The 72089-nt window shown below is 36.2% G+C and overlaps 2 protein-coding genes across 2 annotated transcripts; one reads left to right on the forward strand and one right to left on the reverse strand.

Annotated features, from left to right (window-relative positions):
• The first annotated feature begins 6077 nt into the window (after positions 1 to 6077).
• LOC110735406 lies at positions 6078 to 9520 on the forward strand. The gene is made up of 3 exons (XM_021915598.1): positions 6078 to 6279; positions 6366 to 6439; positions 8572 to 9520. Exons 1-3 carry the CDS (start codon positions 6260 to 6262, stop codon positions 9246 to 9248), a joined length of 771 nt encoding a protein of 256 aa, XP_021771290.1. The 5' UTR covers positions 6078 to 6259; the 3' UTR covers positions 9249 to 9520.
• Positions 9521 to 16200: 6680 nt separating this feature from the next.
• On the reverse strand, positions 16201 to 33609 carry LOC110735407 (exocyst complex component SEC10b-like). The gene is made up of 25 exons (XM_021915600.1): positions 33338 to 33609; positions 33090 to 33152; positions 32676 to 32927; positions 32497 to 32571; positions 32020 to 32121; positions 31753 to 31803; positions 31570 to 31675; positions 31286 to 31405; positions 30810 to 30901; positions 25333 to 25501; positions 25061 to 25137; positions 24732 to 24830; positions 24555 to 24645; positions 23908 to 23993; positions 23620 to 23796; positions 22659 to 22712; positions 22443 to 22571; positions 22166 to 22258; positions 21946 to 22092; positions 21641 to 21738; positions 21257 to 21341; positions 19725 to 19783; positions 17378 to 17476; positions 17200 to 17283; positions 16201 to 16818 (listed from the first exon to the last, which is right to left on the reverse strand). The coding sequence occupies exons 2-25, from the start codon at positions 33141 to 33143 to the stop codon at positions 16740 to 16742; spliced, it is 2478 nt and encodes an 825-aa protein (XP_021771292.1). The 5' UTR covers positions 33144 to 33152; positions 33338 to 33609; the 3' UTR covers positions 16201 to 16739.
• Between the last annotated feature and the right edge of the window lie 38480 nt (positions 33610 to 72089).

The raw sequence follows: 72089 nt of genomic DNA on the forward strand, positions 1-72089 counted from the left end.
ATTTATCTATTAATATATAACGATCACCGTGCATGGCACGGGATCTAACCTAGTATTATTAATATTCCATATTGTCTAATGATTTCTCGTTATATAAAATAATAGTTTGCGCATTATAAGTTCTAAATGTAGTATATTCATCAATATATATATTTTCCTTTGAATATATCAATTATTTTAAATATTATCTTACTATCATCAAATATATTATTAATATTCTATAATTGTCTAATGATTTCACATTATATAAAATAAGAGTTTGTGCATTATAAGTTCTAAATGTAGTATGTTCATCAATATACTTTTTTTTCCTTGGATTAAAACTTTGATTAACAATTAATATGCCTGAATTCGAGTACTCGTATATTAGACTTGATAAGGAATTACAGAAAGTATAATTAGTTATTATTTAAGTTATTACAAGTATTTTTTTAGTTTATTTATACGATTGTTGACTTAATAAAATTAAAATTTGTGCAAGAGTTTTATAAAATTGTAATTGTATGACCTTTAATTATATTATTTGTATTAGTTTTAATTGTTTTGTTCAATTATGGACAACATTTAAGGAGTAAAGGATACATTTGATGACTAATAAGATGATGAAAACCATAAATATTTGAAACTTTAGTTTATTAAGTTTCATATATTTTACGAATCGGATTTCGTACCCCATTACCACATTCCTGGATCCGCCACTGGTTGACTCACATACAAATATAATGCTTTAAAAATCTGAATTAAAAAATGGTAATTACTTATAGTACAATACCCTCTAATATAAGTTAGCTTTTTTGAGATATATTCAAGATATGATTTACTCAATATCATCTTGATTGTATCAATCGATATCTTTTATTTAAATATCATACTTAATTAACTTTATATTTTACTTACTTTTGGTAACAAGCTAAGCAATTAGGTGTTTTATTCTATATGATTATGTATTACTACTATATTTTAATAGAGATGAGTATATAATTAGCTTAGAGAAAGTGAAATATTATTATATCCAAATATTTGTGTTAAATATATGTCAAATCTTTATAATGTAGCTTAGAATGAAAAAGATTTGACATTCTTTTAATATAAATATTTATAAAGCTATGAAAAAAATTTCTTAACATAACTTTGATGAGTTTCTACGTCATTTTATATTTAACATATCTTTCATAATCATTTATTTTGATCTAAATTTGTCAGCTATGATTTTAATATTTTTTTTATAAAAAATAATTAAAAGATAGTTTAATAATATTATCGAATATTATCGTGCATGGCACGGGAACTAACCTAGCAATTATTAAAATACGGAAGGAGTATCATGATTTTGTGTTTTTTGAAATAAAACTGATTCATAAATAAGTCATACAACATGTACAAAGAGATTTAGATTTAACAAATACATAATAATTGAATCAAATAAAAACATTCCATAAGCAAAGCTACGATCGTTGTTACAAATCGTACATTTTTTATTCCCTCTTTCATATCGCTGTGAATTACAGCCTTCTTCGGCAAAGGGATCTATCGATTTGTTGTAGCCGTCTAGAAAATTTCCGTCTGATTCGTTAGATTGTTGTTGAAATATTAACCTCCTTTTCAATCTCCCACAAAACTTTACCCATGAAACAACTTTATAGCAATCCATGAAATAAAAAAGCAAATCCTCCCTCAAAAGAGAGAAGAAAAACCCGATTGTAGACACCCATTTGTGTCTCCCCAAAAACAAACCCAGTGATGAGTACCTTTCACTTCGAATCATAATCGAATGAAGTGAAAGTGTGGAAGGTCTAGTGTTGCGAATAGTTTTTATTTCTTTTCTTTCTTTCTGTTTTTGAAAGCCTATTTTTAGAAAAAAGCCAATCTAGTTTGGTTTGGTCCATGGCAAGGGTCCAATAATAGTGTAGTTGGGTCGGGTTCGAAAAGAGCTTTCAACGATATATTATAAGTCCAATTCCGATGAAAAATGAGGAAGTTATGGCCAAATTACTAAACTGGCCCGGTTTGATCTTTATATGCGACCCAATTATCTAGAGGAGGGCCTAATATTGATTTATCATTCCTAATGCAATTAGAATTGATTATAGTCTTCTAGATTCTTCTAGAAGGTTCTTTTCATTCATAATTTAATTAGCATTGATAAATTGACTTTAGTTGACTTTGTTAGAGTTTTAATCAGAATAAAAGAAGTGTTTTAAAGGAAAATACGATTTTTCCCTTCTGTACAGCTAAATTTTATCAAAATTAAGAAAATGCATGGAAATTGTTTCTAACGCCTGGCGCTAATGTCTGGCGTCTGGCGCTAAGTCGTTTTATTCTCGTCGAAACTCTAATTCGTTTTTTATCATATCCGGCTGATTTTCTCTATAAATAGCCTCATAAAATCTCCGTTTTCAATCATCAACAACTATTAAGTTTCTTATTCTCTCTAGTCTTCAAGATTCTCTTGATTTCTCTCTCTCTCTCTCTCTCTCTCTCTCTCTCTCTCTCTCTCTCTCTCTCTCTCTCTCTCTCTCTCTCTAGCCTTTTGCATATAAAATTCCGTATTCACAAGATCTAGACACACCTAGCCAAGTTCGAAGTTGTCTTTGCCCTAGACGTGAAATGCTTTAATTTCTGAGGGTTTGGTCCCAAATCTCTCTTTCTATTATTTGTTTTATTATTTTCCTTGAAGTTACTAACGTGTGTATTTTGTTATTAGAAAGAGGTACGAGGCATCCAAGTAAGTACTTTGATTGATTTATTAATATTATGATATAGAAATCATGTCTAGGTTGTTATTATATATGATTCCTAGTATCATGTTAGGATGCTTGATGTTTTGAATGACAACAATGATTCCTAGTATCATGTTTAGGGTAACAACTATAATTTCTATTATCAAATATGCTTATTGTGATTTCTATGATGCCTTCTATTCTCTTCCTAATATTCATGTTAGTATCATGTTATGGCTATATATTTAATCTTTATGGTTTAGTGACATGCTAGGGTTTGTTATTAATCTTATTAGTATCATGCCTAGGATCTTGCTATTATTATGCTTTAACATGATTATTTTATGATTATGATTATGATTATTGTCATGATTATTATTATGTTGCTTTATATTTATTGTTATTGCTTAATCACACCTTTTATGTATGTTTAAAGGGAATTGGTACTTGTAATCACGCTTAATAAGATAATTAATAATCTTGTTTAGGGTTAATATGATTATAATTCAAGTGATCGCCAATAATAGTTTTTTTTGTACATTAATGTTCAACCAACATAGATAAACAGGTTTAGGGTTAAACCTATTGATTGCATGTTAGTCAGAAAGCGCACATGAATACGATCAGAATAAAGTACAGGCCTATTATTAGGGCAGGTTCAATCTCTTTTAAGTTGGATTTTTACCTTCATCCCCGAACTACTAGTCATGGTTCCAGACCTATTGGAGTTGACGATCTCCTGGGTCGTTAAGGGGTGTAACCTTCACCTCGTGAACGGTTTACAAGTTCCTAAAATTTGTTGGCGACTCTTTTGCTCTAGCTTCCTTCCCTTTGGACGCCACCATGCTTAAGTGTATGATCACAGTGGGGTTCAAGTTTGGGGTAATGCTTGAAATATTCCCTACACTGGTCTTTCAAAGGAGTCAAATCCTCCTAAAGAAGAAGAATAATCCTATCTTTCGAGGGAGAAATATTCCTCCTAGAAGAGGAAGAGTTATTATAAACCTAAAACAAGAGAAAAAACACACAAAAACAACGATCAGGGCTTTCCATCGATAAAGACCCTTCAAAATTCAATAATGGGGGTTAGGGTTTTAGAGAGAGAAGAGAGGAGAGAGAGGCTAGGGTTTTTTTTTTTATGTCAGGGAGTATAATAAGAATCCATAGTAATGATATATTAAAATATTTTCCTCCAAAAAAAATTAAAATCTTGCTAAAAAAATGAAGTAAATAATACTCTCTCCGTCCCTAAAATTTCATGGGCAACTTTTACGGGTATTAAGAAAGCTAATAAGAAGCAGTAAAAGTACATTGCAAAGGTAATTTATATGGGGTTTGCATAAAAGTAGATGGTGAAAGTAATTAAAAATACGTGGAAAAGCAAAATTAACCTAGAAAATTTTTTTCCCGAGTTTTTAGAGAGCCACGTAAGATTTAATTTTTTTCAGCGCGCCATGTAGGATAATAAATTTTAGTGGTAGCCAATTAAATACGAGATTATTAATTTCTTTTATAATTAAATAATTTAAATGAAACGCAAGCAAAATTGGCGAATGAGATTTCCCAATTTAAATTAATTAAATTTAAAAATATTATCTTTTGGTATCAGGAATTTTATCTAAATATATAACAAATTTTAGCACATATATATATATATATATATTTAAAAAAAAATTATGTAAAATATTCAAACAAACCGTGCATCGCACGGGCTTTTCCCGAGTTCTTAGAGAGCCACGTAGGATAGTAAATTTTTTTCAGCGCCTCATGTAGGATAGTAAATTATAGTGGTATCCAATTAAATGCGAGATTATTAATTTCTTTTAGAATTAATTAATTTTTTTGACAAATAAGCAAAATTGGCGAATGAAATTTCCCAGTTTAAATTAATTAAATATAAAATATTATCTTTGATATCAAGAATTATATCTAAATATATAACAAATTATAGCACATAAATATATATATATATAAATATTTTTAAAAATTCAAACAAATCGTGCATCGCACGGGATTTATCTAGTATTATTACATATTGGAGGTATTTTGATGCAATTAGGATGACCATTTAGGACTAAATTTTTTTTCGAAATTTTAGCCTTTTGGGGACGGGGTAGTAAGATAAGATATACTATTGTCTTAAAAAAAAAAAAAAAAAAAAAAAAAAAGAATTTACCATTACTCCCTCCGCCCACAGTTATCTGCACCAAAGACAATTTTTACGGACTCCTAGGCAAAACTTTTAGTGTAGTTTAATTAAATTTGGATGGGTTTAATTAAGGAAATTTTGACAATTACCACCTTCTGTTATGTCCATTTTAGCAATTACCACCTTTTATTTTTTATTTTGAAAATTACCACCTTCTATTTTCAAAAACATCAAAAGTTACCACCTTCTTACCTCCCAACTATCACATGACATCATTTTAGGATCATTCTTTCTCTTTCCTCCCTATTTCTCTCACATTTCTCATTCCTAACTCGATTCTCATCCCCCCTTTCACTTTTTTTCCCCCAAACAATCAAAAACACTTCAATTCACTCCTCCAAATCAAAATTGATGAACAATTATTGGTGGTTTGGGGGAAAAAAAGTAAAAAATAGAAGGTGGTAATTGCTAAAATGGACATAACAGAAGGCGGTAATTGTCAAAAATTCCTTTAATTAAATAGTAAAAAGGAGGGAAATAGGAGAGAGAAAGTTGTCCCGTATGTTTAAGTGTGATAGTGGGTTAAAGTGAGTAGGAAAGAGAAGAGAGAAAGTGGTCCATATGTTTAATTAAAAAAAGTTAAACAAATTTAAAACAAAAAAGTAAGGGTAAGATGATCTTTTTACACTTTAAATTTTACTAAAAGAGAAAAGAAAAAAAAATTATTACACATAATATAACACTTATTTGTGACAAATGTTGCAGATAATGGGCGTGTTCGCCGCTAGCTTTTGAGTAGCTTTTAGGTAGCTTTTAGTGGTTTGACCAAGTCAAATCACTACTTGAAAAAAAATGTGAGTGTTTGACAAAGTAGTGGTTAGAGTAGCTTTTAGTGGTGGAGGTAGCTTTTATGAAAAGTCAGAAAGATCAGCTTTTGAAATTAGAGGTAGCTTTTGAGGTAGCTGTTGAAAATTTAATCTATAGTTTTAAAAATAAAATGTTGATTTTTATATATAATAGCTAGTTAACCGCTACTTTACCGAACCCTCATATCTAAATTATTTAGGTTCACAGCTAACAGCTTGTTGACAGCTAACAGCTACATACACAACTCACAACTATCTCCACATCTACAGCTACCTTCACAGCTATATTTTGCCGAACATACCCAATTGCGGGCGGAAGGAGTTATAAAATAATGAGTTCCAAACGACATGAATATGAACACAAAAGAGATAATGGTAATTTAATGAACATTAAACACCTTGCTTAGCGTTGCTTAACCTCCACCGTCACCGTCATTGGCGTCATAGTCAAATTTCTATATACCCTCCTAACCGTCTTTCCTTACTAAGGAACTTTCCCAGAGAACCAACAAACAGATTTGAACATGGGTCTGCTTTCTAACAGGTTTGATCAATCAATTTTTTACCCAACTTCTAATTTTGTCTGAAGTTCCAATTTTTATTTGTCTGATTATGAATTATCCATTTCAGGGTTGATCGAAACAGTCTTAAACCTGGGGATCACATCTATTCTTGGAGGACTGCTTATATTTATGCCCATCATGGTAATTTTTTTGTTTTGTATTTAATTTGATAGTTTAATTTTAGAATTATGATGGTTTTTTTTTTGTATTTTGGGTGTTTGTTTATTTTCATGTTGATTTGATGTTTGGTATTTTATGAAATTAGATAAGGTTTGTGGGTTTTTGAGTTGAAGGGTTAATTTTTGGATTTGATAGTTGGTCTAATTATGTGAGATTTTCATGAAATATGAATTAATTGCTTAAAGGTATATTGGATGAAAGAGGAAAACAAATTAAAGTATTGTTGGGAACTAATTAATGACTATTAAATGAGGTTATGGAAGGGTGGTTTTCTGAAGATGCTGTTAGGGTCTAGCCCCTTGTTTAACATGCTCGTCGATCAAGATGAAGTAGATCATGCAATTGAAGGTCAATGTTAAAGTGATTGAAGAAATTACACCTGCTTGAATCATTATAAGAAATGAAAGTGCTTTTTGGTGTATAGATATCGAGATTTTTTATTTAATTGTCATGTTTGCAAATGGTAGACATTGTGACTGAATTTGAGTTGGGGTTGGTAATGATGCCAACTATTTGATTGTGGTATCCTTATTATGGTGTTAAAATGTGGACATTTCACCTTTGGTCTAATATCTAGAATGGAAGGTTGATCTTTATCCCATCCTAGAGTCATTTTCTATTCTAGTATCTGTTTTCCTTGGCTCTTTCAATGCTGCCACTTCTGAACATTTTTGTCTTTTACAGTTCACTATTAAATGGATTGTATTTTAGGTTATATTGGTGAGACATGTTAGTGGATTCTAGTTAGTTGGAACATGGGAGTGATCGTGGTAACTTAGTTGCCTCTAATTTAACAAACTATATTTATGATGCCTATCAATGCCCCTTCTCTATCGTTGTTCTTCTATATTGATGTAGATATGAAACCTGATGTAATGGTCTGTCAAAACATTAGGACACTAAAAATGCATATCCACCAATCTTCTTAATATGTTGTTACATAAGGAAGTTATATCTCATTTTCTTAATGTGTTGTTACAAAATTGTTTTGTTAGTAGTGGCTAGGAATGAATAAGTTTTCCATGTGTGCGAATGTGATGGCTCCACGCCGTCGTTATTGTCATCAAATTTGCACATGTTCATGTGACATGTGCTGGTTGTCCATGTGCATTTGAGAGTAAGTGAAAATTGGCTCATGTATTAGACAAGTGACACGCTTAGTAATAACGGAATGGATGTAGTCATTTAAGTGTTAGTCATGTGGGCAGTATGCTCCCAGTTCCATGTTTTGTCGAGCTAGTATACACGTGTTATCTCTTTGTTATAGACTTGATGAAGACGATTGAGTTGCCTTTCTTTTGAGGTCGTCTCAAAAGTTCCTTTTCAGTATGCCCTGGCTTTCAGAGTTTATGGTGATCAGGTTTGTGCAATAATTTACAAGTTTGTGTGACTAGTTTATGTTGTTTGTAATACTTACTTAGTGAGAGCATAGTATGTGAATTCAGTTTGTAATAATTGTAGTTATTGCTGGGATTAAGGTTTCAGGCTCTCGCAGAATTGCAGATTTGAGTGGCTGTGGCCCTGTTTCATGTTAACTATGAAGTATTTTTCATTGTTTATTTGTTATGGAATTGTTATTTGGCATTTCTGGCAGACCAATCAAGCATCTGAAAGTTTTTGTTTGAGCCTTGAATGAAGTAGTGCCACCATGGGCTTTATAATTTAATTTGAAATTTATGAGTTGATGTCTAGAAGCCTGAGAGGGGTATTATATTAGGGTTAAACTTATGCGCATTGTATAAGGAGTTGAGTGTATCTATTAACTTGCCAATCAATTGATTAACTGACTGATAAGATCATGTCTATTTGATTCGATATTCTTCAGGGAGGAAAAAACAAATTGATTTAGCAGGCATGACAGCACTTTTGATCAACTTAATTTGGGGCCTAGTGTAATAATTTTTTTTATTTATTTGTTTTTTAATTGGCTTGCGTGCGTCATGAAGTGGTCCTTAATTATGTGCTTTGAATTTTTAAGATGCCATAACTTCAAGGTCATGCCATCTTGTAACGGTCTTTGAAATCTATTTACTTCACTCTTATTCGTAGAGAATTTGACTTCTAATACTTATTCCTCTTACTAATCAATGTAGGTATTTTTGTTGGGGATAATAAAGTGATCCACTTCACTCGGCGTGGTCAAGAAGTAGGAACAGGGACTGTTTTGGATGTTCTGTTAGTAAGCTCGGGACCTACTCGATCCCATGTACCATGCCCTACTTGTATTCCTCCCGAAGAAGGCCATGGGGTTGTCTCATCTTGTTTAGATTGTTTCCTTGCGGGTGGCATCTTGTATCGTTTTGAATACGATGTCAAAGCCCCCCTTTTTGTTGCTAAAATGCGTGGCGGGACATGCACTCTCGCGGCATCAGATCCCAATGAAACTGTGGTGCATCGAGCAAAATACCTACTTGACAACGGCTTTGGCTTTTACAATGTCTTCAAGAATAACTGTGAGGATTTTGCTATATATTGCAAAACAGGGCTTGTAGTCATTGACCAAGTGACGATGAGCCAAAGCGGGCAAGCAGTGTCACTTATTGGGGGCCCACTCGCAGCTGTTCTTTTAACACCATTACGTTTTTTAACTGCCAGCCCCTATGGAATGGCTGCAATGGCCGTGGGTGTATACTGCACAAGCAGAGTTGCAGCTGATATTGGCATGAGGAAGGATGTCATGAAGTTGGAGGTTGAGGACCTAACGAGGTGGCTAGCAATCGGTGCTCTTCAGGTACTAAACCCACAACTTCCAGCTCCACTTGTCAGCTAGTGCACTGCTGCTTATCGTGGTTGTCTTTTTAACATGGGATTTGTTTATTTAGTTTAATAACGCTGTTTAAACTCTTAAATTAAACCTGATACGGTGCTAATAGTGTTTCGTAGTGCAAAATCTTGATCGCTAATGATTATGTTATATTCAGTTGGCATCATTCATAACTGTTGTAAGTGATGACATTTTGTTTTATTTGTGATCTGTCTAGTTTGTTTAATGAAAACAGATATGCTACACTTTTACCTGATATGGACGATTCATTTGGTTTTCCTGTGATTTTTGTTGAACTAAGTCACAGTTCATGAATGTTGTATCGCCTTCAATATTAATACAATGTACAAAAGACTACAAAGAATGTTAACAAATTCAAATCTACAATTATTACATAATCACACCCTCGCTGTGGAAATGGGAGAAAGTATAATAAATTCAAATAAATAACTCGAAGTTGTTTATAGTATAGAGATTCAGCTAAAAGTGCACGTGTTTCATTATTCTGCCATAATCATTTCATGATAAGGACTTTCAAAAGAGCTAAAATTAGTGGGCAACATAGGCTTTAATAAAGCCAATGTTCTCTAAGTATTTCTGCCTTAGAAAGTGTTGACAATTCACAATTTATAAGTAACATCTTTAGATTACATTTCATTTTATTTTTAGCTATTACTCCCTCCATTTATATTTTTTGCACTATTCATTTGCCTTATTTTAACTAATGTTTGTGATTTATACATAAGAAAAAATATAGTCTTGTGAGTACTTGTTGGAATCATATCAATGAATAGAATATTAATTTTCAATTGTTAGAATTTATACTTATTGATAATTAAATATATTAGTGATCAAAGATTAGCATCGGCATGCGTGTCCAAGAGAAATAGAGCAAGTAGGGAGTAGCATTTTAGCATATATTACTACTTCCTGACTAGGTGTCTATCTTTCAAAGTTAAATTCATCCAACGTTGTTTGCTTGTTTTCTTTGTTATAAGGAGAATGTTATACATAGCACTTAGAGAAAATTGTGTAAAGTTAGGAAATCATGAAAATATAAACACTAGTTACTCTGATTTACGTGGTTTTTGTCATGAACTCCTAAGTTTATTACAAATTCTTACATGTACCTGGTTTACACTAATTTATTGTAAACCACTAACATTAGAGACAATGGTTTTATTAAAACAAAAATAAATAAATAAATAAATAAAAAATAAAGGTCATTATAATTATTTTTATTTAAAAAAAAGGGTCACTATGTTGAAATAAAAGTCATTTTGGTAATATATAGGCTTTAGTGGTTAGTTTTTTTAATGAAATATTTTATATACGGATCAATATGAATAATAAAGGCCATTATGTTAAAATTAGGGTAATAACGTCGTATTTCAAGTTCACACTATTATTAAACGCTGTAGTAGTTCTAATAAAGGTTTTCATGTTAAAAATAAGATTACTATGTTAAAAATAAGGGTCATTAGTTCAATATTATATCAGTTGTGTGTGTATAGACCTCGGATCTACAATAATATTATTGTGGACCATGTTCACACAAGTATTTCTGGAAATTTATACCATTTTTGAAAGTGTATTAAATGCTTATATATAACTCTAAGGGTTATATATTACATTAGCCATAAAGAATGGACGTTCCATTACAATAAAAAACCACACAATGGCCGTTAAGAGCACGTACAGCAGTATAGAAAGCATTAACTTCCGGAAAGAAACACGATGTGGACGTCAAATGATAGAACAAGTGGCAATATTAATACATAAATGATCCTTAACGCCACTTATTGCTCGAGTTATCCAAAGTGATCCGTCAAAATTAATTTGTAGGGTACTTGGGAGTTGGTAGTTGGGGAGGAAGTGAAAAGGGAGGAATATTATGCATTTTTATAAATACATAACATTAATTAAAATATTTTTAAAATATGAGATAGAGAGAGAAAAGCGGAGAGAAATAGGAAGCAAGAGGTATGTAGGTAGATCATACCTATTTTTTGGTCGGATTGTATCACGTGATAGAGGATCACAAGCTAATTGTTCCACTAAAAGTTTATATAGTACCATTGAATTCTCAGTTGTACTATTTATGCATAAATTTAGTACAACTCAATGCATAAATAATACCATTGTGCGCATATATAATATCACTGTATATTTAGTGGTACCATTTGATCATTTAATGATACCAAAATATGCATTTGTTTATACATATGTATAATTGCATGAATATCTCTTGTTATGCATTTCTACATGCCTAACATTCCTCCCTTTAAAATCCCTCAGAGTTGAGAGCATACATCACTCCCTAATAAATTAATACGGAGTAATATCTTTTACTTCACCTGCTTTCAAAACAAAAGCTCTAATTAAATTTTCGGTAATTTTGTCTTTTTTTTTTTTAATTTTTTTTGGACAAGGACTTCCTTTTTTATGCTTTATTCTTTTATAGCTAATAATATTAAGGGTCTGTTCTGATTGAGTGAAGTAAGTTGAACTGAAAATTTTATGACAGATTGAAATTAACAACTAAACTGAACTGAAAATAATATAAAGAGAACAGGCCATAAATTTAGTTTTATAAATGTTTTTAATCTTTTTTTTTATTAATATTAATAGTTATTGATAATTAAAGATATTATTAATTAAAATTTTGTGTTAATGAGTATACAATATTAATTAAGTGCAAAAAGTTTACTGTTCTTTTTTACTTGACCTGTTCTTTTATCCCGCTTGTCAATGCATAAGTTTAACCATCAATAATTTAATACTCTATAAGTAAAAATTATAAATGTTATATATTGTGATAGTACTTATTTAGACGATTCTAACAAGATCCAACATGAATATGTTTTTCTTTACTTGTAATTCACTAAAGACGGTCAAAGGTGATTTAGTGAATAGTGTAAAAGTCAAAGCGGGTCAAGTAAAAAAGAACGGAGGAAGTACTGTAATTTGTATGATTCCAATCAATAAGGCAGAGTTTGCAAGTGTAGTCTTCATCCTAATTTGAATCAAAACCTTATTATGAAAAATTTGAAACCTCACCATACGTCATGCATGAGTCATTTATTACAAATTTAATTTTTATTTTATAAAAAAAAAAAAAAAAAAAAAAAAAAAAAAAAAAAGGACAGATGAATAAAATGGTCAAACATAAGCAGGAAAGTCACAATCACATTCACATGAAAATATGAAATGTGTCAAAATTTTCTTTACAAAGGGCCACGCATGATCGCCTGCCAACACCCGAAACGTGTAAATTAGGGTAAGATTATTTCCAAAACACTTGCCCAAACTAACTGATCACCTCCTATTGGCTTACCATTGTCCCACATGTCGCCCCTTAACTTTTTCTACCATTACTCCATTCCTGTTCAATAATTAATACAGTTAAACTTAGGAAATATTTTTAGTGAGGATTATTATAGAAAGAGGGAAATAATAAAATAATGTAAGTGATTTTAAATTAAAGTCTCGTTTACTTCACCTTATTTTTAATGAACTGAAATTATTTTTACTGAAACAAAATTATATTTGCTGAATTTAAATTATTTTTATTGAAATATAAATTAATTTTATTGAACTGAATTGCTGAACTTAAATTATTTTTGCTGATTTTCTATTATGATTCTTCTTTAAGAAAACTGAATTTTATTGAACTGAACTTATTTTTACTGAACTGAAATTAATTCAAAATACAGAGAAAACCTCTCAAATACTCTAAAACCTCTCTAGAGAAAACTTCTCATCAAATACTCTAAACTTCTCCAAAGAAATTATTTTTTTTTCTTTTGACTTTTTTCCTTTCATCATTTTTTAGCGATATACTTGAAATATATCATCTGATACCCATTCTGCATCAAATCTTCGATCGAAATCAAGCTTCGATGCCATCGACGGCCTTCGTTCGAGAATCAAGTCAATCCGTGAATTACGCCAAAGTCAAAGTGGAGATCGAATCAGATTCTCGAATGAGGGCCGTCGATGGAGTCGAAGCTTGATCTCGATCGAAGATTTGATGCAGAACTTTGACTTATGTTGATGTAGACCTTTGACTTGAATTCTTGATTGAGGGTCGACGAGGCTTGATCTCGATCAATGACTATTTGACGCAGAGGTTGAACTGACTTGCTGTTGATGTAGACCTTTGACTTGAATTCTTGATTGAGGGCCGACGAGGCTTGATCTCGATCAATGACTATTTGACGCAGAGGTTGAACCGATGATCTTGATGATTTGAGGTTCTTCTTTGAACTTATTTTTACTAAAGTGAAATTATTTTTAATTAATATTATTTTTTTTAAGGTGAAGTTAATAGGGCCTAAGAGGGAAATGATAAACTATAATATGAAGTTACCAAATATAAAAGTGATGCACTTATAAGAACACCTACAAAAGGAAAGTAATGCATTTAAAAAAATGGAGAAAGTAATACATTAGTTTAACATTATTCTTATTAAATACGCAGTATAAAATATTACTCCGTACTAAAAAGTATAGTATGGAGTACAAAATTAAGTTATATTTGAAATTTTTATATTAATATCTATCTAATAATGTATCTCATGATAACTAGTAGTATGTTTTTATTACGTTTATAAAATATTACAAGAATAATCAAAGTTAATACTCCCCCTTAGTCTTTTTTGTGTTAAGTGTTATATTTATCAAATGTGACCGTGTCTTAAATAGTGTTACACTTTTATTGTTGATAAAAAGGTACTTTTTTCCGTTAAAAAAAAGGTACTTTTAATATTTTATCTTTCTCCTTTCATAGCCTCCACCCAAACTCATTACTGTTTTTTACTATTATTTTTTTTTTCTCTCACATTTATTACTTTTCAATAAACTATTAACTTCACCATCTTTCTTTAACAATTTGATAATACTCTAACTACCCTACTTATCTCTTATTTAAGTCATTTAAATTGCCTAAAAATATTGTCAAAGTGTAACACTTATTAAAACACATGGATAGTATATAAATATTGACAAAAGTCCAGCGTATTCATTTATTGTGGGATGAATAGAGTAACTTTATCTCTTGGGAAAAAAAATTGATCAAACATCTATTTGGAGTATCAAAAACTTATATGTTCACTCAGTTTACAATAATATTAGTATATATCGAACAATACTAATCAATTTAGGTTTTTTTTTTCTTTTAGGTTAACTTTAAAAGTTTGTTCGCTTCATCTTAATTTCAGTTCAGTTCAGTGTAGTCCCTAATTTCCTTCTCTCATGAACAATTCAGTTCAGTTCAGTTCAAATCAGTTCAATAAATCAAAACAAGCCTGATATGATTTGAGGAAATTTAATTTTAATCAAATTGGTGAAAATTTGCATTAGATGCAAAACGAAGGTCTATTTTATTCATCTTATTTACACATATTTTATATCTAATAAATTCTAAAAAGTTCAGTTTAGAAAAAATAAGCTAAGGATGGTCCAAATTCAAATTACAACTAAAAATTATCCTGAATTGAAATTATCTGAACTTTTTTTATTGAAAAAAAACAAATGTAACAAAAAAGTTAGATGACTAAATTTTAGCTTTAATGCATAGGACAAGATTAAGGCCATTTTTTTTTTCTGAGGGCCCTCTAATCAATCAATTAATTAATTATTTACTTATTTATTTTCTAAATTCAAAATTGGTTGGACAATTGGACCCACCACAAGGTCCACAAGACCACAACTATTTCAACCGCAAAGTGAAATTTCCACTCTTTCTATTCTAAAATTCAATGTCCCAAGCACGCAAATTTTTAGCTAGACTCATGACTAGCCATAACTGGATGTTCCCTGCGCAGCAAAAATGAATACTTATTAGAAAAAAGTAATATGTATTAAAAAAATAAACATTTAGTAATTGAACATTGTAATATAAAAAATGAACATTTATAATATAAAAGTAAAATAAAGAGACTATAAATCTTAAAAATAAATAAATAAATAAAAGGAAAGAAAGAAAGTACATCTAATACTCTCTCCGTCCCTAAATTACATTCCTACTTCTCTCTATTATGTGAGGAATAAATGCAAGAAATAGGAATGTAATTTAGAGACAGAAGGAGTATCATATAACTGAAAATTTCAGTTGTAAATTAAAATAAACATATAATAATGTTGCTTATTCAACAACATTTTTTTTAAGCTTCAAATGAAATGCCTTGAGTTGTTCAATGCTCTTGAATGAATATCTTTCAATTTTTGTTGAATTATACGAAGTACTACGTATGATTTAATACCAAATAAATAAATCAACAATATGTTTTTTTTAATAATGAACAAAATGCTAATGTCTTACATTATTAATGTTAATGTTAATTAAACATCCTTTACTATAAACGAACATCGAATATAACTAAACAAATACAAAAATTTGTATTAATTAAAAAAAATGATTATTTATTTTATAAGAGTAAACATCACATGAAAGTAAACATTTTGTTTTATAAGAATGAGTATCTTACTGAATGAAAATGAAGATACGATTATTAAGAAATACAATATTAATGTAAAATATGATTTAATTAGAAAATGTTTATTTTTGTTATAGTAAATGTTCATTTCTCAATGAAGGACTAGTTAAAGTTGGCTGGTCTCAAGTCCCAGCTATTATCTGCTGGTCCCAACCATGGCTTGTATCAAAGTCGGGTCAATTTTGTGTCAGTTTAGTTCATGCTCAACTTCACGTAGTTATTTTCGTTTTGCAGGAAATATTTCGATGCACAACTTGATGCATACGAGCCTGATGAACCTCTAAAAACTTCGGTTAACTGGGAATAGCCAAAATAGGACACTTTGACTGCCCAGGCGCCACAGGCAACCATGACCACAACTCTTAGAAGTAGGGGAGAGCTAAAAAGATTCCCACCTCTGGTCACCTTCACTTGTTAAGGTTCAAATTCAAAACCTTGCGCGATTTGGTACAAGCAGCTTCGCTCTACAAAAACTGAATACACATAGAAGGCATGCAAAATATTTCTGATGCACAGTATTAACACTAGTCAGACCAAGGTTACAATTTTTTATGCTGGACAATTGACCATATTCAACTTACATCGATAGACTATCTACAAGATTTCTCTTCATAAGTGCGACCATCTTCTACTTCGAAAAAAATTCTATAAAATAAAATAAGAAAACCCAACTTTTGTAACGCGAGCTGAAGAGTAATGTCTAGTGCTAGAAGACCAAGACACGAAACAAAAAAAATCACTAAACGACACAACCAGTTCTACTGAAATATACATATGTAACAACCAAAAAATTAGAATTGAAACTGCAGATAGACTGGATTAAGAACTGCCAACTTTTATACAACTCCATGATGCTATCAGATCGAAGAAGTGGTTATGCTGGGTACCAGATGGGCATTGAATTCCAGATTAAAGCAACGTGGCTCAAGAATCTGGCAAAAGTTATCACCACAGCTTCTTCATGGACATTCTTGGGAAGTGATTTGAACTAGCAACCTCAACCAAGACTTGGCCACAATGAGCTGAGTTTTGCCGCAAGTTTTGCAGACTTGTAGTCATCCCGAAGCTGGATAAATCTGAATCGGAAATAAATGTGCACAATTAGGAGATAGCTGACAAACAGCTTCAGGTAAGAGATACATAGACAAAATATCACTGTGAGCTTCTCTTTTTCATTGTAAAGGGGCATTCTAGGCTTAAATTTGCAGATTGTGTTACGTCTGTAATGGGCATATAAGAAATAATATCATGCTGCCTGGAGCAGTTTGATATCTAGGATTCAGAAACTAAAGCAACAAATGCAAGTGCAACTAGGTAAGATATATATATAAATATATATATAAACAACTCTTTCGTTATTTAAAGAGCCATTGGTAAGGAATGAAACACAGAAGGTCAAAATTCTAGCGTAATCCCAACCATGGACATCATGACACAAAATATAGAAATTCTAGTACCTTTGTGCATCTTTGCGGATACTTGGGGTCCCCTCAAACAGAGTAGAGAGACTTTCAGGGGCAACAATGAAGACATTAGCCAAACTGGAGACAAAAAAATAAAATAAAAAAAAGTTAGCTGTGATTTGTGAACAATGTCAGATGGTATACTAAATGGTTTCAGTCTCATGCATCTTACATTCCTAATACTTCAAAATGCTCATCGACAGAAGGAGCATTGAAGCTGCGCACAAATTCTCCATACTCTGTTATGTCACGCTTCAGCCGTAACCCCCCACTGGAAAGTAGAAACAAATAAAGGGAGATATAAACATACGTTAATGAAAATTACAAATAAAACAGAAATAGAATAAAAATTAACCTAAAAAGGCACTAGAAAACTACTGAATTGCATGTTAATGTACTATCATAATTTCTCTAATAGCGATGAGATTGATTACAAGACAAGGCGAACATTCTGAGCTAAAACAAGAAAAATAACAATTACGCTTCTTATTTTAAGACGCATACAAGTATACAACAAGGCATAAAAAGAAGAAAACAGTTAATTCTTTCTTCTGTACAGAAGCAGAAATGATTCACAAGTCAACACAAGAGAAGTATTGTGGATTCTTAAAATGTATAAACAATATTACCTCCTTACTAACAAACACCCCCCCCCCCCAAAAAAAAAAAAAAAAAAAAAAAAAAAAACCAAAAAACACATATTAACAAAATTATTCCATAAAAAAAGAACTTTCTAAATAGTGTCCACGCCTACTCCACATTTCCTTTTTTTTTTTTTTAATGTCTCATCCTGTTTATAGATACTGCACAGTAGAGAGTACACCTTGGCCTTAGTAATTCATAAGAAACATAACTGATGCCTAGCCCCTTGCCATCAACTAGATGATAACTTTTGTTATAGATTACTAATATGTTGGACTTCCTGTGATTCTTCCTAAAGCTAATGTTGCAGAAAGATGGGGTTTTTTCAAGAAAATTAGTTTAAATAGGAGGTTTTCACGAGTTAATGATTCAGCTGGTTTATGTAAGAAGCTCACTTTGTTGTCGGCACAGAGGATGCATGTTTATGGTTCAGCTATTAAGTGAGGTTCCCTTTTAAAATTGTTGCCAATTAAGATACATGTTTGGTTCAGCTTCTGACTATTGTACAGTTTTGTGATAGAAGGAGCCAAGGAGGCAATGTAATGTATTGCCTGTCATTAAACGCATCTGAAGTCTAGTTTATAGAAATTGTTACTGTTCAGTTAACAGCAAAGACATCCTTTTCCACTTAAGGAGTACACGACAGAGTAGTATAAAAGCGAGGAGACAACGTATAAAAAATAAAGGAAAAAAAAGAAGAAACGAAGACGATACATAAAATATAAATAAACATCTGATTGTCTTAGTTGAGACTTATAACACCCCCCCCCCCCAACTCTTCTTTTTTTTTTTTTTTTTTTTTTTTTTTTTTTGTGCCATTAAATACAAAATATATGTATGGATTATGTATATAAAATGTGGTGGCATAATGGCTAAGTATTTATGTTCTATATTATTCCAAGGAGGCAATGTAATGTATTGCCTGTCCTTAAACGCATCTGAAGTCTAGTTTATAGAAATTGTTGCTGTTCAGTTAACAGCAAAGACATCCTTTTCCACTTAAGGAGTACACGACAGAGTAGTATAAAAGCGAGGAGACAACGTATAAAAAATAAAGGAAAAAAAAGAAGAAGAAACAAAGACAATACATAAAATATAAACAAACATCTGATTATCTTAGTTGAAACTTATAAACCCCACCCCCCCCCCCCCCACCCTCTTTTTTTTTTTTTATAGAAAATTGTGAAAAAGGACCTTTTAAGTGGTAGACTTTTTGAGAAAGGACCTTTTAAGTGAAAACTTGTGAAAAAGGACCTTTTAGCTTGCATTTTGTTTGTATGGGGTACTCAGGTGACCTTCCGTGGTGGTCAATGCTGGAGCTCCGACATCGACTATCACGTGACTTTTTTTTTTTCAAACAAAAAAATCCCCAAATTTCCCTCCTAAGAGTTAGGTCGGGAAATGAGGGAAATTTGGGGGTTTTTTTAAAATAAAATAAGTCACGTGATAGTCAACGTCGGAGCTCCGGCATTGACCACCATGTAAGGTCGCAAGCTCACACAAGTACCCCATATAAACAAAATGCAACTTAAAAGGTCTTTTTTCACAAGTTTTCACATAAAAGGTCCTTTTTCAAAAAGTTGACCACTTAAAAGGTCTTTTTTCACAATTTTCTCTTTTTTTTTTTGTGCTATTAAATACAAAATATATGCATGGATTATGTATATAAAATGTGGTGGCATAATGGCTAAGTATTTATGTTCTATATTATTCCTCCCCCCCCCCCCCCCAACAACAACAAAAAAATTATGTCAGGGCCCAGTCAAAGCTTACTGGCAATCCTGGCATTATGTTAAGCAAAAATCAGTTACTGAAGGAAAAATGCTTTCAATCAGAAGAAAATACAAGGGGCTATAAGATGCCATACAAAAAATTACCTGGGATTAAAAGTGAACTTTTGCCAGTGACTGAGAAGCAACTTATGCAAGCGGTTTCCCTAAAAAAAAAGCAACCATCAAATTTAACGAACAGGTCATACTGAAAATTCTGTGAGCAATTTAGTCACTATAGTAATTTCACCAAATGATCCCTCTTTATGATGTGAAGTTCTTGCATATATCATTAACAGGTCTTACTGTCAGCTTATGAAAACATATTCTAGGAACTGCATTATATGGATAATGCCTGCCTAACATAACACACCACAACTATAAGATGTTAAACACAGATTAAAATGGTACAAGGTTTTGCAACAGATGCAAAGCAGAATTTATTGTTCCTCTGGTACACTGTGAAGGATACACATTTTATGCAAAAAGAACAAACCCTCCACAGGGTTATAGGGAAGAGAGCAAGCAAAAAGAAGATCCTGAGAGTCCACTGGTCGTACCATTCATTACAGTGGTTTAACTTATCAGGTTTTCATGATTAAAGATCTATTGAATTATCTATCATAAGATTCACAACATGTGATATGAAACACGGAAAAGAGACAAATGAAATGAAATGATGCACTACGCGCACTTGAGCACAAAAGACCAATAGGAAAATCTGCAAACCACATGCCAAAAATGGAATATGGTGTAATAGACTAACCTAAAGGGTGGTAGTATGGGAATTTTAGTAATATTAGTTTGCTAGGTTAATAGTCCCTTAATACAAATAGAAAGAGAAGGGAAAGAATAGGCAGGCAGAAATTTGGAGTGATTTCTTAGGAGAGTTGTGACCTAAAGTCACTTTTTGGAGCTTTGTAGGCTAAACCTACTACTATCCTTTGTAAGAAACCGTTAATATGTTTAGGAAAATCTGCAAATTGCAGCCATTTAAAGTTTGTATTTTGCAAATTGCAGCCATTTAAAGTTTGTATTTTGCAAATTGCAGCCATTTAATTTTATTTTTTTTTGCAAATTGCGGCCCAAAAGTTCGTATAAATTGTAAATTGCAGCCCGATTCAATTTTATCATCGGTTTACATGTTGAAAAATCTTCGGTTAAGGTTTTAGGGGTCATTTTAGCCCTTAGGAGCCCGAATTGAGCTCGGAATTCCCAAAAAAATAACGTAAGTGTCTCATATTTACAGTTTCCCACAAATCGATACATTTTTGTTACGCAAAACGAGATACTTGCATTATTTTTTTGCTAATTCTTAGCTCAATTCGGACCACTAAGGGCTAAAATGACCCCTAAAACCTTAACCGAAGATTTTTCAACTTGTAAACCAATGAAAAAAGTTGAATCGGGCTGCAATTTACAATTTATATGAGCTTTTGGGCTGCAATTTGCAAATTTTCCATATGTTTAATCAAATTTCTGAGCTTTCTCCATTATTTTACTGTTATTAGCGTGAGTTATTTCAGTTCATTACACATGGTGGAGAAGAATCAGAAATGATAAAAACCAGTTCTTTCCAGGATTCTTATGAAACACACAATAGTACATCAACATAAAAAGATAGTTACAAGTTATTGTACCAATTCCGTAAGAAACGCCTGCTTGTTGAGACCCTCTAAAGCGGTGAAAGCAGACTCCAGGACACGTGAAAGATATGTAACAACTCTGCAGGAGTGAAATAATGACATAAAGAACATCACTAATGCATTAGCTTCAATTTCCAACTTAGCATATAAGATTCTCTTTAAAAAAAAAAAAAAAAAAAAAGTTTAGTCATTAAATTTAAACAGCACAAGTCCTTCTTCAAGACCTAAAAGAAATCGCACCACTCTATCCAGAGCTAGAAAAAAGAGACAATCAACAGTTGGAAAACTTGAAATGCAGTTGTAGGTTTGTAATTGATATGCTATAGCTTGGTTCTGGTCAAAAACAACAGAAACAACCAAAAATAAGGAAAGAAGTACCTAGTACATGCACTAGTAGGCCTATGATCAGGAACGATCCCATCTTCAGGAGAACGGTAATCAGTTACTTTTTGCTCAGCTGACAACAATCTTTCCACCTGCACATGGGAAAGATATGAATTAATAATCATACCAGATAAAGAAACATGAAATACAGATATTAGTCACGGTAAAATCAAAGTCTAGTTGAAATTTGGCACACCAGAAAACTAAGCCATATTGACCTACAAAACAAGTATACAGCTGAATCTAACAAGGTGCTTTAAGTTGAAAGTAGGAATTTAATCAAGAATCAGATTCCAGACCTCAGCCATCACAGTGTCAATGCATTGTTGTAGGCCTTTATGAGCTGCAGATTCTGCCTTAGACATTGCTGTGGCCATCTCTTCACATGATGCAGCATGTGCTCCATCAACAGGAAGTAAAAGCCGAGATATCGAATTGGCAAAATACTGGAGAGAAAAATGGTGCTTGAGTTACGTTTCATAAGGAAATAAGGCAACAGTATAACCTAAATTGACATACTTGCTGGACTAAAGCCACACTACTGGCACAACGTTGTACAGCAACCATGAAAGATCTGAAACTGCTTTCACCAGCAGCAGCAGCTGCCTCTGCCTATACAAAAACAATCGAAGTCAATTAAGTCAAGAATGGGGATACCTAAAACAAAACAGGTTATTTCCAGTGTTGACGTCATGATCTACCAGTTGCAGATAAAAAGTACAATGTTTTCCTTATTGTCATTAGATTGTTATTATATTATTAAGGCTGTTCAGTGGGCAAGGAATGAAATAATTACAGCGGAAGCAGCGGCAGCGGCAACTCTTCGACTGATATTTGTTCCCAGAACAAATCTTTCCCGCAAAGCTGCAGCCTCTGTCAGGCCTTCCCTAGCCCGTTCAAGGCCTTCAGTTAAGTATTGACTGACCTGAGCATCACAAGTAGCCATGAAAAATGAGTAATCATATTTTAGTAACCAAAGAAAATGCCACATAGCAAACAACAACCCACTTACTTGGTCCAAAAGACAGGTGAACACGGCTCTTACATTTGCTGCGAGGACAGAAGGCTGTATAAAGATAATTAAAAGTAACAATCATTTAAAAACCATCAACAATGATCCGCATAATTCAACTACTTTTTTTCTAGGACTAATTAATTAATCATAATTCAAATACCAAACGCAGATAGCAGCAGTTTCAACTATAATCTGAATCCCTTCCTAGAATGTAGCATGTTCTGCTACATGGAATGGGTACAGGAACGTAAATTAACACCAAACTTTGTTAAAATAGGTACTGAATCAGTGTACCATACCACAAACCAATACAAACTAGTTCATGGTTCCGTGGGTGATGAGTGAATTAGTGTAACAGCGTCTCCAACTATGCAGGCTTTGATCACAAGTTCTTGAATTAATTAAAAAAACTAGCAGGAAACGCATTCTCTAAGTCTTGAATAACTTTGAAAGTCACGATACACATATACGCCATATTGATTTCTCAGCTTTCAAAGGCACTCTGGAAAGGCAGATATAGTGATTCATGAACCTTAGACTCTTAGAGGATACTTGCTTTTGGGGGTTGTCCAGAGTGGAATGTACCCGGTGCTCTAGTCAAGTAACCACCTTAAGTCAACATAATTGTATGGCATCCTCTCTTCTACATTAATAATGACACTAAATATGATACACAAATATATTAGACCAGTGAGGAAACTCTGTTGCACTTGAAGGAAAAATATTGTCAAAACTTGGTAAAGCATAACCAGAATATATTACCACTCCAAGATCAGATAGCCCATAATACATCAATTCATGAAAGTTTAAGATTTCAACTAGAAAATGGATGCAGAGGATACTGGCATACCATAAAGTAACAAAGTCTGCACTTATATGCCTTCAAGAATACACAGATAATTACATCGATTTGTGGTAAGAAACAGAGAAATCATCAACGCTTAAAAATAAGGATTACCTGCGAAGAAAACAAATTACACCTGGATACAGCTTCTTCATTCCAGCGTACAAATTCTGTGACCACAGCAACAGATATTTGTTGGTGATTAGATGCTATAGAGGCTCCTTTAGATCGTCCAATACTTCCAGTTCCACCACCTAATTCAGCAAGACTTTCAGCACGCAATTCTTCCATCTATACGGTACAATAAACATTACGCAAAACCAATTATTACAGCATAACAAAAGATTATAGTCTAATATTATTCTCGATACAAAGAAAAAAAAAGGTTGCACAGGATCCAACCTTTGCTTGGTATAATTGTTTAAGAGAGGCCCGTTCATGTTCTGGGTATTCATCTTTATGTGCAGAAAATAGAGATTCCGTCAGACCTGAATACAGACAAAGATCAATCAGCTGTCACCTACAGACTACAGAATGTTTAGAAGGTTTCAAGGCCTCTGTGAAAGCTTTGGTTTGATTCAACAACTAAGCCCTTTAGTGGGTCATAGAAAAATGACAAAATTTGCTAGCGCCTTAACCTATAACAAAATTACAAAGCCCAAGCACTTTAATGTGTGACACAAGAACATTACAAGGAGTATTGTAATCTAAGAAACTTGTTGATTAGCAACCATTACTTATATATGGTGTCTTATCAGATGATACCATGTAATAGATATGGTGGACATACATGACCACATACAAATCCCTTGCACAATAAAAAAAATTTATGGCAAAGAGCTTAGCGAGATAGAAGAATTCTAGACAGAGAGTAGTAAGGAACTAGAAAAGACTGGTAATAGAAAACAGGAAAGTATGTCATCCATGAGGATCCTCAGCTAGCCACTATCCATGACAACAAAAACTCAAGAAAACGTGCAAAAAAATACAAACACAAAAACAAAACTAAACAAAGAATAATAGAAAAAACAAAGATCAAAGAGCATTACCCTCGACATCCAAGTCTCCACAGCCTACTGCACGAAGGTCCCTAGCAAGTTCTTGTGTTTTCTCATATGCCACAGCTAACATTCTGAGGTACTGCACCAAACGTGGAAAAAGACTGCTGAGTACCCCCTTTACAAAACAGCAATAAAAAGAGTCTAGGATTTGGAATCACAAGTTACCACTAAGAGTCCACCCTCCTCCATCGGAGGTGGATGGTTAAGAGACGGCTTCCGCAACAGCTTGTCTAAAAGGGATGTGACTCTTTGCTCCAAAACTCTCTGCAACAAGTTACAGGAACAATCAACAAAAGGGCTTAAGGGGCTTAACAACACATGTGGCTCTCATGTACATATCTGACTGTTAAACAATACTAATAAGTTTCAGAATTTCTGAAATAATGACAGTAGGAGAATCAGAGAACAGAAAAGGAGAATTTGAGGACCCAACTCCTACACAATTACCTACATAAAAAAAATATAAAAAAAAATAAAAAAGAAAGCATAGATACCTGAACAAGGATCGCCATAACTTCATTTGGTGAAGGAAAAACAGCCATTATTGTGGCAGACTCTTTTCTCACAGTATCTGTCACAGATTTTTCAATTAGAAGAAATTGGCGGCACAAAAACTTTCCTATATCTTGGATAAAAATCAGGCTTCCAAAAATTTTCTTGGAACATCAGAAAAAGCTTCCTGTTACTTTTTCCCAATCCTCTTTATTTTCTCCTCATGTTATACATATGATATTTACATTAAAGTGCATCAGGATTGAAACCAAACCTGCAATTTCCTTGTATAGTGAAGAAAGTCCTCGAGCAACATTACTAGGATTGGCTTGTGATCCTTGATCACCCAGAACCAATCTGCTGTCTGCACTCATGATCTCCACATCAATAAACATTGGGCGTGTAGCCACATAGTGTTGCATGGCACTGCTACCCCGGTTAAACTGCTCAAAAAACGATAAAGTCAATGACATGGAAAATGACAAATCATCTGCAATCAATTGCAAACCAAACTGAATATCAAAATCAATTGCAAATCAAACTGAACATCAAATGAGCTACAACAAGACAGAATTAATGCAACCTCTCTATAACAACAATAAAAAGTTTAGAACATAAAGCATAGGTCACAAATGCAGTCTATCACCACTAAGATTTGTCCTCTTCACCTTATTCTTATTAATCATTTCTTATTCTTGTTAAAATCAGAACAGGTCAGATTTTCTTAATTCCGGTTGCTTATTGCCATAGACCTTTAATTTTGTATTTATAAAAATTAGATATTTGAAAACTACAAATCAACACAAATCTTACAAGACCCAGCTTAATAATGTCTTTTTTATACATTAACGTACTACCAAGCCACCAAGATTAAAGTTTAGTCAAATTAGACAATCAAATCAAACTAGAAAAACTCATATCACATCAGACCAGACTTTAAAAAATTCAGACGACAACACCTTATCTCAGGTGAAGAGAACAAAGCCTAAGTTGTGATAGTGTAACATATGAGATAGTGACCAATGATAGTAATGAAAGAGCTTAGCTAAACGGCCAAATGGCAGCACAGTTGCAGAAGAGGTGAGAGATTATAGAAACATGGAGGGTCATAGAAACACATAGACTAAGACTAATAGCCAAACAATGGCAAATGATTCAAGACTTGTCCTATATAAAGGAAGGAACAAATGTCATGAAGTAAACTGTTTAAGAAATAGTACGTGTGGAGAAGATTTAGGGTATGTTCACATTTACTGAAGTGAACTGAACTAAACTAAATTGATTAGAGCTGAATTGAACTAAACTGAACTGTAATGAATATTTTATGAGAGAAGGAAATTAGGAGCTGAATTGAACTGATTGGAGCTGAACTGAAGTGAATTGAACTGAAATTTAGCTACAACAGGCGCTTAAAGGAAATCGAAATATATTTTGATTCATAAAGTTGAAATAACAATATATTGAAGATAAATATCAAGTATTCCAGAAACTTGACGCTCTCGCAAAGCTAATTATCTTCTTACCCTCCTCTTTTTATAGACTTCCTGATTCCTCTTTCCCTCCAAAGTTTATTTTCCATCTTTTCCTCAAGCTTTCCAACTGATTTTATGTGCAATTACAATCATACCCCTCCCTATTGTTGGCTACTTGGCTGATTATATTAAACTCTATGACCCCTGCTCAAGGTTTGAAGAAAACAGCTTCAGGGAAAACCAGAGTCCCAGATATTAAAAAAGGCTAAGGTAAAAAGAAACCAAAACAGGGCTTGCATGCGTTGGATAAGAATAATCACCGGCCAAGAATACATACTAAGTGATGCAAAAAGAGTTCTTGAAGGATACTTATTCTCATAAATACCTGACACTTGTTCCCTATATTAACTAGTATAATTGAACCTTGTCAATATGCCACAAATTAAAGAAAGCTTTTACAGCCTAGCGACACTAGGGCTGCTTACATCCCATCCTCCCTGGAACAGTAAGAGTGAATTGCAGTTCATTGCTGCTGTCAACCATCACGAAATACCATCAGATGCAGAAAAGACCACTGATGCTCTTCATGGTAAAACAAATTTTCAGGAAACAATAGAACTCAAATTTGAAAAGCTGTCTAATATGTTGTTACATGCTGAGATAATGGGAAATCCAAAAGCCCAAATATGTATAAAACAGAAAAATGCATTAAACATTAGCGATTATAAAATAAGTCCACCTTATTGTATAACACACAAAATCCACACTGCAAAAATTGATACAAAGCAAAGAAATCAATCAGAAATAGGAAAAATTGATTTCAATAATCCAGCCTTAAAGTGACTTACTAATTATAATCTAATCTTTTGATTATTTTTTTTAAGAATCCAACCTTTTACCCCTATTGACTTCTAGTAATCCCAATAGGCCATAACCTTGCCATGAGAGGTTAATTGTCCTCGTGTCGCTTTCTAATTTGTCGAAGTATATATTTTATTTTATACTTATTATTAGAAATTTAATACTCCTTCAACAATTACCCACCACCTCCCGGCCTCCATTGCCGAACAGACAACCTACCTTCCACTTGCTGGCAAGCGCTGACTACCTCTCTCCCCAATGCCGGCAAGCTCTTTTACACCCCCTTCCACCACTTGCAAGTTCTCTCTCTCCTCCCCATCCTCCAACACCTTCCTCTCTCCTCATCCTCTACCGAGAAACCACCATGATCAAACCCACCAAACCCTACCCACCCACTAGAAAGCCTACCCACTACCTTTAAAAACCTAACCTCACACCGGAAAACCAGCCCCACCAGCAATTAACCCTCACCGGCAGCTTCAAAACCCTTCATTTTAATTTCCCTATAGCTCCCGTTTGCTCATTTGCACTAGAGTTTTCGAGGAGTGAGGATGGAGCCTAACCACACCCTCAAAAACCCAGCTCCACCAACGCTACCCCTCCACATCCTTAATCTAGTTCTCCCTTGCCGGGAAAATTGACAGTGAAGGTCGAATCATGCGTGGGTCATTTTATTCCGCGGTGTGGTTAGGTGGTCGTTTCACATCACAAAGACTTGAAACGGTGGTGTTGAAGTTGGTTTAGGCATTGGTTGTGGACTGTGAAAGGGAGGAAGAGGAGAGTGAATATAGGTGGTCAAAAGGTGATGGCGGTCAAACAGTGTTAGTGGTGGCTGTAAGGTGTTGACAATGGTCAAAAACAAAAATATGAAAAAAAAAAAATATGACCTATTCTTCTGGTTAACAGTAAGTTGGGATCAATGAGAGCAGATATGTGCAAAAAGTTGGATTATTAAAAAGATAATCAAAAAAGTCGGATTATTATTTGCAAGCCAATTAAATGTTGAATTATTAGAATTAATTTTTCTTCAGAAATTAAAGAAGCAAATTTTTTTTGTTAATAAAAAACAGATTGATAGCAAAAGAAAAGATACAAAGTAAAGAGACCAATCACATAGAGCAAGAGAGAGAGAGAGAACAACAGCGGTAAATCCATAGTCCCAAAATGATTCGGGGTTGGCTAACACGAATTGTCATAAGGAGTCGTCCAAGAAAAATGGAACAAGAAAAGTGAAAACTAAGTTTACGGAAGCTAAAGTAAAAATCAAAAACAAAAACTAAAAAGGAAAATGAAAGGAGGTGAGAAAGTGAAAGTAGAATTGGAAGAGAATGAAGGAAAGCATAGGGGAGCAAGATCATGAAAATGGAGTAAAGCAAAAACCCCCAAACACGAGGGTATATAGAGACAAGATTCAAAGGATAATGCCTCATGAGCATTTGTGATGAATTGTTTGAAATTTGGATTCTGGAATTCTTTAGTCAGGCGATACCCCAGATTTCAAAATTCAAACCGCTTGCTCCCATAAAGTAACCAAGAAAGACAAGTGAATCGTCACCACAAATCCTATCAATCTTATCCCACATTATAGGGAGGGGGAGGAGGCATATTGCCACAACTGAATGCCCCTTATGCCTTCAAAATTTCATACATGGTGTCAATGACCTCCATGAGTATACATCCAATGGATTCCAATGAAACTAATAAAGTATTCGTAGATGACAACCCAAAAAACAATGCTCCCTTGTCTCATCATTAAAAAGACGAAATGTACACGTGAGGAGAAGTATTGTGTGGTCTTTGAGCCCCCAAATTATCACCAGTATTGAGGTTTGAGGATCCCCAAACTACTAACCTAGGCAAAAGCTTTCACACGCTTTGGAATTTAAGCCTGGATAAAAGTCAGAAGAGGGAAAAATTACAAATTGGCAATACTTGAAGGTGGTTGTAAATGGAACCCTGAGTAAAGAATTCCCCCAACACTCCTAAGGGTCCATTCTAAAATGGAAATCCAAGGAAGATTATCACCACTCATAGATAGTCATTTTCCAGAGAATCACCTTTTGCAAAATTAAATTATGAAACTCACTGAAATTTCCTATTTGTACATACTTTTTTTACGGGAGACTTAATAAGACCTTAGCTAGAATAGCAAGAAGCATGAACTGTGAATTTCCTCAAGACACCTTAGAAACGATTTCCCTCCAGTTTCTATAAAGCATTTTGCAGTATGCTGCTTTCAGCTGAAAAAGATTGCAGCATACTGCTCCCCATTCAGGTCAGATATATGTTTCTGCTCCTTGCAGCTCAAAATCCAAAAGCATTTCTACTTTTTAGTAATCAGGTCTCAGTATCAGCAGTAAGGGACATATTAGTAATGAGAGGCACTGCCCCAGAGTTTTTAAGCAATCTCAGAGAGCTTGAAGAGAAATTCATCAAGAAAAGTGGCCAGGAGAGGTGCCTGAGCATAGTCCATTAGGTGCACAAGGACGGGTGGTCTGGTGGAGCATGGAACAGGAAAAATTGTGTGTTCCTAAACAAGCTAAATTAATCTTAGCAGAAACAACTATCCTAGTAAATATTATGGCGCGTCAACTAGCTCTCTAGAGAATTTTACACTAACAATTAAAACCATCATTATCTATAGTAGTTGGCTTCTTCTGCTGGGCTAAAGCCAGAAATGAAATGAAACAAGTATTAAAAAAGAGATCTGTTTGATCAACAAATTTTACAGACTAATGTGCACCAGCTTGCAACCCAGGAAAGAAAAGGTAAGATCAGGATTAATTTGTAATTAATAGCATTTTTATCTAGGGAAAATCTACCATTACTATTTCCCTTGGTTTTATAATAAAATGTAGGGAATAAACTACACCTAGAACAAGAAGGCTTTTCTGCTACATCCATCCCATGAAGCTGATAGAAGCTCCTGAATCAAAGACCAAAATTGGACGAATAGAGCCTCTACGAGATGTACTAATCAGATCATCATATCTACATAAGTTCAAATCTCGGTCCCAGCTGGCATAAGGCCAATGAAGAAGGCAGTTGTTTGTTGACTATACTATCATGAATCATGAGTCCAAGCCATGCAACTATGCAAGTAATTACAATCTTTAGATACCCATCAAGCGCGAAGATTAATTGACAGATTATGGCAAAAGGAAAATGTTGTAACAATGTGGAGACACCAAAAAAAATATAAACACAAGAACCGGCCCATCTAATGTCCTAGGAGCAAGGTACTAAATTATCTTATAAGAAATAAAAATGACTTTATGTCAAAAATAATCAACTTACTACAGGAATCTCTCATCTAGATGATATACTTGCATTTATGTGATGATAGATGACATACTATTTCATGTAAACAAGGTAAACCACATGAAACTTTTTGGAAAGGCAATCAAGCAGATGTTACCTGGGACAATATTTTAGCACATTCTGCCATGGTTGATAGTTCCCTTCTCTGTGATGCAGCATCAAATCTTTGTAATAATCTATTCTCCAATTCTTAAGAAAAAGACAAACAATTAAAAAGTTTATAAGAAGAAACCAAGACCCAAACAAGGTCCAGAAAATCCGGAGGCAGTTAAATTTAGAAACCATACAACAAAGGTTTGCAATGCTAAATATATTTCAAAGTTATAAAACAATATCAAATGATTCCCTGGTCTTAAAATAGCTCCACACCTCTTCTTGGTTCATAAGCAAGAAAGATATGAAAGTTATTACTTAAAATTGCTGCTGTCAAGTTCTCAGAAAAGACTAGGTGGTGTTTTATATGATTAATCAATGACATGTATTTAATAAAACCTGATTTCTTCAATCTTTTGTGAATATCATTAGTGACTAAACTACTAAAGCAGAATGCCTAAAGCAGAATAACAAACTAACCATTGCAGTACTCCTGGAGATTAGCAACAGCGACTTCTAATCCTCTACTGGCAGTGGCATTTCCTGTGGCCGTCTGTACTCCTATCCCCTGTCTTCCTATATCTTCTTCAGCAAATTGCCCTGTAAATACGAATGGGTGTTTAAACATTCAACATGAATAGAGAATAGAATGCACAGATGTGACAATCCTCTGTTTTATTACTAAACAACACATGAATAGAGAATATAAATTATAAGAAAATAAATTTATAAGCTCAACTTTATGGGTTAATGTGACATCTTACGTAGCTTCTGTGCAATTGAAGCTGCCTCAGCAACACGACTGTCATCGGAAAACAGAGGCGAAAGTTCCATAAGATCTCCAGGGGTGCTGTTAAACTCCATCAAATACTGTAAATTTTATAAGACAAATACAAATCAGGCCTGCGATGACAAACTATTCTAGAAATTGCAGCATCTAATATTACCTTAATAAGATCTATCGTTTGGCTTGCAGTTTCTCGCTGAGCATCTGCACTCTGGCAATAGAAGATATTACAAGGGTTAACATTGGCAACTAACCAAAACATATTTGGAAATTTTTAATTAAGAAATATACACACACATACACACACAACTTCAGCACAAAGTAAATTGGGGATCCAAAATGGACAAAAGGATAAGCCTAGAAGCAAATTCAAATACACGTCCAGCTGATACTTATTACATAAGCTTCAAATAAAAAGGCAATTCACCTGCAGATGATCTCCAATTTTAGCTGCAGTCTGTCCCACACTTGAGATTCGAGAATCCAACCTTGCAAAGCTATCAAATAGCCCATCTACACCTTTTTCCAGCTGAAAGCAATAAATAAGAGAAATATGAACACAAACTCGTGCACATCAATAGTCTAGCATTTTCACATGCAAAGCTCCACGGTATGCTATTCACTGTAGCAAAATCAGCAAAATTTAGGAAAAACAACACACTTCATACATATCATGCTAGAAAAAGTTAGTGGGATTGGTAGAAGCTGATAATAGTCTCAATTGATAGTTGCTCATGACACATGATAAGCACTCATTTAATATGCATAGCATTATTTCATGCCATTATAATTTCTATTACTTTAAAAGGGAAAAATCCTAAGCTAGACTAAATTATAAATCCAATCAAACAGAATTAAATTAACAAGCGAAAATATGATGCAATTAGAAAATTAGCATACAAACCTCGGCAAGTGTTTTTCGATGCTTAGCATCCTGTTGGGAAACCTCCTTTCTAAGACTGCTAAGCCTTGTATCAACCTTCATAACAAATTGCATATATAAGATAGAAGCTCCAATTATAACTTAAAAATATCATACTCAAACACAATCACTAATTGATCACCAAGGCATAAAATTAACACCTGCTGCCGGAGATCGATTAACTCCTTGCAAGAATCCTTAAAGAGTGACAAGAGAGCATCAACTTCAGGAAACAAAGGCATGGAGTTGGAGACCCCTTTTGCCGCATCCGTATTTCGAAAATTCCCATTTGACAATGCATCATTGCTACTAAAATTACCATGACCATCGGCTGCTTCGCCGTCTTCCTCATTATAAGAGGGTAGCAACTCATTTACCAAATTACCAAACAATGCATCAAATGAAAAATCCCCCTACAATTAAAAAGAAATCCAATAAATTATAACTCAAAACCCTTATTCCTTTTTCTTCAACATCTAATATCAAAAGGGTGTAAGATAAATTGGCAATGCAATCATTCAAAATAAATTAACTACCTAAAATTAAGTAAATATGAGTTGGGTTTTTCTATTTACCTTAAAATCTTCAATGTCCAAAATCAAAGGCCCGTTTCCAGTACCCTCTTTCATCTCTTATTTCTGCATACAAAAATGATTTAAGTACATAAACCCAAATGAAAATCAGCAAAATTACGAACAAGGGAGAATCTATTGGTTTTAATTGGTTCAACTGAACCCCCAAATCTGGAAATTTCCATGAGCTTACCAATGTAAAAATGAAGAAAAAAAAAATGTTGAGTTGCAGCAGAAGAGAGAGAAAATACCTAAGAGTGAGTGATCCCAAATTCAGATTTGTGGGAGATCCGACGAAATTCTGATCGATTTGGTCGGAAATGTTTAAAATGGCCGGAGTAATTTGGTTTGAATGTTCTTAAATGTTCGTCAAATTGTGGGCAGGTAATTTTGATGATGAAAGAAATTGAGTGCGATGCGCGCGTGTTAGTCTGCAGTCATAAGGTATGCACGGGCTTTAGAGCTTAGCACGGGGTTCGGGAAGTGGTGCAGTGAATACTGAATAGCACTACAGCTCATAGGATTGAGTCTGGTAAGAGTCTAACAGGTGGTAGTCGATGTTTGAATGAGAACTCATCTCATCTAAGTTGGATCATAGTTGCTTGTAGTCTTGTACGGTAAATTGGCTATTTGACTTGTTACGATAAAATAATATTAGTAGGAATATCAATGAGCCAACGTGCCGCCCATGAATAACTTCGGTTAAAGTTTATTTGTTTGACAAACGAGCTCGAACAAAGACTTCAAGCTTGTTTAGTATACGAGACTAGCTCCGAACAATTTAATATTCCACTTTTTCATGTTCATTTATATGCTCGCTTGTGTTCATTTATAAGTTCAACACTTTTAAACTTTGTTCTAACTTGACTCTTTAAAAAATTAATAAAATAAAAAGCTAAGGGCTTGTTTGGCATCATTTTTGGTTTTTAATTTCCTTTTTTTTTGAAAACTAAAAACCAAAACAAGAAAAAGGTGTTTCCACTTTTTTGTTGTCAGTTTTCAAAATTATTATGATTTTAATAAGTTTAAATAATTTTTTTATTCATTATGTGACATATATCATATACTTTTATATAACAAAAAACCAAAAAACAGAAAACCACATCAATGCCAAACGAACCTTAAGGTCATTATGTTATTTTAAAATGAATTTATCTTTTTACAAGAAATTTATAATATATTTAAGGGTAATGTTATAGGGAGGAAGTAGGGGTACACTATGTATACAACGGGGGTTGTTAAATACCACCGTCCAAATTTATCGCCACCGCCATCATTTCAAGCAAACCGACAAATCTGCCCTTAGTAACTTTTTTTTTTCTCATTTTCTTTCTCTAATCAACAACAACCATCTCAACCACCACCTTCTACACCGGACATCCACAACGACGGTAAAAGTCGACGATAAATAGATAGTGATCGTGGTGGCTCGACGGAGAATGAACCGGTGACGCCACCCTCACGTTTAGAACAGGTATGACTTTTTCTCCGGTTGTTGTGATTCGAAATATTGATCGGAGAAACCGACTGACGACGTCAACCGGAGACAAAAACTGGTTAACCGTTGCGGTAACCGGGTTTTATCTCCGATTATCGTCACGGTAACTGGACTTGGCCTCCGGTTACCGTGCATAACCGTTGGTGGATATCACGGTAACCGAATTTGATCTCCGGTTACCGTGGACGGTAACCAGATTTGCCCTCCGGTTGATCATGGTAACCGGAGGTGAAATCCGGTAACGGTCCACGGTAACCGGAGATCAAATCCGGTTACCATGGATTCCGGTTGACCAATATTTTTTTTTAAATTATTGTTATTAATATTAAATAATCAATGTTATTATTAATTAAAAAATAATTATTTGTATCAGGCGTCATTACCGGACTACGGCGTTGATGGTGTTGATTATAGTCCGCATTTTCAGACTAGAGAAGTGTTCCCGACCTACGAAGCAGCTCTTGATTGGGCAAGAGAGATTGCCACTCCATTAGGATTTTTTAACAAATTCATCGTATAAGAAACTGAGAAACGGGCTTCCAATTAATTATATGAAATGTGATCGAGGGGAGAGGAACATAGGGGAAAATCGAGATAGAGAGAATGCTATACGCAAGAACACGAAGAGTAAGGGTTGTAAATGTACGTTTCAAATCTCGGCTCGATGTTTGAGGGACATGGAAGGATGGGTCCTTATATCAAGAAAGGGTTTAAAAGGCATGCATAACCATCCGCTCATGGTATATCAAGAGGGTCACCGACAAGTTAGTGGTCTTAGTCCAGCTGCAAAAACACTTGTTATCGACATGACTTATGCTGCAGCCAAGCCCCGTCACATTATGGCAGCCGTGAAAGAGAAGTTCCCGAACGAGAACCCTAACAAGAGACATATCTACAATGTGAGAAATCGTGTTCGGCTAGATGCTTGTGAAGGTCGAGATGTTTCCCACCAATTTGTTCACTTGGCAAATGAGCACAAGTATGTCACTTGGATAAATGTCGACCCGGATACCCGTGCTATCACCCATGCTTTTTTAGCCCACCCAGAGATGGCCAATATGCTACGTACATATCCACATGTCATTGGGATGGATTCTACTTACAAGACGAACATATATAACATGCCATTCTTCGAGCTCGTTGGTGTCACGCCTACAAACCAAAACTTTCTGATCGGATATGCTATATTGAAGAGTGAAACTTATAATAGCTACAAGTGGGTTTTGGAAAGATTAAAGTTGTACATTGGATATGAGGTGGCTCCAAAAGTTTTTGTAACTGATTGTGAGTTGGGGTTAATGAAGGCATTGAAAGAGGTCTTCCCAAACTGCGCGCATTTACTATGCGGGTGGCACATTAACAAGGATGTGTTGGCAAAGGCGCACTATTTGTGTGGGAAGGATATGGTGATGGCTGAGAGATTTCGAAATGGTAGATGGAGAAAAGTAATGTGTTCGACCACTGTTGCCGAGTATGAGTTAGAGTTGCAAACTATGAAAGCGACATGGGGAGCATCGAACCCACCACTGGTGAAATACGTTTAGGAGCAATGGTTGGTCCACAAGGAGAAATTCGTACGTTTTTGGAAAAATTTGGTTATGCATTTCGGCAACGTCAACACATGTAGAGTAGAGATCCAACATTTCGTGCTTAAACAATGGTTCGACAGTTCTACGGGAGCGTTAGACACTATCTTCCGCCGTGTGCATAGCAACATTGAGGGTATGCTGATCGAGATTCGTCACCAATTAGAGGAATCGAGACGGCGAATGGGTTCGCAGCGCAACGTCATGCCTTTACTTCACCTTAACGACTTTTTGTCATTTCGAGGTCTTGATATTTTCACTAGTAGAAAAATACAATAAGGCACCCCCATAAAGGCACCGGTTCAGGCCAAACCGGTGCCCTAAACCGGCCCAAAATTTACAAGGAGAGTTAATGAGGATGAGAGAGTTATCTGATGACGTGTTTGATAGGTGTGGGTGTGCGTTGCTGACGATGCATGGTCTCCCATGTGCGTGCACCATGTGGAAAGTAATTTGTGCTGGAACTGGGTTGTATTTGGATCAGGTCCATCCATTTTGGAAGACCTTAGTGATCGGTGATGGCGTTGATATTCCTTTTTTGCTGAGGAGTCAGAGTAGGATGCATCCTTGTTTAGGTCTTTGGTGGATGAGGTCTTAGATCGTGATCCGAGCTTTGTGCGGGGTGTCAGCCGGGTCCTATTTGAGGAGCTACACCGAGATCAGACAGATTTTACGGATCCAGAGATCAACGAGACTCCAAGGGGTCGGCCATCGATAGGCCAATGGTCTACGTCTACTAGGCGTAATCGTAGCGGATTTGATCATATTTTGGGTTCTCGTGGCCGTCGAGGTGGGCGTAGGGGTGGTCGTCGTGGTGGTCGTAGACCACCCATTTTTACACCTTCAGGTTCATTGTTATTCTTTTTGCTATTGTTGTTGTTGTTGTTGTTATTTTTTCTAAATTTGTCCTAACTTGTAGGGAATGATTTGAACTTGGAGGAATTTGCATATTTGGACAAAATTCCAGCCTTCATGCTTCCGTTCTTACAAGGGTGGAGTGATCCTCTTGGTGATGGAAACTACGGATTTCGATGTGTTGTCGATTTCTTCATAGGTAACCAGAATGAATGGATGTTAGCTCGATTCGATTGCAAATGAGGTTGCTGCTCACCGCGACATTTATTCTCAAGTATACACTGCTGGAGAGTTAGATGGAGCAATACACCGTATCACATGGACTGGAGGGAGATGCGGCATGGACCATTGGATGATTACTATTGATGACTTGTTTCCGGTTGCCAACTTTTATAATGCTGCTGTTATGTGTTTTGGTATTGGTAGGAACGGTCGTAGTGTCTACCCATGCCTCACTGTACTACCTTGGACTGCTCCATCAACTGCCACTGGTCCGTATAGGGATTTTTGCATACTATCATTAGGGTGGCATTTCGTGCGATTGGAGTTCGAAGATAATTTCCCGGTTCCTCCTATTGCTACTCCTTGGTTCCGTATACGTGATGATACCGTTATAGGTTGGGAGGACCGATATCAAGATAGGCGTGCTACATGGAAAAATCTATCTGGTAGTGAATGATGTTAATAGGATATGTATTGTTTTCATACTACTTAGTTTGAAATACTATTATAATAACATTTAAAACATGACATTGAATCTAATAATTGTTTGCTCCAAATCTAATAACACTTAGAATATTAAAACTCTTAAAATTACATCAAACCACCAAATGTAATAACACTTAGAATACTAAAACCAAATCTAATAATATAATAAAACATATCAATCTTCTAACATGGCATTCCACTCCATGATTGCTTCCTGCGCCTCGATCACCGTGGGGGTGATGTTGCCTCCCTGCTCAGCTATGAACTTGCGCAATGGAGACATGAATCTTTGCACCCACTACACAAATGAAATTAAAAATTTAATTGAGTCAAATTTAATTAAGATAATTAAATAAACGAAGGAAATGAAATTAATTAATCAAAATTAAATAAATGAAATTAAATACTTAAATAAACTTACGTAATCCACGTTTGTCCTATTGGGTTGAGGTGGTGGGCGAAGCACTTCATCAGTACTCATAAGACATGGATGTGAGTACGTATAGAACCATTCCAAGTAATCATCAGAACAAGTAGGCTCCTCGTCTAGCAATGACAAATAATCCAATAAGGGTATACAATAAGACCCAGAGTGAAATCTGTCCCAGAACTGAGGTGCACTTGCGGAGTGATGTGTCTATTTATACAGTATTTTACCCCCGTCCCTTGGTCATAATTAGTAGTGTTTTTGGCTCTTTAGAGCCACTTTTATTACTAATTGGTGTTTTCTAGTGTTTTCGTAGATTTGGTTGACTTTTGCAGGGATTTATGCTTTTGGAGTATTTTCCCGAGTTATTTTGGAGCAATCACGAACATTGGAGAAGCACGACCAGATTCTATAGCCCAGGGCCAGTTAGAGCCATCGAATCGGTGATTAAGGGCTCGGTATAGGTGATACCGGGGCATTTGGACCGAGTATTCAGGACCGGAAGAGGAAACCCAAATTGGCCCGAAGAATTGGAGCCCAATCGTAGTCCAAATAGTGCCCCAAGAGAGCCGCCCGGCCAAAAAGGCTGGCGCCCAGAGGCGCGCCCGGCCGGGCGGGAGAAGCTAAGGCTGGCGCCCAATGACGCGCCCGGCCGGGCACGAGATTAGTATTAGGGATAAAAAGGCGCGCCCGATCGGGCGGTGCCTCGCCCGATCGGGTGCGTGTATTTATTAGTTGACGATTAGCGTCGTTTTAGTTTGTTTTAGTTTAGGATTTGTACGGAGTATAAATACTCCTCCGTAATATGATTTTAGGATCTCTCTCTTTCCTTCTCTTCGTCTCCTTTCTCTCTCTCTCTCTTCTCTTTCCCCCCTCTCTCTTTTTACTCTTTCTTTTACTCTCTGAATTGTTCTCTTAGATTTCTTTTCTCTAAAAAACCTTTGTTCTTAATCTACTCTTAATTCCATATTTATTTTGGTAACGATTTCTCTTCTCTTAATCCTAGTTGTTTATTTTATTCCTTTCATCATGACTTATTTTATTGCTTTGATTAGTCTAGTTTTTACCATGTGTGAGTAGTTTTAATTCTAGGGTTTAAGGGGATCCGTAAATAATATGAAGGGGTAATTTATTGTTGTTAATTATCAATGCTAGATTAATTTCCTATTGATTGATTTAATGCTTTGTGACTAGATTTGCACATATCTTTTATGCATGAGTTTGACAATATTGATTCGAGATTCGTCAGATGAGAATTGATGTTTAGGTCTAGTTTCAATAGGCAGGTTAATTTATAAATGGTTAAGTCGAGATTCGAGAGATAAGATTTAATGCCGGTAGATTTATTCTGTGATTGTAATACGTAGCGAAAGCCCTTTACAATCTGGTTAATTGATGCATTGATGATTGACTATTATTGATTATTGGTATTGCATGATAATATCTTATTGAATTGTTTAAATGTTTTACAATTGCGGCTTGTAAAAGTATAGCAATATTGAATTGATGAATCGAGTAGATGTTAATTTGATATTAAAGGCTATTTTCAATAAGAACTTAGATCTAGTAAATTGCGAGAGCCTGTTAGATCTATGTTGATTAATAAATTGCGAGAGCCTGTTAATCGTGTTATTTATGCAATGTCAATGATTGATTACTATGTTTTACCCTAGAGTATTATTTATTGGTGACCCTATACCCTAGATCCTTTTATATATTGTTTTCTCCCTATTCTCAATCTTAGTAGTTTAGTTTCATATTTAAATATAAATATTAGTTACTTCATAATCTAGATTATAATAGTTAATTAGGAATAGAAAGACTTGTTTCCCTGTGGAGATCGACCCTACTTCCCTATCTGCTTTAGTTAGAGGACTTAGGAATTACTTTTGATTTGGGGATACGACTTTACCCTGTCAAAATTTGGCGCCGTTGCCGGGGAAACGGTTTTATTTATGTTTTCTGATTATATTTTTGTAGTCTAGATTATCCCCTTTTTGCCTCAGAGAACGTTAGTTCTTTGAGGCAATTCTCATATTTGTCTTTAGTTCTTTGTTTATGCCCAGGTGTTCCAGATCAGGTTACATCCCTTTCGACCCTTAGATCGAGCGTTCTTTTCATAGGCAAAGGAAACTCTATAGACAAATTCTGGCGGGTTCTGAGGAGGACAACGGTGGAAGAGATCCTCCCTCTGATTCTAGTGACACAGATATTCCTTCAGATTCAGAATCAGAGATGACGACCCAGAAGAAACTCAGCGACTACTCGCAACCGAAGCTCACAGATTTCCCGCACCTTACTCCCACTCCGGCTCTAGATGGAGTTCAATTTGAGATTAAGCCCCAATTTATCACTATGATAGAGAGGAAGCAGTTCAGCGGAGCTAAGGGTGAAGATCCTAATCTTCACATCGCAGATTTCTGCCAATATTGTAACACTATTAGACAAGCCAGGGTCACACAAGACCAAATCAGAGAGATTCTTTTTCCTTTTTCATTATGTGGCAAAGCTAAATTATGGTTTAATGGTTTGAATAGAACTGTGCTTGGTATTACTGACTAGGAAACTCTTGCTTTGAATTTCTATAATAAATATTATCCTGCAGAGAGAACAGTGGTGCTAAGGAGTGCTATTCAGAACTTCGCTTAAGAAGCCGACGAAACGTTATATGAGGCTTGGGAGAGGTTCAAGGATCTACAGTGAGAGTGCCCCCACCACAATCTAGCACAATGGAAATTGATCCAAGCATTCTATAATGGATTTGGAAATTCTTCTAGATCAGTGCTAGATTCGGTAGCTAGCGGGAGGTTTATGAATTTAAATGTGGACGATGCAGGACAGGTTATCGAAGACATGGCAATACACAATTCCCAATATGGGAATCCAAGAGGGTTTGCAACTAAAGGAAAACATAATGTCGATTCCGTATCCTTTTTGCAAGCTCAATTAACATCTATTTGTCAAAAATTAGATAATCTTACTGCTGCTCCTAACTCTGTAGCTAATGTTTCTGCTGTTGCTAACTATGAAGCTTTTTGTGAAAATTGTGGAATTGTAGGTCATTGGGAGCAAGATTGTAGGAGCTCTATGGAACAAGTTAATGCCTTTCAAACCTATAGGCAGAATAACCCTTATTCCAATTCCTACAATTCCGGTTATAAAAATCATCCTTATCTTTCGTACCGGAGCACCAATGTACAAAATCCTCCACCTCCACAACAACCACAACAGCAAACCCCACCACAGCAAAAATATTATCATCCTAATGCTAGCCAGAAAACCAAGCATCACCCTCATCATCTTCCAACCCTGCCATGAGAGAAATTAGAGCAATGCTTGCCAGCATGCAAAAGCATATGGAGAGTAGGGATGCGCAAATTGATTCTATCCTAGCCCATAATAAAATCATGGACAATCAAATTGCACAACTTTCATCTACCCTACAGATCATGCCAATGCAATCACTCTAAGGAGTGGTTCGCATTATGATGGACCTCCTATGCCAAAGGAAGATAGACCCGTTCCTGATCTAGAACCAAACGGTAATCCTGCTAGCCTTGCAGGGCTACAAATAGATACTAACCCTACTAATGTTTCTGTGCAGGGTAAATCGCAGGATAAGGGAGGAGATGTGCAGAGCCCAGTTATCAAGCTTCCATTCCCTAATAAACATCTAAAGAGTAAGCTTGATAAACAATTCGGTAAGTTTTTAGAGGTCGTGAGAAACCTGCAGGTAACAATTCCTTTTACTGACTTAATCACTCAAGTTCCTGCTTATGCTAAATTTATTAAAGACATTCTGACTAGGAAAAGGGCCTTTAATGAAGTAGAAACTGTAGCTTTCACAGAGGAGTGTAGCACTTTATTGCAAAACAAATCTCCTCCTAAATTAAAGGATCCCGGTAGTTTTTCTATCCCTTGTCATATTGGGAATGTTTTTATTGATAAAGCTTTGTATGATTTGGGTTCTAGTGTCAGTGTCATGCCATCGTCTGTATGTGCTAAACTTAATATGGGAGAATTAAAAGTTACTAATATAACTTTGCAAATGGCAGATCGTTCGGTAAAATACCCATTAGGTATTTTAGAGGACGTACCTGTCAGAGTTGGTAAATTTTTTATTCCTGTGGATTTTGTTGTTTTAGACATGGCGGAGGACACACAAATACCCATTATATTAGGTAGGCCTTTCCTCCATACTGCAGGAGCGATTATTGATGTTAAAAATGGTAAACTGACCCTTTCTGTAGGTGACGATAATGTTACTTTCAATTTAGGGAAGGTTTTGAAGGGCCTATGCTAGAGGAAAATTATTGCTACATTGATATAATTGATATAATAGATGATATTTGTGATGATAGCTTGCCACAGGTTCTTGCGAAGGATCCCTTAGAGGAAGTTCTCTGCGGGAATTTATCCAGCGACAATGCAAGCGTTTGGGGTAATGAGGTACAAGATATTGAAAAGGCTCTTTCCTTAAAAGAGTTAAGCCCCAAGGAATCAATGAAGGTAGTAAATTTAGTTCAGGAATCAAAACATGCAGAGGTCAAGAAACCTGAGCTAAAACCTCTCCCTTCTCATTTAAAATATGTTTTTCTGGATGAACAGGAACTACACCCCGTGATCATCAGTACTGCACTTACTGACCTGCAATCTTCCCAACTTCTAGAGGTTCTCAAAACCCATAAGAAGGCTATAGGGTATAGTATTGATGATCTCAAGGGTATTAGCCCTGACTTTTGTATGCACAGGATACATCTAGAGGAAAATTACAAGCCCTGCATTCAACCCCAACGAAAATTAAATTCCAACATGCAGGAAGTAGTCAAGAAGGAGGTGATGAAATTACTTGATGCAGGTATTATCTATCCTATTTCTGACTCCAAGTGGGTAAGTCCTGTGCAGGTAGTGCCAAAGAAGGGTGGGATGACTGTGATAACAAATGAAAAGAATGAATTAATTCCCACTAGAACTGTAACAGGGTGGCGTATGTGCATAGACTATCGTAGATTAAATATCGCCACTAAAAAGGATCACTTCCCTCTTCCCTTTATTGATCAAATGCTTGAGCGGTTAGCCAATCATAAATTCTTTTGCTATTTGGATGGGTATTTGGGATTTTTCCAAATTCTGATTCACCCTGAAGATCAGGAAAAGACTACTTTTACATGCCCTTATGGCACTTTTGCATATCGTAGAATGCCCTTCGGTTTATGTAATGCACCCGCTACCTTTCAACGTTGTATGATGAGCATTTTTTCGGATTTCATAGAGTCTATTATGGAGGTCTTTATGGATGATTTTAGCGTATATGGTTCTTCATTTGATTCATGTTTAATTAATCTCGCTAAAATTTTGAAAAGATGTGAAGAGTGCAATTTATTCCTTAATTGGGAAAAATGTCACTTTATAATGACAGAGGGAGTAGTCCTAGGTCATATTGTATCTGATAAGGGCATACAAGTAGACAAAGCGAAAATATCAGTGATTGAGCAATTACCTCCCCTAGTTAATGTTAAGGGAGTTAGAAGTTTCTTGGGTCATGCGGGGTTTTATCGCCGTTTTATCAAAGATTTTGATAAAATTGCTAAACCACTGACACAACTTTTGCTCAAGGATGCCCCATTTATTTTTACTGACGAGTGTCTCGAGGTTTTCAACAGGATTAAGCAGGCTTTGATATCGGCACCCATCATATGTGCTCCCGATTGGAACCTTCCTTTCGAGATCATGTGTGATGCAAGTGACTTTGCGCTAGGAGCCGTGCTCGGACAGAGGAAGGACAAAGTTTTGCATGCTATTTAATATGCTAGCAAAACTTTGGATGAAGCCCAAGTCAATTACGCCACTACAGAAAAGGAGTTTCTTGCTGTTATTTATGCTTTAGAAAAATTTAGATCATATCTTGTCGGTTATAAAGTTATTGTTTTTACTGATCATGCAGCATTGAAATATTTGATAGCCAAGGCAGAATCAAAGCCAAGGCTACTCCGTTGGGTTCTCTTGCTCCAAGATTTCAACATAGAAATAAAATATAAAAAGGGAGCAGAGAATGTAGTGGCAGACCACTTGTCACGTATCAGGTATGATGAGGGTAAGGATTCTTTACCTATAGATGATTCTTTCCCTGATGACAACCTATATGCAGTTGTAGAGCAACACCCATGGTATGCAGATTTTGCTAATTATTTAGTGGGTGGTACTCTACCTCCTGACCTGTCCTACCAACTGAAAAAGAAATTCCTTTCTGATGTTAAACATTATTTTTGGGATTATCCTTTTTTGTTTCGTGAGTGTGCAGATGGATTATTTTGCAGGTGTGTTCCCGAATGGGATGCTCATGGCGTTCTTACCACCTGTCATACCTCACCTTATGGAGGACATCACGGCCCCACTAAAACGGTGGCTAAGATTAGTGAGTCAGGCTTCTATTGGCCTACTATGTTCAAGGATGCTAACACTTTTGTGCAGGCTTGTGACTCTTGCCAGAGGACTGGCAACATTTCGCGGAGGCATGAGATGCCCCAAACCAAAATTCTTGAAGTAGAAATATTCGATGTTTGGGGTATTGATTACATGGGGCCGTTCCCATCTTCCAATGGGAATTGCTACATACTTGTAGCCGTTGATTATGTGTCTAAGTGGGTTGAGGCCATAGCTTCACCAACAAACGATGCCAAGGTAGTCACCAAGCTCTTCAAGAAAACCATATTTCCGAGGTTTGGCGTTCCACGGGCTATCATTAGTGATGGAGGTACCCACTTCCATGAAAGACAACTGGATAACCTCCTTAAGAAGTATGGCAAATATCACAGAACCGGGCTTAGTTACCACCCTCAAACTAGTGGTCAAGTTGAGGTCTCTAATAGGGAAATCAAGGCGATCCTAGAAAAGGTAGTAGCCAAGTCAAGGAAAGATTGGAACATGAAGCTCGATGACACGCTTTGGGCATATCGAACAACATTCAAGACACCAATTGGTACTTCACCTTATAGATTAGTTTATGGTAAGGCATGTCATCATCCCGTGGAATTTGAGTACAAAGCTTTTTGGGCGATCAAGGAGCTTAACATGGACTCTAAGGTCGCGGGTAAGAAAAGACTCCTCCAACTCAATGAGTTAGATGAGTTTAGATTGTCAGCATATGATAGTGCGCGAATCTACAAGGAGAAGACCAAGAAGTGGCATGACAAGAGGATCTTACCAAGAGAGTTTGCACCAGGTGATAAGGTTCTTCTCTTCAATTCTAGATTAAAGATTTTCCCAGGAAAGTTGAAGTCTAGGTGGTCTGGTCCCTTCACTGTCACAAGGGTGAGCAAATTTGGCTCGGTAAAGTTGGTCAATGACAAGGGTGAAGAGTTTAAGGTAAATGGCCAACGACTGAAGGTGTATCATGAGGGCGCTACTAGTAGAGATGTGGAGGAAACCTTCCTAACTCCACTTCCAACCTAAGCATCAAGGTGGTAAGAAGGTCGTGTGGGACCTAGATAAACCAGCGCTTTGCGGGAGGCAACCCGTATTTCTTTCTTTCTAAACTAGTTTTCCTTTTTTATTATTTTTTTTATTTTTATTTTAGAGAGGCGAGGATAGTGAAATTTTACCGTTTATAAGTGTTTTTGTACAGGTATAGGTTTAAGAGGTCAAAAGACTTAGAAGAATTTGAAGACGAAAAAAAGCAAAGGAAACCGATCGGGCGCGCAAGGAAGGTGCAATTTCAGCCTTAAATCCGCCCGATCGGGCGCGTAAAGAGAGCTGGAAAGTCGAGCAAATTTCGCCAGATCGGGCGAGGTTGCCCGATCGGGCGCGCAAGGAGAGTCAGAAACTCGAGCGAATTTCGCCCGATCGGGCGCAAATCGAGTGAAGGAAAAGATATGTCGGGCGAAGCTCGCCCGATCGGGCGAACCATAGGGCGAATTTTTTCGTTCGTGTTCGCGCCCGATCGGGCGGAGCTCGCCCAATCGGGTGCGCAACTACGATTATGGAAATTTAGATTATCCGCCCGATCGGGCGCGCCTATTTTGGCCGTCCCCTTATATTTTTTTTCCTCTTCTTTCTTTCCTCACTTTCTTCTTATTTCATCTTCTTCACCTTTACTTTCTCTCTCTAAAACCTCCATTTTTACACCTTCTGACTCACTTATTTTTCAAGATCTTCTCCAATCCTTCCATCAAAACTCAACTTTTTTTTACATATTTTCAATCCTTTCATCTTTCTCTACAATCTACACTCAATTTCTACCATTTTCTCTCAATTTTCTGTAAACCCTAAGAGAGAGAAACCATTCAATTCCTACACTTTCTAATCTCAATGGCTTTCAAGAGATCAAGAACGGTAAGGGGGGAAGGCTCAAGGCAACAAGAGGCGAGAATCGACCCGGATTTGCAAATACCGGGATGGGAGAGGGTGGTCATCACCACCCAAGAGCAAAAACAGAGGATGCTCAACCTCATCACGAGGCAGGTAATTCCCACTCGTTTCATTCATCACCCTACCCTTATTAGATTAGGGATTGATAAGCATGTAGAAAAATTATTCAAGGGAGTTGGCATGAGCGGTTTCTTTAACATGCATTACGATACTTATGATTATTTAACCTTAGAATTCGTTTCTAGTTTTAATGTCATAAAATCAAATGCTTTAATTTCTCATGTTCAATTTTGATTATTCAATAATGATATTAGATTGACATTGAAAGAATTTGGTGAAATTTTTGAGTTGAAATCGGATAGACCCCTTGAACCGCCCCAAGACAACATTGTCGTTGTCTATCAATCGCTTACGGGGGATCCTAATTTGAACCTCCAACATGCTAAAGGCACTTGGATACAACATCCCTTGCCAAAGATTTGGCAACGGTTTGTTGGCCTTACCATTTTTGGAAGGCATGAACCCGCCAATGTTAGGCGGGATGAGCTTGAATTACTAGGGTCATACATGATCCCTAGGAGTGAAAAGCTCAATATAGTCCATAAAATGGCCAACCACTTCCAACGGGTGGCCAATGCGGCCGAGGCGGGTAGGTCTAGGGTACCCATTTACTTTGGTGGCCTAGTTACACATATAGCGGTCAAACACCTTAGCTTTGTCCCTAACAATGACGGTAAGGTAGCCGACCCAACTATTATGGACCTACCCTATCTAGGTGGCCTTAATTGGATTAATGCCATGGGAGGGGAGACTTGGTGGGTGATTCAACGGGAATCGGGTATGAGGGATAATGCTTTCACTTTACCCCACCCCACCTTGACAAAATTTGAGAAGGGGAAACCTTCTTACACTTTCGAGCTTAACGGTCAAGGTGAGGTGCAACCACCTCACCCTTCACCTCAACCCCATCACTCTCCCATTAACCACTCACCTCCTCACCATTCACCACATTATCCACCACCTCAACCCTTTACATACGATATCCCCACTTCCTCTACCAACTACAACATAGACCCCAATGCCCCTTATGACTTCTCGGCTTTCAAGAGCCAATTGGATAGGATTGAGATGGGGCAAGGGCGAGTTGAGGGTATGATTAGAGATTTGGATACTAGAGTAGGGTCTCTAGATAGAAGGGTAGGTTATGTGGAGAGGAACCTAGGGAGGGGTTTATACCCCATGTATGATGACTACGCCCGTCGGGGGGCTATTCCCCCCGATTCACTTGTCCCTGATTGGTTCCAATATCCGCAAGGTGGATATACGAACCCAAGTGCCTTTGGTACCTACGTTGACTACTCATCGGTCCATGGTTATAGGACCGATGTACCTTTTGGTGGGCTTGGGGGGAATGTGGACCCTAACTACTTCGCAGGTGGTTCGGGTTATGGAGGTGGTGGCTCTAGCCATGGAGGGGGCTATTCGAGGATGGATGAGGATGAGGAGTAGGCTCCACTCCCAAGTCAATGAGGGCATTGCTTGATTTGGCTTGGGGGGGTGTTCTTTCGCTTGGTAATTCTTTTCCTTTTCTCTCTTTATTTGCTTTCTAGTATAGTTTTTATTTGCTTTCTAGTATAGCTTTTATTGCTTTCTTATACATGAAAAATACAAAAAATTGAAAAATAAAAAAAATAAAAAATACGTTCCAATGAATTGTTTTGATTCTTGGTATTTGATGATAGGCATTGTGGATTAGTTAATCATGATTTGATGTTTGATTGCCTTGAAACCTTTACATGCGTCAATTTTGTCCAACTACTTGTGAATATAGTGCTTGACTAGTTGATTTGGTAAGGAATGTGTTATAGTTCCATATTTCCTGGTATGTCAATGAATTTGAGTATTGGTTTGCAACTATTAGTAATGTTTATATGATTCATTATTATGCACATTGTGGAGGACGAAGGCATTTGTTCTTTTAGGTAGCCTCCAGACATTGTAGATACATTTGTTCCCTTCTTGCTACCCATGTTGTTGCCTTGACCTTTCGTTGTTTATTAGCCGCATTACAAGCCTATTTTGCCCCATTGGTTACTAGTCCCAAGCTTGGCTTGGGGGAGCTATTAGTGAGTGAGGTGGGGGAGTTTGTAGTGTGCTTATTATTTGCACAATTTGGGTGGGTTTTGAGAAGTTATTTTGTTGTTGATCATGTTTATTTTTGATGAGTTTGAGAGTTATATTTTCTTGAAAAAATAAAGCATGATATTATGAAAAAAAAGAAGTTCAAGGAAAAAAATGTGAAAAAAAAGTGAACTTCAAAAGAAAAAAAATGTTCAAATGTTCTAGTTGGAGGTTGATCAAGGAAAAATAATAGAGCTTCAATAAAAAAATTCAAGTTTGAAAAAGAAGTTTGTTTATTCACTCTACTTCTTCATTATTACATCTTATGAGTGAAATTGTAAGAGTTGGGTTTATTTATTATGATTGGAATATATTTGGTTGTTGTTAGAGTTGGTTATGTAGGAGATGTATGATCATTATTTATTTTGATCATGGGTTTTATTAGGATATGGCACCTTTAAGCATAGCTTTTCTCTCACTTATTCCCAAATTTATCCTACCCTTTACCCTAGCCTTACATTACAAGTTTTAAAGACCTTCTGACCTTTTTGCATAGAGTTGTATGAATGTGAATGTTTTTTGTCAATGCAAGTTATGATTTGACATATTTCGAGTCGACTAGTAGGAGTGAGCGTTCATTGTTTTATACACACGAGAGTGTGAGTTGGGAGGGCATTGTTCACATAAAGGGGGTTGGATGGAGAGCGATCGAGTACATCTTTTACTCGCCACATAAATGAGAGTTGAGTGTGTGAGCACTAGTCTTGAATTCTATATGCTCTTGTGGTTTTCTCTATTTGACAATTGTTAGGGAAGATTGGTGATTAGATGGATTTGATTGGTTGACTTTGAAGCATGTTTATTTGATTTACCCTGAATCGTTTCTGCTTGATTTTTTTACTTTTTGGGGTGAAGTATATTTATTGATTCATTGATGAGATATTTGCTTAGGGACAAGCAAAGGTTTGGCTTGGGGGAGTTTGATGTGTCTATTTTATACATTATTTTACCCCCGTCCCTTGGTCATAATTAGTAGTTTTTTTGGCTCTTTAGAGCCACTTTTATTACTAATTGGTGTGTGTTTTCGTAGATTTGGTTGACTTTTGCAGGGATTTATGCTTTTGGAGTATTTTCCCGAGTTATTTTGGAGCAATCACGAACATTGGAGAAGCACGACCAGATTCTATAGCCCAAGGCCAGTTAGAGCCATCGAACCGGTGATTAAGGGCTCGGTATAGGTGATACCGGGGCATTTGGACCGAGTATTCAGGACCGGAAGAGGAAACCCAGATTGGCCCGAAGAATTGGAGCCCAATCGTAGTCCAAATAGTGGCCCAAGGGAGCCGCCCGGCCAAAAAGGCTGGCACCCGGAGGCGCGCCCGGTCGGGCGGGAGAAGCTAAGGCTGGCGCCCGGTGACGCGCCCAGCCGGGCGCGAGATTAGTATTAGGGATAAAAAGGCGCGCCCGATCGGGCGCGTGCATTTATTAGTTGACGATTAGCGTCGTATTAGTTTGTTTTAGTTTAGGATTTGTACGGAGTATAAATACTCCTCCGTAATACGATTTTAGGATCTCTCTCTTTCCTTCTCTTCTTCTCCTCTCTCTCTCTCTCTTCTCTTTCCCCTCTCTCTCTTTTTACTCTTTCGTTTACTCTCTTAATTGTTCTCTTAGATTTCTTTTCTTTAAAAAAACCTTTGTTCTTAATCTACTCTTAATTCCAGATTTATTTTGGTAACGATTTCTCTTCTCTTAATCTTAGTTGTTTATTTTATTCCTTTCATTATGACTTATTTTATTGCTTTGATTAGTCTAGTTTTTACCATGTGTGAGTAGTTTTAATTCTAGGGTTTAAGGGGATCCGTAAATAATATGAAGGGGTAATTTATTGTTGTTAATTATCAATGTTAGATTAATTTCCTATTGATTGATTTAATGCTCTGTGACTAAATTTGCGCAAATCTTTTATGCATGAGTTTGACAATATTGATTCGAGATTCGACAGATGAGAATTGATGTTTAGGTCTAGTTTCAATAGGCAGGTTAATTTATAAATGGTTAAGTCGAGATTCGAGAGATGAGATTTAATACCGGTAGATTTATTCTGTGATTGTAATATGTAGCGAAAGCCCTTTACAATCTGGTTAATTGATGCATTGATGATTGACTATTATTGATTATTGGTATTGCATGATAATACCTTATTGAATTGTTTTAATGTTTTACAATTGCGGCTTGTAAAAGTATAGCAATATTGAATTGATGAATCGAGTAGATGTTAATTTGATATTAAAGGCTATTTTCAATAAGAACTTAGATCTAGTAAATTGCGAGAGCCTGTTAGATCTATGTTGATTAATAAATTGCGAGAGCCTGTTAATCGTGTTATTTATGCAATGTCAATGATTGATTACTATGTTTTACCCTAGAGTATTATTTATTGGTGACCCTATACCCTAGATCCTTTTATATATTGTTTTCTCCCTATTCTCAATCTTAGTAGTTTAGTTTCATGTTTAAATATAAATATTGGTTACTTCATAATCTAGATTATAATAGTTAATTAGGAATAGAAAGACTTGTTTCCCTATGGAGATCGACCCTACTTCCCTATCTGCTTTAGTTAGAGGACTTAGGAATTACTTTTGATTTGGGGATACGACTTTACCCTGTCACAGAGCTAACCACGTAACTTCGCGTCTCATACCCTGGCCGGTAAGCATAATCAGGTTTAAGAATGGGGTGAGGAATCTGCTGAACATATCCAAGTTGTCGCACAACTCTGTTAGGGTAGTATGGCTCAACAATGTCTCGATACTGTATCCAGCGCAAGTAAGTAGTCCTCGGGACCAAATGAGTTGGAGTCAACGTGTAGGACCTTCAATTAACCTACAACCAATTCCAACAAAACAATGACAACACGTTAATAATTAGTAAGTGTGAAAACAATAATTTTCAATAAATACATTGCGCCAAATATAGCTCACGATCTGTCATCTGATCAAGACGTCTACGAAAAGAAACTACACGATGGTAGTCCCTATCCAGTGCCTGTGTCCCACATGGCGGCCCGACCATCAGTCGGTGCTACGGCTAAACAACCCTGAATAGGTCAAAATGTGGGAAAATACTCGTAAATCCAAGACTGTAGCAACGTCAAACACCCGGAAATTTGTTTGCAATCTATCCGCGAGGCAATGCCTAACTGCCGATACAGATAAACAAGGGTAGCTGAACCCCATGAATAATAAGAAAGTCGAGCATCCTCCTTCTTCACCTCTAAGATGCAAGAAGGAATAATACGACTACCACTCTTATCGACAAAGAGAGTGTTGCCAAGAACTAACATCAAGTAACCCTGCACCTGGATATCAACGTCTCCCCTATCTTCCAGTCACCTCTCATGTATGGCCTGACATGATACCCCCCCCCATTATTCCAAATAGCTCCTGGCTTGGCAACAAGAGCTGCTGCTCCTACCCCCAAAAAGTTCTGAAAGTCAACCCTCAAAGACGCAACATCGCCACGCTCCACAATAGGAGCACCCTCCACAGATAACCCAAGTATGTGCTGGACATCATGGAGCATAATAGTCATCTCGCCGAAAGGAAAGTGAAAAGTGTTTGTATCCGGCTGCCAGCGCTCTACAAATGCTGAAATCAAGGCCCAATCAATGTGGTGATGCATGATGTGAGCTAGTCTACTCAAACCAGTACTATCTACTCGGCTACGCACATCGTCTGTCATATTTTTGTACATCTCATGCAAAGCTAGGCACCACTGAGTTCTAGGATGACACCTCAAAATCTGACGATCTCTGGCACCACTCCCCATCCAAATCTGTGCGGCGATGTGACCTCGTAACTAGGAATGACACTACCATCCTTGGGACCACCATGCATTTCACCCTGAAAAAGCCACATAATATCAGTCGATGCTCGGCCACTACGAGGTCTATGAGTCTAGGAAGAAACGGCTCTTGTACTCTGAAATCTACCATCAGCACCTCTCCTCAAAGTAGCCCCAGATGACGCCTGGCCTTGCTCTCTACCTCGCCGACGTCGAACATGTCTGGAACTCCCATCATCACCCATCAAAGTCGTAATTTGGTCCTCGTGCCACTCCTCCTCCATATCCTCCCCTTCTCGTCCCTCCTCAAAATCATCTTCAAAACACGCTTCCTCGGCTATAGCAACAAATGACCTTTGCCTTCTAGCCGAAGCAGTCACTACACGAGAATTAGTATGTCGCTCACCCGACCCATCAATACGATCGAACGTCATTTTGAGTCTAGCCAACTGTCATAACTAAATTAACTAAAAATTTACAACCAATAATAATAATAATAATAATAATAATAATAATAATAATAATAATAATAATAATAATAATAATAATAATAATAATAATAATAACAACAACAACAACAAAAAACAACAACAACAACATTTATTATTTTTTTTTTACAGAATTATTACCAACAAAATTAACATTACTAAAAATAATTCCTTTTTTTGAGGGACATTACTAATAATAATTAATTACAAATAACTAAAAATATAAGCATAATTTTTTTAAAAAATAATAATAACGTTTTTTTAAAAAAAAAATTCAAAAAAATTTAAATTTTAAAACCTGGTAACCGAATCCGGTCACCGTGGACAACCGGTGGTCAAATCCGGTGAACAGCGGTTACCGGAGGGCAAATCCGGTTACTAGCAGCACATTACACCGCCGCGAGTTTCAACGCTGCAGGTAACTAGCGGCGAAATCCGGTTACTGCTGCTGGTAACCGGAGTCCAATTTTGATTACCAGCACCGGTAACCGGATTTGGTCGCCGGTTGCCAGCAGCGGTAACCGGATTTCGCCGCCGGTTACCTGCATTTCATTAAATACAAAAAAAACGAAACAGAAAAAAAAAATTAAAATTCAGAAACTCAAAACACACCTCCTTGCCACCCATTCTGACGTCGCTGCCGCAGGTACTTGAATCCGCGCCGCCTCCACCACCGCAATTAGCGCCGCCGCCGCAGCTGCTGCCTAAAGTGGCTCTGCTTTTGGTTGTTTGTGGAGGTTGTGTGGTAAAGGTGGATGATTGAGATAAAAAAAAATTATTAACTTTAGAGTGAAAATATAAGGGTGAAAAAATAAGGGTGAAAATTGGGTTAGGGTTTACTAAGGGTAAAATCGTCAACTTGCTTCAAATGATGGCGGTGATGATAAAAATGGACGGCGGTATTTAGCATTCCACTATACAAAAGCATATTGTACACAAGTTTTCCATTGGTGGAAGGAGGATCTTTTTTTTTATGTGGGTCATTTCATTTTTCATTTAAATTTCAAATATATTTTCTGAAAATTTGAAAGTTGAATTCAAATAATACCCCAACTCTTCAACTACCCAATTTAATTAGTATATAATCCCCATAAAAAAAAGCTATTTTTTTTCCTCATTTTTTTCTCTCTCCATAATTGAAGACCAAGATATCTGAATTTCTTATTTGTAGACCAAGATTTGTTGTTGCTAACCTTGATGTGTTTACCCATCTTCAACGCTGCTGATGTTTGTCTACCGGCGTGTGTTGCCAGTGTTTATAATTAATAAGAATAATTTTGATGTTAATAATTTTTTATAAAAATAAGTTATACCTTGTTAAAATTATAATATTGTTGAACTTGAATATATTTTGTTGAATTTGTTCATCTTTCTTTTGATTAGTTGTTGGAATTTGTAGTAGAATTGTAATTAGACAAATCATTTCCGTCTAGGAAAAAAGAATTATAAACAAAAACAACCTAAGGTGAGAGATAAATACATTTCGTGAAACTGATCTATGTTCTAATTTTAATGTCTCTTTTTTTCTTTTTTTTCTTTTTTTTTTTTTTTTATTTTGAAGCCATCTAATTTTATGTCTCTCAAGTAGCTAGAAGTAGAGATGGCAATATTAAGTGGATATCCGCTAACCCGCTCCACCCGCTTAAAATAAATGGACGAAAACCCTAATTAAATGGATGAGAAGCGGGTGACGGATGGAGCGGATGATGGATCGGATCGGATCGGATGTGGATGATATTTTTTTCACCCGCTAACCATCCACCCATCCGCTTAACATATATTAAATTTTTAATCAAAGAATTTTACTAATAAAATATAGAATGTGCAAGAAAATTACTTGTCTTTTCTTTGTTGCAAATTAATTTTTCAAACAATATGTTGTTATTGTTTCTTTTTTATTAATAAATGAAAAAAATTATTATATAAATAACCAGAAATTAAAGTTTATCTGAGTTTTTTTTTTTCATTTTTGTACTCATTCATTTGTCATCCGCTCCACCCGTTTCATCCGCGGATGATGGACGGACGGATATGGATGATGGGTGAAGCGGATGACGGACGGATGTGGATGGAGCAATTAGGATAATGGATGGATGCAGGTGAAGCTCCACCCGATCCAAATCCGATCCATTGCCATCTCTAACTAGAAGTGGGCAATACTTGTACGGTTGTACCCACAAATTAGCTTAGGTTAGAAGAGAATATGAGGAGATGCGTACTTGTGCAGATATAGGAATAGAGGATGCTCATCCTTGTATTGATGGCTTGATGCTGCTGCTTTGCTAGATTCCTCCAGCTTCTAAATAATTTTCTCTGTTTACAGATTGAAAAAAGAAAAAATTACACCTATTGGACTTGTTGATACTCTTTAGTGTTTAGTCCAACGGTCTAGTAAATAACTAACGTGTGTAATGTGTATCCACTTATGTTCAAACCCTGCGATTGTACGCAAAATATGTTTTATTTTTTTAAAAAATTCACAATTTAAGAAATCATTTTTTTATATATAATATCAAAAATAGCAAAGTTATACTGTTAAAGATCATTTTTGTTTTGGAAAAATGGAAAAGAAAAATCCAACCTTTCAACTTTTTCTTTACAAAAATCCAACCTTTTGATTATTCCTCAAAAATCCAACCTTTATACCCCTCCTTCTTCAACAGGTCCATTTCCTGTTGATGACCAATTTTTGTAAGTCATATTCCACGTGTCAGTTATTAATAGGTTAATTATTTTTGTTTTTTTTAATTATTAAAAAACAAAAATAATTAAAAGAAAAAGAAAAAAAATCAGAAAACCAGCCCCACCCTCTCCCTTCCCTGACCACCCTAACCCACCGCCACCGGAACCCAACGCACAACCACCAACACTCACACCCAACTACCAACTCCACCGCCCAGCCACCAACACACACGCCCAGCCACTCCAAACCCAAACCCCGCAACTCCAAAACGCCCAGCCACTCCAAACCCAAACCCCGCAACTCCAAAACACCCAGCCACTCCAAATCCAAACCCCGCAACTCCAAAACGCCCAGCCACTCCAAACCCAAACCCCGCAACTCCAAAACGCCCAGTCCTACAACTCCAAACGCACAACCCCGCAACTCCAAACGCACAACCACCACCTTCCATCACTCTCACCGCATTCTCCGACGCGACAACGGGGCATTTTGCGGTTTTCATCTTCCTCAATTGCTCTCCTCATCGCACTATCCAAGTCCACCCCATCCTCTGTTCATCGCTGTCTTCGTTAGTTGTCGTCGAGGGTTGGTAGAAATCGGCGATTTCTGCGGTGTTGAGTGGTGGTGACGGAAGTGGGGTTGGTGGTGACGGAGGTGGGGTTGGTGGTTGAGGTGAGAGGAGTGAGAAAGAATAGGAGTGAAAAGGGAAAATGCAAAAATTTTAAAAAAAAGATTAAAAAAAAAACTTTTTTAACTTGTTTATCAGGTTATAGGTAAAATGGACCTGTTGGAGAAGGAAGGGTATAAAGGTTGGATTTTTGAGGAATAATCAAAATGTTGGATTTTTGTAAAGAAAAAGTTGAAAGGTTGGATTTTTCTTTTCCATTTTTCCTTTTGTTTTTGTGTGTAACTCTTTTATTTTTTTTAAATATCTTTTATAATTCTATTCTATAGTGTGGTCCTTAAATAATTGGAAAAATGAATCTAATAATCTCACATTCCCACCTTTAGTCGGTATTCCATAAACAGTTCCACTTTTTGAAATTCCAGAAACAATCCTAGCTTTTACATGGATCTTCCATTAAAGATCCTTTTAACCTATTACCGGTTAAACAGGTCAAACTTTTTTTTAATTCATCTCCTCCCACCTTTCACCAATGGTTCAAGCTCAATCATGGCACCCAAACAATTTATCATCACCACGTACTTTTTTTTTTATAATTCATCTCCTCCCACCTCCCTCCATGTTTACAAACTGAGCTGCCACCCAAACCACTACCTCCTCAACTCCTCACTCCTTACCAGCCACCAGTCGCCCAGCTCCAAGCACAACCCTCACCAAAACCCAGCAACAACCCCCTGCCACCCACACACTCCTCCACCGGCAACCCTCTAAAACCCACGCACTCCTCCACCAGCAACCCCCTAACACCCACACATTCCTCCACCAACCATGACTTCTTTCGCCGCGACAAGTTTAATCCACCATCCCAGCCATTTCCCCTGGCTGCAGCCCCACCCCGTCCTCACCTTAGCTGAAACCCGACCCCACTTGAAACCCTAACCCCCACATGAACTGAACATTATTACCCAAAACCATATTTCGCGTGTGAAATTGTACGGTATGAATGAAATTGAATCAATCCAACTGCCATGATTGAGCTTGAACCATTGATGAAAGATGTTGAGGATCGTTAATGGATGAGTGGTGATGATGAAGTGCACGACCAAGAAGAAAGACACAAAGTGATGATTAAATCAATCACTTGTCCATTAGGGTTGCCGGGGAAGAGAAGATGCCTGAGTTGGGTTGCCGGGGAAGGGACGCGACTGCGACACAGTGTTGTGGAGGGGCGGGGATGACGCCTGAGTTTGGTTGCCGGGGAAGGGATGCGGCAGTGGTTTTGATTTTTTTAATTACTTTAGTTTTTTTTTAATGAAAAAAATAGAATAAACCTATTAAACATCAACACGTGTCATAAAACCTAAGAAAACCGGTTACCAAAACAATTCAACCGGTCAGGAATCGTTAATGGAAGATCCATGCTAAAGGTGGGATTGTTTCGGGAATTTTAAAAGGTGGGATTGTTTATGGAAGACCGACTAAAGGTGGGATTATTAGATTACATTTTTCCTAAATAATTTAATAAAAATACAACGTTTTTAGGAAAAACAATTTTAAAAAATAATAAAGAAACAATCAATTCATTTAATACAACTTTCGTCTTAAAAAAATACAACTATCATTATAAATAATATTTTTTAGAGCTAATAAACGTGCCGATACCCTCTAGTCCAATGGTTAAGCAAATGACAAACTTGTGTATTATGTAATCCTCCCGTGTTCAAACCTTATGACAATGAAGAAGCCTTTTCTTTTGGAAAAATGGACAACAATAATCCTACCTTAGCTCGGTCTTCTAAAAATATTCCCACTTTCAATTATTCCAGAAATAATCCCACCTTTTACATCAATCTTCTTTTAACAAGCCCCGGTTAAATAACTTTCTTTTCTTTTTTTTTAGAAACATGTCTCCTCTCCACCATTGCCACTGCCAGTCTGCCGCCCAACACTAATGGCCAACCAAAATAAGCCCACCCTCTTTCTGACCACCCTGCACCCATTACTACCCCCTTACCTCTCCCAATAGCCACCTCCTCACCACCACCAAAACCACCATCCCTCCTTCAACTAATGTTAACCATTGATCCCCACCAGCCCACTACCCTACCTAGAACTCACCTCCAGCAACAAAATCCATCGTCGTCCAACAACCAAAAGAAAAAACACGTTCTCCAAATTTCCACAGTTAATTTAAGAAGATTGAAAATTGGATTTTAGTCGCAAGAAAGAAAACAAGAAATATAAAAATGAATTCATCAAGAAAAATAAAAAGGAAATCATATATAGTAGAAACAAAGAGGAAATAAAAAACAAAAAAACCTGGTCAGGGACGAAAATGGAGGAGTTATAAGTGGAAGAAGTAAGAAAGGCTTTGTGAATTGTTCATGGCTACTTAGAAGGGTTAAATTAGTGGGAAATTAATGGAGGAAAGAGAGACATTTGCACCCCGCATTTCATAGCGACAAAATCCATTGTTGTCACCATTGTCACCCAAAAATCTCACCCCCGCAACCTCTTCCCTCAACTAATTCAATGCTAGTCCACTACCGTCACCACCATCGCGTCGCCCCAACACAACAATTAACAATGTTTAAATTAACCCAAATCACCAATTAAATTGACGATAAACCCTTTAATTATTAATATAAACAATCCATGTTACCTTAGAAGTTGCTTTAATGGGGGAGAGAAAGCTCACAGTCTGCTCTGATGGTGAACTTGGAGTACATTCAATGGAGAAAAGGGAAGGAAAAGGGGTGAGATTGTTTAACTGAAAAGAGGAAAGGGAAAAGGAAGGGGAAGGTGTCGGGTTGGTCAGGCGGCAGGGAAGGGAATGGGTCGGCTTCGGCTGGGAGGGTGGGGCTGGTCAGGCCGGCTGCCATGTGCTGAGGCTATCTCCGGTGAAAGGAAAGGAAGGGTGGGAGTTTTTTTTTTAATCATTAAAATAACCAATTAAATAGCAACACCTGTCAAGTTACCTTCTCTAACCAGTTGCCAACCTAATAAAACCGGTCAAGGCTTGTTAAAAGAAGATTGATGTTAAAGGTGGGATTATTTCTGGAATAATAGAAGGTGGGATTATTTTTGGAAGACTGAGCAAAGGTGAGATTATTCTTTTCCATTTTTCCTTTTCTTTTTGGAAAAATGATCACTTTATAGAAGCATTCTTGTTTTTATAAAATAAAAAATAACAAAAAAATATATTTTTTTAGAGAAGTGGTTAACTCTTTTATTTTCAATAATTATTTTATTTTAACTATTTTATTTTGTCTTATGTCTTCGGTTGAAAATAAAATTATTTTATCTTATATTTTATTCTATATTATGGTTGTACAATATAATAAATGCCTTACTATTCAATTAATAGCTAGAATTGATTAAATATGGCAGTAATACCCTATTGATTCTCATTTTTATGATGTCATGCGCCAAATTAAGTTTATGAATATGATATTATAAAAACATAAATGATTATTATATGGAAAAGTTCATTTCAGTGTAAATTAAACATATGTGATTAGAAAGGTACACTAATTAAGTAATGATTTTTGTTTTTTTAAATAAATGTTCTATATTAAAATTTACTGCAAGACATATAATGTAAAAACAAATTAAATTCATGTAACACTTACTATTTCACATTATAATAGGTTTAAAACTAACGGACTCAGGCACAATTTTTTAAGACATAGAGATAGACAAATATTATCATGTAGTCAAATTCGATAATATGTAGAAGAAATTATTATAGAATATATATAAACAAAAGTGATACACTTAAAAACTTTTCCATTTAGAAAGTGATACATCTAAAAGAATAAGAATTCTATGTAGATTTTTTGTAATACATACTATTAAATTATATAGCCACAATAAAGTTCAATACCATTATAAACTATATAACTACAATTACAATAATTTTAAATACCTTTATCATCCTATTTTAATTTAACACCCTAAACCCTTAATCCTAAACCCTAACTCCAATAATTCGCACTAACGAAAGATCATATTATATTTTACGGTATCATATTAGATCTTATTAAAACTTATTTTAGATATTTAAACTTACTTGAACTTATCTTAATTTACCTGAACTTATCTTAACTTATCTGAACTTACTATAACTTATCTTAAATTATCTGAACTTATTAGACCTTATAAAACTTATTTTAATTGTAATTTGTACTTGGGTAATTCTTATAAGAACTTATTAAACCTAAACTGAACTTACGGCCTGTTCACTTCAGCTTAATTTCAGTTCAATTCAGTTCAGTTCAGCTCCTAATTTCCTTCTCTTATAAATTTATATTCATTTCAGCTCTATTCTTAGTTCAGTTTAGTTCAGCTCCTAACAATTCAGTATAGTTTAGTTCAGTTCACCTCCAATTAGTTCATTCAAGTTCACTTCAGTTCAGTTCAGTAAATGTGAACATGCCCTTATTACACGTGAAATAAGTAAAATTAAGATGAACAGAAAATACCATTTTAAGACTTGATTATAACTTATTGAAACTTATTAGACCTTATTCAACTTAATGAAACATATTATGCCTTATTTAACTTATTTAGGGTGAGTTTTATTCACCTGATTTTTACTTATATGAATTTATTTGATCTTATCTGAAATTATCATAACTTATTTTAACTTATCTGATATTATCTGAACTTATTAGCCCTTATTAAAACTTATTATAGTCATAAATTAAACTTGGGTTTCCCTGATTAACCCTTATCACAACTTATCTGAACTTATTTTTCCTAAACTTGCTTATCTTATTTGAATTAATCTGAACTTATCAACCCTTATATGAACTTATTAACCCTGGAATAAGTAAAAATAAAGTAAACAAAACAAGGCCTTAACCCGATTATAACTTATATGAACTGATTCGAACTCATATGAACATATTAGACTTAAAGTTTATTTTTATAAAGTGAAGAGAACAAACCCTTTAGTGAACGACAGTGTGCAATTGAAATAGTTTTAAATTTGACCGCCTATTAAAATATTCCACTTTGATTAATGTAGTTAATTCATGAAAAATGAATTTAGGATCGTAACACTTTTATTAGTATCAAATCATATTCCAATCCTAAACTCTTAACCCCAAAAATACATAATTTTGCATTAACGAAAGATCATATTATATTTTACGATGTCATACTCTGTTTAATGGCATCATGAAATTTATTTGACATCCACACATGTCATACAAATTAAAATAATATATATTTCATTTATGAACGTGTTGATACCCCTACTTGGTTTGTTTACAGAATTGTTGTTGCTACTATACCTCACCCAAGTTCAAATCCAATACAAAACTATTTTGAAAACAAATTCCCAAGTCATCTAATTTAGAAAAGACAAATGTACATAATTATTGTAATGTAACATTTACATTTTTAAAAAAAATTTAATGTATCAAACTCGTATTTGCAAAATCATAAACAATATTCGTACACAATACGTATTAAGTTACAAACGAACAAGTGTTTTGATACTTCCTATCTATTGTACCCATATCTTACAAACCAATTTAATACAAGACATCATATGATTCTATTATATATATATATATTGTTAGATTCTATATTTCCAAAGATCCAATTGAAAGCATATCATCCTTCACCACTTCATTAAGGTCAATGTTGTGTTGGTAAAATAACTGTTGAAATCAATAACAAACAAAAAGATTAGAACTTTCCTAGATTGAAGATCCCAAACTCACAGTCGCGCCGTGAAACAAAATCCACTGCCTTAGAAGCGAAATACGCCACCACCGGTACAAGTTTCCTAGTAACGCACGCCCCCAAGTTTAACGCAACTCTCTCCGTAATCCGTGCACCCGAACTCGAAGAGTGGAATTGCTCAATAACTGTTCAAATCTCAAAAGGTAGGTTTTGTATTTTCGGCTAAAAAGTGAATGAATCTCATGAAAAGGTAAGACTCGTATTTATATGAGTCCCGGAAAAGGAAACACGCAAAGCAAACCGACCTAGGAAAAAAGGCGGGCCCGATCGGGCGAACTGCCGCCCGATCGGGCGCGAGATTAAGTTTCTCCAGACTTGGTGTCGCGCCCGATCAGGCGAACACCGCCCGGTCGGGCGATCTAGAAACCCCATCCCGGGCGAGCCATCGGGCGAAGCCGCCCGATCGGGCTCGTCAAAAACTCGAGTCCGCCGCCCGGTCGGCCGAGGGCAGCCTGATCGGGCGTGAGAGTTCTCCTATTTTCCTTGATCACCTTCGCCCGATTGGCGCGAGCATCCGTTTGCATTACCTATTTCTAACAATCCCCCACTAATGCGAGCGGATCTTCAACATGAAATCTGAACAGTAAATGAAAGTCTTAGTACTTAAATGCTAGTATCCAAAGGTTTGAACTAACACACTAGTGCACAAGGTTTTCAACACTTCTCTAGTGAGTATCCTAAGATTTGAACTCCTAGGAGCGAGGAAGGGACCTTGAATACACATATCTTTTTAGAGCTTAAGCAACTCCGCCAATCTTGGCCAACACTTGGGCTCTCATGAGTACTTCAGGAAAACAATACTTCAGTCTTCCCTAGAGAGAGGCCACCTCTTGTACTCACATAGGTGTTCATCCTATGTGTTATTCACACACGTTCCTAGCAAATTTAAATGTCTTTCCCTGCAGGCTTAAACATGTTTAAGCACCTTGCAAACCAGAGAATTACATGCAATGGAACTATAACAATAAGAACATAAGTTCAACCCTTCAACTTTCGGTGTCATTATCTATCCTGTTTTAAGAACTACTGGGACAAAGGTCTTAACTCTCTTAAGAACCTCAATCTATCCCTGCTCAGAAAACAACTGGACTAATGACATTAAGAGACAAACTCATCCTAGTAGAATCTAACTGGTAAAGCTTACCACTCTTATAGAGTAATAGATTCAAACACATGATACATATATAACAAATCCACATGATTCATGCCAATGAAACAAATAAACCAAAACAGGTTCCAGATTTATTAAAACCAATGTATCATGTCACATAGCTAGAATAGCTACCATTTCAAGTCATTACAACATAGGTCCTAAACCCATACCAGTTGATGACTCCACCACTAGTCTACGACTTAATCCCTTAGTAAAAGGGTCTGCCAGGTTTTTCTCTGTTCGAACATAGTCCAACGAAATAACCCCATTCACAATAAACTGCCTCACAGACTCGTGTCTGACTCTTATGTGCCTTTTCTTACCATTCTAAACGCTGTTTTTAGCAACACATATAGCAGCTTGTGAATCACAATGCATAGACACAGGTGGTGACGGCTTCCCCCACAAGGGAATATCAATAAGAAAATTTCTCAACCAATCTGCCTCTTGTGTAGCAAGATCCAATGCGATGAACTCAACTTCCATTGTTGATCTAGCTATACACGTCTGCTTACCAGACTTCCATGAAACTGCACCCCCACTAAGGGTAAACACATAGTCACTTGTAGAGCTTGTTTCATCACTATCCGTTACCCAATTTGCATCACAATACCCTTCAAGAACCAAAGGATGACCAACAAAATTCAATCCCCAAGACACGGTTCCACATAGATATCTGAGCACACGCCTCAAAGCAACCCAATGTTGCTCACTAGGACAATGAGTATAGCGACTAAGTCTACTAACAACAAAAGCAATATCAGGGCGAGTGCAGTTCATCAAAAACATCAGACTACCAAGCACCTTAGCATATTCAGTTTGAGACACACCATCCCCCACATTTTTCACCAAAGTTCCAGAAGGATCAAAGGGAGTTCTCAATGGAGGCAAATCAAAACAATTAAAGTTCTTCAGAATTTTCTCCACATAATGAGACTGAGACAGAAAATACCCTTTCTTGGTTTTAGTAACTTTAACACCAAGGATCACATCTACCTCTCCCAAATCCTTCATCTCGAACTTTGAATTTAAATACTTCTTAGTTTCATTTATGACATACATGTTTGTGCCAAACAGGAGCATGTCGTCAACATACAGGCATAATATCACACATTGCGCACCAAACATCTTAGAGTACACACATGCATCACTACCATTGACAACAAAACCAAAACTAAGAACAGTTTTATGAAATTTTTCATACCATTGCTTCGGAGCTTGTTTCAAGCCATACAAGGATTTCTTTAGTCTGCACACCTTATTCTCCATCCCAGGAACTACAAAACCCGGAGGTTGCTCCATGTAGATCTCCTCCTCCAAATCGCCATTCAGAAAAGTTGTCTTAACATCCATCTGATGCACATTCAAGTTGTAAGATGAAGCTAAGGCAAACAAAACACGAATAGTGACAATTTTAGTCACAAGAGTATAAGTATAAAAATAATCAAGGCCAAATTTTTGAGTGAATCCTCTTATCACCAATCTAGCTTTAAACCTTTCCACGCTGTCGTCGGTTCTCATTTTTCTCTTGAAAATCCACTTGCACCCAATAGCTCTGCTCCCTTTTGGCAGGTCCACAAGCTCCCATGTTCCATTTGACATGATTGAGTCAAGCTCACTATTTACAGCTTCCTTCCAGAAGGTTGCATCTACTGAACTCATAGCTTCTTCAAACGATTTCGGATCTTCATCCACAACCTGTAGACACAGCATGATCTCATCTAGATCATCTTCGAATTCACCTAGATTTTCGCACTCTGCTATAAAGGCTGTTAGGAAATCAGGTTCAAAGCTTGTCTCCACTCTTTTCCTTTTACTTCTCCTAGGTTGAATCTCACTTTCAATCCTAGGGGAAGCATCTTCTGGCTCTGCAGATGAAGAAACTGAAGAAACATCGTTAGTAACTAAGTTTTTCTACAAAGGAAATACTTGTTCAAAGAACTCTGCATCGCGAGATTCAGATATAGAGCGATCTTCCAGACTCATAAACCTGTATGCGGCATTATTCTCAGCATAGCCAATGAATACTGTATCATAGGTCCTAGAACCTATAGTTGAGCGCTTGAACGATGGATAGCCCACCTTAGCTAGACACCCCCACACTTTCATGTGATTCAAGTTTGGAGCATAACCCTTCCATATTTCATATGGAGTCTTGTCTAACTTCTTGTGAGTTACTCTGTTCTGTACATAATTAGCTGATAGAACCGCTTCACCCCACAAATTGTCTGGCAACCGGAACTTAGGAGCATTGCATTCATCATTTCCTTCAAGGTCCTATTTTTCCTCTCTGCCACACCATTTTGCTGCGGAGTATACGGGGCCGATACTTCGTGAATGATTCCCTCACTTTCACATAAGTCCTTGAGGAAATCGGAGTCATACTCTCCACCCCTATCTGAGCGAACTCTCTTTATTTTCTGCTCCAACTGATTTTCTACCTCTGCCTTATACACAAGAAAATTGGACTCAGCTTCATCCTTCGTCCTCAAAAGATACACCTTGCTATATCTCGAACGATCATCAACGAAGGTGATATAGTAGCGTTTCCCACCTCTACTTTCCAAGTTCTTAAAGTCTGCTAAATATGAATGAATTAGCTCAAGTGGTGTGGTCTCTCTCTTCGTGACAGATTTGTAGGGTTTCTTCACGAATTTAGACTCCGCACACACTTCACATTTTTCAAATCCATCTAATGACATATTTGGGAGCAAATTTAAACTTTTCATTTGTTTCAATTTTGTTGCACCAACATGACCCAATCTACTATGCCATAATTCAAAGGACTTAACAGTATAAGCAGAAGTAAAAATCTTATTCATTGAAGGAACAATTACAATCTCAAGAACAAATAGGCCCCCCACTAAGGTAACCCTTTCTAACATACTCCCCATTACGGGTTAACACAAGTTTATTAGCATCAAAAACTAACTTAACTCCTACTTTGTTCAACAAAGCACCAGAAATTAAATTTCTACGAAGAGAAGGAACATACAGCACATTGTGAAGAGCCAAGGTCTTCCCTGAAGTCAGCTTCAGAACCACTTTGCCCTTTCCAAGTACCTTAGAGCTGCTTGAATTTCCCATGTAGACTTGTTCACCTTCCTTTGCTTCTTCCATACTGACAAACAGGTCCTTGTTAGCACAGAAGTGTTGAGATGCACCAGTGTCCATGATCCATTCATTGTTGTTCTCAACCAGGTTGACTTCAGAAACAACTGCAGCGATGACATCTTCATCCTCATTCTCAACCAGATGAGCATGACCCTTGATTCCTCGACTCGATTTCAGATTTTTCTTCTTCTTGTTTTTGCATTGTGAAGCAAAGTGCCCCACTTCACCACATGACCAATACTTGACAGTGACTTTCTTCCCAATCTTGCCCTTAGCTTAGAGATTTCCCTTCTTCTCAGAGCTCCCTTTCTTGGCACGATTATCACATGCTTTCTTATCAGAGTCAGCACTAGATTCAACAAGGTTAGCCTTGATTGCTAACACATTCTTTGGCTTAGAGGAAACATCCTTAAGCATGTTGGCTTCCTCAATCTTCATGTGGCTCACAAGTTCTTCTAGGGTTAAATCCCTCTTTTTATGCTTGAGGTGATTTCTATAATCAGACCAGGAATCAGGTAATTTTTCAATCAAAACATTAGCCTGAAGGATTTCACACATCTTCATACCCTGAGCAAGAATTTCAGCAACATAATTTTCATACACATGGACTTGGTCCATAATAGGCTTTGTATCAACCAATTTGAAATTCAACCAATTTCCAGTCACGTATTTCTTTTTCCCAGCATCATCAGCACCATATTTCTTCTCTAAAGACTCCCACATCTCCTTAGCAGATTTCATATTAACATACAAATCAAATATGCTGTTTTTCATGCTGTTCAAAAGATGACCTCTAATAAATTTATTATCACGATCAAATTTCTTGATTTCAGATTCATTAGCAATAACAGTAGTGGTCCTTTGACTAGAGCTAGATTCTTTATTCCCAGGATCAGGAGTACTAGAAATTTCAATCATGGTATTGGTTTGCTCAATAGGTTTTGGAGCATCCCTAAACAAAACATAATCAATCTCTACTTGTTCAAAAGCAATCAACATCCTTTGTGACCATCTCTTATAATTAATTCCATCAAGAGACTCAACCTTAGACAGATCTAGGTATAAACGAGTTTGAGAATTGCTAGTCATGATATCAACAGAATAAATCAAAATATTTCGCTTTTAAATTGTTGGTAAAATAACTGTTGAAATCAATAACAAACAAAAAGATTAGAACTTTCCTGGATTGAAGATCCCAAACTCACAGTCGCGCCGTGGAACAAAATCCACTGCCTTAGAAGCGAAATACGCCACCACCGGTACAAGTTTCCTAGTGACGCACGCCCCCCCAAGTTTAACTCAACTCTCTCCGTAATCCATGCACCCGAACTCGAAGAGTAGAATTGCTCAATAACTGTTCAAATCTCAAAAGGTAGGTTTTGTATTTTCGGCTAGGAAGTGAATGAATCTCATGAAAAGGCAAGACTCGTATTTATATGAGTCCCGGAAAAGGATATACGCAAAGCAAACCGACCTAAGAAAAAAGGCGGGCCCGATCGGGCGCGAGATTAAGTTTCTCCAGACCTGGTGTCGCGCCGGCGATCTAGAAACCCCATCCCGGGCGAGCCATCGGGCGAAGCCGCCCGATCGGGCTCGTCAAAAACTCGAGTCCGCCGCCCGGTCGGGTGAGGGCCGCTCGATCGGGCGCGAGAGTTCTCCTATTTTCCTTGGTCACCTCCGCCCGATCGGGCGCGAGCATCTGTTTGCATTACCTATTTCCAACATGTTGAAACGTGGGGATTGGTTCTCGCTGGCCATTATTGCCACAATTTTGTCTCTTTTAAATGATGTATTTCAAGTGCTATTAAAAACATTAAAAACCTATAAATAAAATAAATACCTCTTTTTTATTTTTTACACATTATTAATCTCAATTTCATTTACAAATCAATTTCATTAAAAATAACCAGAACGTTGAAGAAAATATGTAACCACAAAAATCTAAAAAAAAATAACCAGAACACTTCTTCCCTTAATTAACCAGTACAAGTCAAATCAAAACAACTCTAGTGATCAACACCAATCCTGCAAGCCACTCTGATGATAAAAAAATGTGTTAGATTAAAACACCAAAATTAAAGGATGTGATAATCAATCGGTGCGGTAGATCAAACCTCAATCAACCCAAACCTTTTTATTCAGCCAACTTGAGCACCAATTATTCAACACCCAATAAGCAATTGCATGCTTAACAAAAAAAAAAAAAAAAAAAAAAAAAGAAAAAAAAAAAAAAAAAAAAAACCTTGATGAAACCTTTATATTCAGCCAACTTGATTGTTTTCAAACCAAAAAAAAATATTGTTGATGAAACATCAACTGATTAATGAAAGTTTCAATTTAATCAAATATAAATTCATTGACAAGGATTAATTACCTACAAATCCTTGCTTGAAGGATGTACTTATTCACAAACACTTTCTTCACGCCTTGTATAATTGATATTCAAATAGCTATGTTCATTGTAAATATTTTTGGGGGAGAAGATAAAATTTGCCTATGAATTAATAATATTGTCTAGGAAATGAATTCTGAATTATATATTAATTGCCTGCCTATAGTTTGGAGCCCAAGTGAAAAGAATCCTGCCAAGTCTCCTCCTAGGCGCGGTGTACAAAAGACTATTGTACACTATGTGTACCCTAGCCTTTTACTAATGTTATATGTAGCCCTAAGGGCTATATATAAGCATTAAATATACTCTTGGAAATTGTATAAAATTAGGAATTCATGACAAAAACACACGTAAATCAGTGTTATTAGTATTTATATTTTGATGATTTCTTAACTTTTACGATTTTCAAGTGTAAATTTAATGCTTATAGGTAGCCTTAAAGGCTATGTATAACATTTTCCTATATTTAATTATTTACTCAATTTTCTTTATTTGCAATTGTTTGATTTTTACACTATTCATTTGCTTCATTTTGACTAGCTTTGATGATTCATAGCTAAGCAACAATATAGTCATGTGATATCTCATTAGATTTATCTTGATTTACACTATTCAAATGTGTATAATTTTTACATAGTGGTAATTAAATATATTAGCGATTGATGAAATAATGCAGTAGCAAGAGAAAAAAAAGAAGTGTTGCACGTATAAAAAAAAATTGACCGTGTGTATTCTGTTTTTTTTTTAACACTATAAACAGTGTATATCTTTAATACTAGTGTGTTTATTAATATAACCGTTCATTAACTTGTTTATCAAAACTAGTATTAAAGCTCATATCTCGACTTGAACTCAAACTTAAACTCGAACAAATCAAGCTACTAGTGAGTCATGTTCAAACAACAAAATACTTCAAGCAAACTAGAACATGCGAATTTAAAGCTAGATTAAGCTCAACTTGAGTTCGATCTCGTGTATCTTATCAAGCCTAGCTCGAACATGCCAATACTCAGTGTAGGCATGAAAAATTTATATAAGTGCCACATTGGATATTATATGGGTCAAAAGTTAATTTATTGACTTGATGCTAATTTGACTATTAATTAAAATTAATTAAATTGGGTGAATAAATTAAATTGGCCCATTTTAGTTATTTTAATTAAACTGTTTATATAATAGTTTAAACCCATAAAAAATGGGTTATAATAACCAAGCAGGCCCACCTCCATTGTACATCAAACCCTAACCCTAGGGTGTCTCACTCTATAAATAGAGACTCTCTGATTCATTTGAGGAGAGGGGAAAGGAAACAGAAAGAAAAACCTAGAGTGAAACTTAGAGAGAAAACTTAGAGAGAAACCTAGAGAAAACAAGGAGAATCAAATACAAAAAAGCCTCTCAAATACTCTAAACCTCTCTAAAGAAAATCTGTCATCAAATACTCTAAATCTCTCCAGAGAAAACCCCCTTCATCAAATACTCTAAACCATTTTAGAGAAAACATCTCAAAGCCTAGAAAAAGAAAAACAAGCATTCGACGTGCCGTTCTACTCTAGAAGATCACTCGTGGAAGAGTTCAAGCCTCGACGACCCTCAACACGAAGGAAAGAAGGACTTTAAATCATCGAAATCTCTACATCAAATAGTCATTGATCGAGATCAAGCCTCGTCGGCCCTCAATCAAGAATTCAAGTCAAAGGTCTACATCAACAACAAGTCAAAGGTCTACATCAACAACAAGTCAAAGGTCTACATTAAAGATAAGTCAAAGGTCTGCATCAAATCTTCGTTCGAGATCAAGCCTCGACGGCCATCGTTCGAGAATCAAGTCAATCTTTGAATTATGTCAAAGTCAAAGTGGAGATCGAATCAGAGGATCAAATTAGAGATTGTACCCAATATTATCATATTAATAAAATTAACACTTTGTTACATTTATTTTGAATCTATATTTTGCAGATTTAAAATTTGTGTTTACAAATTTGGCACGCTCGGTGGGACAATTTCTACCTCTCATCTCTTTCTCCACGAATCGAAATGATGAAGAACATAGAAGGAATGATGACAAAAGACGGTGCACAAGACGACGTCGTCAATGTCATGGCAATTGAAGCAAACACCATCAAGGAGGAGTTGGCAAATATGAAGCTACTTCTTGAGAAGCTCATCAAGGACAATGAAGAAAAGGGGGCACAAATTAAGCTCCAAAGTGAACAAATTGCTGCACTCGAAAGAAGACTCAAGAAGCGCCCAATTGAAGAAAGTGAAGATGATAGAAGCGAGTCAGAACTTAGCACTAAGACAAAGCTTAGTTCAAAAGGTGAAAAGCCCAATGGTGATTCATTCAGCTTCCAAGCAATCCAAGAGATAATAGCCAATGCTATTAAACATCAACTCGGTAGAGACGTCAACGAAGATGGTCTCTACAGCAAACCTTACACCAAGAGGATTGATAAGATGAGAATGCCAAGCGGCTATCAACCTCCGAAATTTCAGCAATTCGATGGGACAGACCAGGCAACCCCGAGCAACATATTGCTCACTTCATAGAGACCTGCAATAATGCTGGGACCTCTGAAGATTTTCTTGTAAAGAAATTTGTCCGCTCTCTCAAAAGTGTTGCTTTCAATTGGTACACAGATCTACCTCGCAAATCCATTGACAGTTGGCAGCAAAAGAAATGTTCCTCGATCGCTTCTTCAGCACTCGGCGCGTTGTCAGCATGACTGAGTTGACACAAACCAACCAGTTCGAAGATGAACCAGTTGTGGACTACATCAATCGATGGCAAGAATTAAGCCTTCAATGCAAAGATCATTTGTTCGAAACATCGGCTGTCGAGATGTGCATCCAAGGCATGAATTGGGATCTTGCTTACATCTTGTAGGGAATCAAGCCCAAAACATTCCAAGACTTGGCGACTCTAGCTCATGAGATGGAGTTTACGATAGCCAATTGTGAAGAGAGATCCGGTTAAATGATCAACTTCCAAAGGGGGAAAAGATGAAAAAGTGGTCCTCGAAGCTCCTAAGCAAGAGCCTAAACTGCATAATAAAAAAAATCACACAAATTGAACTACGTCCGGCTTGATCCAAAAAGTAAATTTCAATTACTTATTGGTACGTAGGCATCTTGGATATATAAAATTTATTCAAGGGCAGTCATTAAAAAAATGATAAACTACAAGATTGGGGGCAAGTATCAATTTGTTCCCCGAAAGTCGAATGATGTCAGTTGAAGATTAAAGAAAGCTTTCAAGCACCAATACTTCGCCAAATTTACTTAAAAATCTGGAGAAAACAACAAGCACCGGAGATTTACAAATCAAGTTGGACATGGACATCGGAGAAAGCTACGAAGCACCGATCCACCAAAGTTCTTGA

Source organism: Chenopodium quinoa, unplaced genomic scaffold (genome assembly GCF_001683475.1).
Source record: "Chenopodium quinoa cultivar QQ74 unplaced genomic scaffold, ASM168347v1, whole genome shotgun sequence".
NCBI lineage: Eukaryota > Viridiplantae > Streptophyta > Magnoliopsida > Caryophyllales > Amaranthaceae > Chenopodium > Chenopodium quinoa.

Excerpts from the sequence above, each read along its gene's own strand:
- LOC110735406 (XM_021915598.1), top strand. The coding sequence starts at position 6,260 with ATGGGTCTGCTTTCTAACAG. Across the intron at positions 6,280-6,365 it reads ATGGGTCTGCTTTCTAACAG|GGTTGATCGAAACAGTCTTA; the intron begins GTTTGATCAATC and ends TATCCATTTCAG. Across the intron at positions 6,440-8,571 it reads TTATATTTATGCCCATCATG|GTATTTTTGTTGGGGATAAT; the intron begins GTAATTTTTTTG and ends TAATCAATGTAG.
- LOC110735407 (XM_021915600.1), bottom strand. The coding sequence starts at position 33,143 with ATGAAAGAGGGTACTGGAAACGGGCCTTTGATTTTGGACATTGAAGAT. Across the intron at positions 23,994-24,554 it reads TGGAGACTTGGATGTCGAGG|GTCTGACGGAATCTCTATTT; the intron begins GTAATGCTCTTT and ends GTCTGTATTCAG. Across the intron at positions 22,713-23,619 it reads GTAATTTGTTTTCTTCGCAG|CCTTCTGTCCTCGCAGCAAA; the intron begins GTAATCCTTATT and ends ATCTTTATACAG.